Here is a 63642-nt window from a genome sequence, read left to right as displayed (position 1 = left end):
TCTCCCGCTGGCCGCTGGGGCGTTTGCGTTGACGCGCCGCCCACACGGGCCCGGCTGAGCGAGGGGAGTGTGGGCTGGTGACTGAGCCCCGGCCGGGGTGTTTCGTGAGTAGCTGTTGCTGATTTATTTCCCATATTTAAGCGTTTTATAGGCCTGGGGGACGCCGCCGGAATAGAGCGTTGTAAAATTAATTATTTATACTTGAAATCGTAATTGCAAGTCCAACGAGGAAGTCGTGGGAGGAGGTCTAGCAAGGAGGTCGAGGGGAAGCGTCTTGATTTGTCAAACTGATTTCATCCTTTGCCGACCTTTGTTTTTAAAGAGTGCTTTCACTTGTAAAGAAGTGTTTGCAACCTTTAAAGAGCAGCTTATCTTACTAGGTAAACTTGGAAGTCTGGGCTTGTACAAAAATAGATTTTAATAAATTATTTATTTAGATTGATAAGGCATGCATGTATACAAATAGTTAATGTAATCTCTTGTGCAGTTTCTCCAGTTATTTATAGTGAAATATAGGTATGTTTGTGACAATGGAAGGCTTAAGTAGTTTTCACTAATAGGCCTAAATCAATGTACTGGAGGCAGAGTAATAATAATAGGTGTTTAAAACTATTGAGAGAATAATCAGAGACCAAATGTACAAGTGAGCGAGTTGAAATGTTAGTACTGACCACTTAATATCATTATTTGGTATTAAATGAACATTAGTAATTTGAATGCTCAGTGTTACTGTTTAATGTTACCTTTCAAATAAAAAGTAGGAAGTATAGTAAGAGGCTCATTTCTGGCTATAGCCTGAGATTTTTAAAGGCCTCAAGCCCTTAAAGGTGCATGCAAAGAAAATAGGAGCAGGGAAAAGAACTTGTGAGGTGAAATGAGTAGTGCAAGTACAGAAATCACAGAGTCTGTGGTATGAAACACCCTTCTGTTAAGAAGGACAGGAAAAACAATTCCAAATCATGGATGTTGCAAAACTGCTGGAGCAGTCAGTGCAGCCTTTGTTCAGTTTTGCTGGAAAAGTTGTAGTTGGATACTTGCTAAAACTGAATAAAATGCCATGGTGGGAATGTAATCAGAATAATAATTTATAAAAAGAGCAAAGCTAGATGAGCATAGATCCCCTGAAAGATTCCAAGGAGGTGGTTTGGGAGGGGAATTTGTCAGTAAGTAGAAGCCAATTAAAAACAGTGTGCAAACAGGAAATGGACTAGCTTGATTTGTTAAGAATAGTCTGGATCAATTTTTTCTTTATTTTTTTTTTACAGTAGCCAATGAAGTTAATGAGGAAGGAATATAAGGGGTTTATCTTGAGTTTTACAGGGTTCCTGCCATTACCTGGGTTGAAAACAAGCTACTGAAATGTGGTCTCAAAGTAATTTTTGTGAATTCTTGTACAGCTGGTTGAAAAATTGCTCTTGAAGCTGATTTGTAAATAATTAACTTTTAAACAGGGGTGGCAAGCACTGTACAGCTCAGCATCAGAATTCATGGTGATCTTGAGAAGATTGATAGCAAGTTGGCAATCGGAGTAATTAAGCTCAGTTAACAAGAACTGAGGCAGGAGGAGAGCCTTGGGGAGAAAAATCAAAAGCATAATTACTGGAATGTGTACTTCTGAAAAGTAAATGGTATCCCAAAAAGACTTCAAGCACTGTAGCACATAGAAAATTAAACATTAATACCGTGGTGTCTTTCAGTTAGATGTTATTTTGGCATGTTAACAGGTGTGATTACATATAAAGACAAGAAAAACATTTATTCTGTTTTATAAGGGTGTTAGCTGAAGTGGTATGGCTGTTTTTTAAGCTACAGGTCTCTCAAAGATCCCTATAGGTGTGTGTTTAAACAGTTCTGTGCTTGCTAACATGGTGGAATTACAAATTTTAATTGGAGAAAACTGCTGTGGTATCTAAAAGTGTCCTCGAGCCTGGGTTTTTATGGGGTGTTAGTAGGAAAGGACCACAATGTGTCTTCTCCATCTCCTCTTCAGCCTGTCCTGGAGGAGTATGTAGGTGCTTAGTGAAGGGATTGCTTTCAGGTGTCCACCTTCTAAAAGTGTCTTCCACTGGTATAGGAGAATGACCTGTCTGTTTTGGCTGTGGAAGGTAGACTGTTGAACCGTTTAAATCCATTTCACTCTGTTTATGAGCTGTGTGTTTGTTAAAACATCTTTAGTGGCTGCTACTTCACAGGGGTGTTCTATGGAAAAGAGCAAACTTCTGCAAGGAAGATGCTGAGGGATAAAGAGTTCAAGGAGGGTGTGAAAAAGCTGCCTTGACTTTAACAAAGGATGTGTACACAGTGTAGTTCAAAGTGGCAAAGTGATATTAATGTATTTTTTTGTTAATAAGGAATCGGTGGCCTATTGATGATCTTTTTGAATTGGAAAATTGGGAGGTTTCCAGTCAGTTTTCAGTGCTTCTACAGGTGCAATGTGTCTTGCTGTTTTTCAACTTTTGCCAAGGAGAAGGGCTTCTAGACAGATTACTTGGTTTGATACAGCCTGAGAAAAATAAGAAAAAAACAGTTCTTGTTCCATTATCTTCCTGGGCTAAGGTTGTTTTTTTTTTTTTCCAAATTTGGTGACTTAAATTACTTTTGATGTTAAGTATCTGTGTCTTGCCCAGAATGATGTACTCAGTCCCTTTACTAGCAGAAGTGTGACTAACACTTTACATGAAGTGTTACCTGAGTGAGCTGGTGTGTGGCTGTACTGAGTACCTGTCAGCTCTCTGCTTTTGGAATTCTGAGAGCACTGGGAAGCTTCAGTGAAGCTCCAGGGAATGTGTTGTTACCGAGCTGGTTAAGCAGAAGTTCTGTCATGAAAAACTGAATTGATTAGTTCACACATTAAAGATTTTCAGTCTTTTGTGTCACTGATGCACAGTTTGTGTGCAGATAGTGGTTTGGAGATGAAATCTGGATGTAGAGTAGCTTTGTCTGTCAGAAGGAAGCAAGCTGGGTTTAAGACACGAGGAAGGTTGGGTGCCATTCCTTGCTGTGTATTTCAGATCCCCAAAATGCAGGCCTCAAGCTTTTGTGCAACACAACTCTTGGAAGTATTAAGTTATTTAGAAGTTCCCCGTGTGCACCGAAGCTTGTAAGAAATCTCAATCTGTGATTTACCTTATTTTGGTGGATTTTGATGGGGTGTTTGCATACTTCTGATGCCTTAAGGTCGAGCTTTTCAGTAGTCTGGCAGTACCTATTTCTAGGAATGAAGATGTGACTTTCAGATTTGGAGGCTCTTGTTATTTTTCTCCTCGGGTCAATGAAGGAGTGTGAAGAGTAGCTGGTGGTGATTCAGGAGATGCTTTGTATCAAGTAAATAATTTTGCTTTACTTTGAAGTTGAATTTTCTGTATATGTTTTTAGAGGCGAAGATGTGACTTTCAGATTTGGAGGCTTTTGTTATTTTTCTCCTCAGGTCAATGGAGTGCAAAGAGTAGCTGGTGGTGATTCAAGAGCTGCTTTGTATCAAGTGAATAATTTTGTTTACTTTGAAGTTGAATTTTCTATATATGTTTTTAGAGGTGAGGAGCATTATTGGTTTCTGTGTAAATGTGAGAACTGAAATGAATGCAGCTCAACCTATCTTACTTGTTTTTTTGTCAAAAAAAAGTAATAAAGTAGCACAGAGTTTGGGCTAATGTGTGATTTGAGCTTTAAAATTAATGCTTCCAACAAAATAATCTCCTCAATGCTTGGTAAACATAATTTGAATTTTGGTGTGGGATGAGTGTTGGACTAAATAATTTTTGAATGTCCCTTCCATCAACCCAAACCATTCTGTGATTCTGTGAGAAATGTTTGCTTTTCAGCTAGCTGTGAGCTCAGGGTTTTGTAATGTTTTTCTAAGGCTGTTTTAGATTCTTAGAAGATTATAATACTTGTGGCATTGTGTTTTATTGAAGTTGCTATCAATAAAATTAAAGTTTTATTAAGTAGCAGCTAGACTAAGTTATTTTCTGTTCTAGTCTAATCTTTTTTACAAATACAAAGGCTTATGGTGTAGCCATTCAATAGAGAACAGCTCTAAACAACCTATTGTAAATACTGATAGAAAGTTTAAAATGGATAATATAGTATTTACAGTGACTAGGTAAGATTTATGTACTAATATCTTGTTATAGAAATAGCTAAATAATTTTTAAAATAGCTTGGTTTTTTTTGCATAAACCTCTTTTGCACAGGCAAGGACTTTAAAACATCTTTTGTGTGAGATTTTTCATAATTGTATGGCATTAGAATTAGTGTATCTGAATTATATGACTGTATAGGCAATATGTGTAGGATTAGCTGTGAAAGTCCAGTTTTTCTGAGAGGATGGTGTTTGATCAAGGCTCTCTGTTTGTGGCCTTTTGTGATGGTTGCTGGTGCCAGTACCTAGATCTTACTAGACATGTAATTGTTTCTTCAGCTTTTTTATGATAGTCAGAACTGCAGTCTTATTGTGGGAAAGCAGCAAAAACCCCTTGGAAGTTTTGTCTCAGGACTGTTTGCAAAAGGGGGAAAAAAAAAACCCCAAACTAGGATACCTGCCCAGTTTAGTACCTTGTGCTATCTAGGGAAGGTAGTGGAAGACCTTTTCTGAGGTTAGTGGAGCATAACATGGTGTCATGAATGTAAGCAAAGGATGAGAAGTCAACGCTAGTTCCCTGACACTCTGTTATTGTTTAGGGTAACTAAAACCAGGACACTCTTGAGTGCTTTGTGTTTAATTTTAAGCTTTAAATTAGTTCTTTGCATGGACCTTATGGGTTTTTTTTTAATTTTTTTTTTAAAAGTCTTTTAAGGTGCTAGTAGTAAGATGCTCTGTAGTACATGAAACCCAAAGTGATTGCTGTAGTATATATGGAAGTAGCCTTGGTGTTGGTTTTTTTTTTTAATTTTTTTTTAAAAGTCTTTTAAGGTACTATTGGTAAGATGCTCTATAGTACATGAAACCCAGCATGATTGTTGTAGCATATATGGAAATAGCCTTGGTGTTGAAACTGAATGGGATTACTTGAGCAATGCAAGTCACAGGCTAATGACTCCAGATGAAGTTGTGAAGTTGAGGAAATAGACCGTGGATTAATGTGGTCATAACCAATTCCTACCAAGTTAGAGAATATGCACCTTGTTTAAACTCTCATTTCCTGTTTTTAAGGGCAAGTGTTTCCTGGAGGACAGGCTTGCTCTAACTTCTGAACTTGCAGATTAAGAAAACTCTTAAGTGTGTGTTGGGGGAGATGAAGTTGTATTGCTATGTATTTAAATCACTACGGTCTATTTTAATGTCTTAAAACCTAAGAAAACGGTACAGAACCAAATCCCAAAACCCTGACTAACTTCTTGTTTAAAGATATATTTTTTTTTTACTTGTATATATGCTTTTATTATCTATAAACAAAAGGTTCTGCAGACATGCAAAAATGTATATATTTATGTATGTGTAAACATATAAACCACATGTTCTGTAGACCATTGTAAATGTGAGGCCAAGGAATTAGTGTCTATAGGAGCAAACAGAAACTTTTAATTTTCTTATCAACTAACTCACTTGTTTCCTTTTACTAGAAATGACGACTCCAAACAAGACACCACCTGGTGCTGATCCAAAGCAGTTAGAGAGGACTGGTACTGTTAGAGAAATAGGCTCCCAAGCAGTTTGGTCTCTTTCATCCTGTAAGCCAGGTAAAATCACAACAAAGTGTGTAAGAAGCCAAATGTATGTTTTTCCTCGTAGAGGTTTGTGTTTTGATAAGAAGACATGCATAGACCATAGCAGTAAAACTGCTGTGGTGTAAGCTGCATGGGTAACCACTAAAAATACTTTTGGCCTGCTCTAATTTCAATGCAATATGGAAGTTATAACTATATCAGAAATCCTACTCTCATATTAAGAAAACAAAGCTTTTACCTTTTTTTTTTTTTCAAATTTGCACAGTGCAATTGTTTCTATGCTTTGGGACTTTGTCTGGGTATCTTTGGTTTTTAGAAAAAACATGTAGCTGAGAGCAACCTGAATGATCTGTTCAAACTTCATGTGGACTCAGCCACTATAGTGTGGCTCCCTAAAATCCTGCAAGTAAAGTGAAACTATTGTACATGGCTCTGAGGTGCAGTCCATGATAGCTTATCCCTGCCCAAAACGTAGGGAAATCTGTGCTCTTTTCAGCTGAGGTAATGGAGTTGCTGCTTCAGAAACATCTGTTGGGGATGGATCTGGTGTCCTGCTGCAGCCCAGATTCAGCCATCTTTTTATGCACAATGTTAGTGTGGGATGTAATTAGTGAAAAGGTGGATAATGAGGGAATGAGAACATGAAGACTTGGAATTGTTTCTTTAACTGTGAGAGCGTTAACGTTCAGGAATACTGTTTTTGGCATTTATTGCTTGTTCTAGCTACTAATTTGAAAAAGTAATAATATTTCAGGAGGCTACTTGAAAAGAAAATGTTATATTTGGCTAAAATTTCATAATATATGAATGGTCTCTGCTAGTGATTTTTTCTTTAGTTCAAGCAGTTAGATAATAGAATAGGTGGAAAAGCCTAACCATTAAGTGTTGTTCTTGGAATTGGTATGAATTACCAGAGGGCCATTTGAAGTTCCAGGACGTGTTGAATCATTTCAAACCTCACAGACTTCAGTAGGAAATAAGAATGGAAAGACACTTGAGGACTGGGCTTTGATTGACAGATTCCCCTGTTACAGTTCTGTCACAAAAGCATAGGCACAAGTTGGATTTCTGGAAATATTTCCTTTCATTGTAGCTTGGGATACACACTTCAGCTTGTAATACCTGAAGAAAAGTTGTCTGTGATGTCTGCATCATGGAAATGGGATATTCAAGACTATCACATTTCTTTGTTTTAGGATTTGGAGTGGATCAGTTACGAGATGATAATCTAGAAACTTACTGGCAGTCAGATGGATCACAGCCTCATTTGGTGAACATCCAATTTAGGTATTAAATATTATTCTATATATTTTAGGATGTTTTATGTAACTTCATGTTGATTAGTGCTCTCCAAGATAGGAAATTTGGAACTCCTAGGTTAATCTGTTACCCAACTGGCAAGAAGCCAGTTAGATAGCATTTGAAAATCTCATTTTTATAATGCTATGGTTACTAAATGCCTAAATAAGCAACAAAAAGGTTACATTTTTGTACCAACTTTCTGTCTTTGAGTATAACTTTAGGTGATTGTTTCTGAAGTAGTCCTGTATAACTTAACAACTGGTTGTTTTGTGGTTCTTTTCCTGTTCTAATCTGTGTAGGATACTTTTTTTTCTTTAACCAGACTCCTAAAATGAGATTAGATGCTAGTCACCTCTTTCTTTTTTTCCCCCTTTGCTTCCTGGAGAACTCTTTGGTATAGTAATAGAGCCTGTATTTGATAAGCTGAACGTGCTTCTTCACATACAAGTGCTTATGTGGCACCTTGGCCTTTTGTTATATTTCTTGGTATGCTGACATTTCTGAAGGTAGATAAAGGAGAACAGTGCAAACCAACTGTGTGTGCATAACAATGTGAAAAAACACCTAGCTGTTTTAACAGCAGGGTTCTTATAAATCAGTAGACACTTGTTCTAAGTTTTAGAACATATAAATCCTTTGTTATCACGAGCTGGTAACAAACTCATCCTGAATATAGTTCTTTATAATGCTTATGTGGCCTTTGTTGCTTCTTGCAGAAGAAAAACCACAGTGAAGACGTTATGTATTTATGCAGACTACAAATCTGATGAAAGTTACACTCCAAGCAAAATTTCTGTCAGAGTGGGAAATAATTTTCATAATCTCCAGGAAATCCGGGTAGGTCAATGGTGCTTTGCTTTCTGTCTTAATATAGTGCTCTGTCTATAGGACCTAAGGATGTGGTAAAACTGGTTTTGGAGGTAAAACATGGCATTGTGCCTGGAGAGCAGGAACAGCTGGGTTTATTTTGATGCTTGCTTTTTAGTTTTTATCTTGTAAATTTAGTAAACTGGTTTCTGTTTTTTATCAGGCACCATGGTTGTAACAGACTTGATGTATAGATCCTGTAATGTAATAAAGAGTGGGATTTTCCAGAACAGGGCTGCTTAAAATTGGTTAAACTTTGATCTCTCTCAAAATATCTGCAAACCCCATGCATTGCATACATCAAAAGGGAGATTTAGCTTTTAAATACTTGCATTAGTAGGCTTTAAAAAAAGCATGAATTCAAGTTTTACAGGATGGGTTGCTCAGCTATAGAGTCTCACTAGGAATCAGAGTTTAAAGCTACAGGTTTTAGTTATGGCTGTGTATGGTGCATAAATATCTCTGGAGTCTGGATTTCTGTTTTGGGAGGCTGCGTGCACTCTTGTTAACTAGTAGCATCTGATTCTAAGCTTTGAGACCCTGGCCAAAAAATTGGGGCACAAGGCCTGACGATCAGTTATGCAAAGGTTTCTTGTATTCTGCTGGTTAGAGACTCTTCATGTAAGCAGGAATCTCTTTTGTATTTGCTGATGGCTGACTGGACACTACTGATGGCGAGAGCTACTGGAATTGCAGTGCTGGCTTTTCTAAAGTCATATGCACAGCAAGTGAGGTACCAGTTGAAATGGAAAGTATAATGTCAATTACAAGATGTGTTCGTGAATTATATTTCACTTTTGAGTATAGCTTCCTATCTTTTGCAGTGTGGTTTTTATGCTGGACGGTCACTGAGAAGTAGTCAAAACTTATCTCTTCCTGATGACACTTTGAGGCAGAACAAATTTCTTTGATGAGACAACTGAGATGAGATTTAAGTTGCTTTAATGGCTTAGTTTTGCTAGTATTTAGGTAAATAGTAAAAGCAGATTTAAAATAATTCAGGACCTCTGTAGAAACCCACCTTATAAACTAATCGGGTTACTTGTGAGCAGGTATTTTTGTTAATTTTGAGTTACCTGTAGCCTCATGTTTCAGATTCCTCTTCTCTGGAGCTCAGCAGCTACTGGCTGGTGTATTGGGAATGTTTAATTTACCTCCCTTATGTGGCTGGTATTACAGTAACAGAAGGATCAGAATGACGAGAAAAGGGACGTGCTAAATAGTGGTTTGAACTTTTACTTCTGGGGTTTTTGTTTTCACTTTATTTTTCAGTGTTTGAAGTCCCAACAAGAGCAACTTCAAAGTAGAAGTTTGTAGATGTGGTGGGAATAGAAAGGGTAGTAAATGTGTGCTCCTGTATATCTGGGCCATGTATCTGTCTACGTCCTCTCAAAGATTTGTGTTGTTCTCTCAAGTTTTAACCTGCACTTATATCCTAAATCTTAAATGGAAGGGTCTTCATTTCTCTTTCAAAAGAATATTTAATTAAAAAATGAATCATCACATCACTTTAACTTTCATCAGCTGCAGCTCTGTCTTTTAATCTTCTTAATTGCATGGTAGCAATTTGAGGGTTGCCCCCCCACAGCAGGAGCAGCAGCTGGACCTTTTCCCTGTGTGGGGCTCCCTTCCCCGTGTCCACTAGATGTCAATGTTGTCCTGAATTCCCGGCGCCTTTTGTGCCGGTGGGCTGCTCTTCCCGGAGCTGACCCATTAGCCTTTCACAATAATGTTTACTACAGAGCCATACGTAAAACTGCAATAACTTCAGCTTTTTATACAGGGGTAAGCTTCCACTTTTGAGGGTATATGTGTTATTAGAGATCTATAGAAACAATAAAATGTACACTAAGCATATTAATCTCTTTCAATTTCTCAGGCAATGTTTCTTAGACTTTTTTCATGCTAAACACAGGATTCTTATACATAATGTATTCAGTTAAAAAGGCACTTGTATATGAATCAAGTTACTAGTATCTTTTATAGTATATTAATATGACTGGCTTATGTTGTATGAGAGCAGTAATTTTTATGCATACCACAGGCTTATGTGCTTTTTACTTCAAAACTGAGGTGAAACTATGGTTGAGCTACTTACTAATGAGAGATAATAGTTAGATGTTGTAAAATAGTAGTGACTTGGTCACCACTGCAATGTTAAATATGGCTATCAATTTTTATATTTCCTGAACTGTTTGATACTCAGAATGTTTCTTAAGTTTTCCTTCAGTCTTTAAACTTGCTCTCTTCTTCAGTTTTCCCTAAAACATAGGCAGGTTATAAAAGCAGTGTGAATTGTTAAGAGCTCTTTAGAGAAATCTGGTTAGTTATGCAATGACTCCATTGGCTTCAGGACTGATTAACTGAGTGGGAAATCCAGCTAAATAATTTTATAGTTTTCCACGGATACTTGTCCAGCTCATAGTGTCTAATGCAAGCTGTGATGCCTCCATGTGTTTTCTTCCTAATGGTCTAATTTTCAAAACAATGAGAAGTATTGTTAGGCTGGGCTTAATCACTATTATGAGATTAGTATGTAGGCATGGCTTTTATGGAATGTAGGATGAAATTATTTTCTGAATACAAATTGGTTTTTTTTCCTTGTCTGATAAATGAGTAGTTTGTACCCCATGCTATGGGTGAGAACAGCCATCATAATCTGGCAGTGTAATTCCCTTTCTCAATTGGAGGGACCATAGTTAAGATGTGTGCAGTAAGCCTTCTCTGACTTCTGTGCTGGTTTATCATAGCTGTCAAGCTTGGAGAGCAAGTATTTTCCCACTTCCAGTCTCAAGAGTTCTCCCACATAATGGTGCAGGCAATCTAGATAGACAAGATCATCTACAGAGGCACTTTTGGAACCGCATCCAGACTGTTCAGTGTGTGATTTCACTTGTTATACTTTCTCATGATACAAAAATAACCCATTGCAAAGGGCATGAGTGAAATCGTGGCTGCTAGAGATCTAGTCCCTTCAAACAATGCTCACCTGCTTCTTGTCTTGGCAACCTAAATGTCTTAGAGAGGTACAAACAGTTCATTGTGCCATGAAAGGCTTGTGTTTTGATGCTAAGTGCAGGTAAGGCTTCAGGCTGTGTTCACTGAGTAGTTTGAATGGCTTCTGCTGTCAGCCTGTAATGTTGGGACTTCACACAGCAAAGCAAGGCCCCTGTAAGCTCCTGTTAGCCAGTTCTTTGTCTTTGGATATAACGACACTCTGGGAAGGTGTGGGTCAGACTTCCTGAAAGTAGTTACTCACTTCTCCCTTTAGTTCCCATGTGAGAAGCTGCTGCTGTTTAATCCCAAAATTAAAGTTGCTTTAAGAGGCAGCACCTCTCCTGAGAGAGACAAAGTCTCCTCTTCTGCTGAGTCCTGTAGGGGACACAACAACAGAATGTGGCGTATAATAGGTAAGGTGTTTTGGCTATAATAGGTAAGATGTAACTTGAGAGGAATTATTTCCTTCCTATTCCAGTGGGAGTTAGTTCTCCCAGCACACTTTTTAGACTTTCCCATGACTTTTGGAGTAGGACATGATTGTCTTGTTAGTTCTTTGTGTAGCTGAGAGAAACTGGGAAGTTTTGTAATAGGACCAAACTATTGTTAGTGCATGGTGTTGCTGTGTGTACTTTTGCTTTTCAGATTGCTTGGGTATAGCTGTAATCCCCATGACAGGTGAGGTGCATTAATGCTCAGGCCTAAAAGGGAATGATCAGAAGCACCCTGTTGGAGGAGGGCAGGAAGACTCTGGATGTGCTCTCTTTGTGCAGCAGGGTGAGCCTGCACACACGGTGTGGTGGCTTTGTGTAACCCAGCCCAGCAAGGTGTTTGCTCTGGGCTCCTTCAGAGGCCATCCAGTCTGGCACAGGGTAACCCCCCTGGTTAACAGCTCTCATAGGGATGCAGTGCTCTGTCCCTGGGCAGTGATGGATAGCCCAGAGCTACCAAAAAGGAAACCTTTGTTTAAGCTTTTGGTTGTCTTTTGTTGAATTGCTGCCTGTTTAGGTTTCAGTTTGTTTTCTAGCCCTTTTGCTCCTGCTGGGTGTTTGGGAAGCAGGTGCTCCAGAGGTGCAGCAAGCTCAGCAGCCTCCCTGGTGGCTGCTGCTGTGGCTGAGCACCACGGACAGGGCAGCTCCTCGTTCTTCCCAGAGATTCTGCACTGGGGCTGGGAATTGCCCAACTGAGGAAGGAGCTGTTCTGAGGTGTAGCTAAGGAGGTCTGACCCTCTTGTCATCACTTTACTCTTACATTGTCCAGTGGTTGTAGTGAAGAGACTGGACTTCTTTAGATGTTTTCTTAAATTCAACCCCTAACAATCTCAGCCTGCTTCCTTTATGTGAAGTAAACTTAGATGTTGAAGAAAAACGAGATGCTAACTTGTGATAGGTCTTTTGCCAGCTAATGAATCAAAAAAATGTACTGCTTCTGAGTCTCTGACCAGATATCTCTAAGGTGCATTTTAAACTGCTTTCCTCTGAAGATGGAGTACTGAGTTGTTGCTGCTTTATTTAGTTTTCTGATCAGGCTTGAAGTACTTTGGTTGGAAACTATTCCTCTATGTTCATTCTTCTGTATAAGAAAAGATTAATTTCTGACCCCTTGGGTTTAGAATGTCAATTAAATATTCAGTCTGCTTGTTGCAAGCTATGCTGGGTGCTAAGAAAGGACTGAGTCAGCTTTAGTTGTATAGAATTTCAAACTGCAGTCTTTCTCATCTGTCTCTGGGATGCTCTGCAGATGAGGTTGTCACAGCAGCTTGTTCACTTTGATTGTTATCTTGATACACTAGTTGGGTATGGATTTAGTTCATCAGGATGTAGCAGTACCTTTTCCTTACACATGAAATTCACCAGGACTGGAAATGTGCCAAGCAGGGGAGTAGAGTGATCTCCTGGTGCTGGTTAGTTACTAAGCCTTGTGGTTGATGTCAAAGGCAGGAGTCACACTTAGGAAGCAGGGTTATTTCCATTTCCTGCAGCTGGGACTCCATATTTCCACCTTTCAGCAGAGAGGAGGTTTCATTAGTCACTAACAAGAATTCTGAAGAATGGAAGATTAATATTGTTAAGCATTTTTTTTCCACATTGCTCTGATGTATTTTTAAAAGCAATAGGCATCTCTTCTATTGGAGAGAAAAGAGGAAAATTGAACATTTGTTTTATGTTGTGGCATGTAGAAAGGTGTTTATTTCATGTTTTGCATCCCAGCATTAAAAAACAAATCTATGAAGGAACTTTTTCTTGCCACAGAGGGACCCAATTAGGGAGGAGTACATTAGAGAGGCTTTATATTTTTAATACTTTCAGTCTGACTTTACCTTCTGAAGTAGAGGAAAGGCCATGTGAGAGAAAGTGGCAACAGCTCCATGGAAGGCAGGAGCTTGATGAAGTACAGAGCTTCCCTCAAGGGAGCTCAAGTATATGGAGGCTGAGAATGGATTGAAGCACAAAGTTTTGCGTACATGTGAAAGCCTTGCCTGAATTATAACCCTTTTCATGGATATTAGACTGAAGTTCCCCCATGGGAAAGGAATGGGAAAATGTGCATGATTTTTCATGTAAAAGTGAGCTGCTTTCTCCATTGCCAACCAGAAGCAGCAAGATGACTCAGTAATCAATTCAACACTAATTATTTCTGTTATGCTGTGTTATACCTGTTTTGCAGCGAGTATTTAGTTACATGGCTTCATCTCTTCTGTGCATAAGGTTCTAGTGTGAGGATTTTACTTCTGTAAAAATCTTTCTGGTTCATATGGCTTAAAATGTCTTAAAACTTCAGATTAGAAGAAGCATGTTATCAATGCAAGGAAACTGTTGTCCAACATGATGGGAATTTTTCAAAGGCCTGCTGCAGCAGGTTGCAGGTGGAGCTCTCTGTGTGAGAAGGAGAGAGTCAAATACTTGGATTTTTTTATTAGTCTATTTTTAAAAAGTAGGGGTAGAATTGGCACCTTATGGCAAGTATAGAATAGTATAGGAAACCAGCTGCAAATTGAAATGAGCATATTCTTCAACATTCTTTTGAAGTATAAAGGGTGATAAAGCTGTGGTAGAATACTCATCCTGCAGGGTGGTTGAGTGATTGGTTTGTAGTCTGTGCAGATTATCTGTGCTCCTGATCCCAAATCAAGGTCCACGTTGGGTTGTATCCAGTCTACCCCTGCTGACTGAAGCTTGTAATTGTGGTGCTCACTAGTATCAGATGAGTGCTTGATGCCAGATTTATTGCTTTGTGGAATCCATATTTCCTTATTGATCATATCTGTTTGTCTCCTGTACTACAGACTTCTAGATGGTTTCAGTAGGCTTTTCAGTTTGTGTAGTATCTGTGTAAAACCCAAAGTGATAGAATATAGCCATGAGAGATTGCTGGTGTTCCACAATAGTTTCTTACCTTCTTTCTATCTCTGAAGGAAGACTTAAACAATGAAGAGTGGTATACTAATAGACTAGTCCCTTTGCCATTTCTAATTAACAAAAGGGAAGAGTACCTTTCTTGCACAAGATTTTTATGTGAAGGGACTACATGTATGTGCCAATGAAAGTTCTGTGTGACTAGGGTCTCTCATTTTTCCTCTTTGCACATTTTGACAGTGGTATGGCCATGATGCTGATCTACAAAAATTCTAGCTGGAGCTGGGGAATAGGGTGGTGTGTGTGTGTGTTGTTTTTGGTTTTTTTTAAACTCTACTGAGTTCTGCAGCTGATTTCCACAGCTGCCTCATCCCCCTAGTCCCCAACCCCTGTGTTTCTGGCTTTTGTGAAAGCATTTTATGTAGCCTCTAAGCCATAGTGCTACATGTAGCATCTCTTTGTTTCTTTTAAACTGTGGCTTTTTTCTTTTTAGTGCATGGATAGAGCAGAGATGCTGATCTGTCTCCTCGACAGCATTACCAAATTTTTGGAGTTCCTAGAGAGATGAATCAAATATCTGTGTTCTTTAGGTCCCAGGAATTGGTCCAAAGATGTATATTTGGGTACAGTAGGTCATATATAGTTAAAACAGTAGCCCCCCCGCTGCCCTTCACTCCCTGAAATTCAAGCTGTAATCAAATTTACATGCTATCAGACTGAAGGAAAAAAAGCATGTTTAAAGCATGTTTTTCTTTTACATGCCCCAAATGTAGTGAAAATCCCTGTGGACACCCGTGTTTACAAGGGTAACTGTCTGCATTCAATTGTGGGTTATAAAAGTGCTTGCTTGAATAAATACACTGAGCTATCAGACAGAACAACCAATAGTTCGTTGGACTAATTGACCTTGTCAGTAGAATAGAAACACTTGCAAATAAAATTCTCATTGCCAGCAAAGTTGCAGCTGAAAACCCCTGAAGAAACTGTGTATATCCTCTAACTATCTTGGAATGCAATGATTCAAGCAGCAGACATGTGGGGGTGGGGGGGAAAAAGGGGGGAATTGTTAACTAAGAAAGCTTATATACCAGCATTTTTCAGGGATTTTTTTTTTGTAGCATGAGTGTGTTCCTAAAATCATGGAGTAGTTCACTTAGAAGTATTCCAAGTTCTACATTCTAAATGGTTATTCAGAGTTATGTTTTCTAGCAATTGTTATTACTTTCACCATACCTCTGGTCCCTTGTAGTATCTGGTCTGTCTTTATTATAATGTACTCCTTTCAGAAGGGGCAGAGATGTTTGGCTAGTAACCACGGCCTGCTGTAATGAGGGTGGAGCATGTTTGTCCTTCTGCAGCAGTGGTTGACTTACACGAATGCCAGTGTCTACAACCACACATACTGGGGCAGTTTATCTTTCTGAGGATATTCAAATTGCATAACAATGGAAAGGAATCACAGCAAATAACAGAATATCTGGTCTTCTAATCAAAAGGGTGATGGAACCATTTTTCTTACTTTAGCAGTGATGAGTCATGTATCTTATTAAAAGGAAAAATATTTCCCTCCAGAAATAAGTCTTTACAAATGAATTAGTCATGTATCAGATATTTCCTTTTAAAAAGTTGTAGAATGTCACACAGGTGGAAGTAGTATTAAAGCAACAGTGAAAGACATAACAGGCTTTGCTGTGTGCTATAAAAACATGATTTTATTTTGGTTAAAAAACAAAACAGGAAAAATGGCATGTGGAAAAAAAAAAATCTGAAAAACAGTCTAGTTAGCTGCTAAATAAACCTCAGAGATGAAGGCTTAAAAAAAGCACCAAGGTTTGTAAGAGGGGAAGGGGGGGGACGGGACGTGTATTTCACCTTAAGTAAGGGACAATGTGTAATAAGGGATTTTGTGGTTTTACAGCTCGGTGCATGTGTTTGAAAGCTGTTCTCTCAGCAACGTGGGTGGCAGGTTATGCTACCATATAATGTATTGTAGTTGGCTCTCCACACTTGTCAGGGTTAGCGTTCAACCATTCGGAAAATTTTCCCATTGTTCTATCATGTGAACCAAGGCTAGTGTTGAATTCCCAATAACCTTCTGCAGGAGAAAGAGGTTTAATTAGAAAGTTTGAAATTTGATTACTTCTGTTATTGTCTTAATGTACTTCTCTCTAATTTAGATGCTTATCTATCTGCAAATGCAATCGATTTTTGCTCGGAAAGATGAAAAACAAACTTAACATTGCACTGAAGTTGTTTCAGCACTTTTAAAAGAAACTTGTATACTCAATTCTGTCTTTCTTGAGCATTAACACTCTATTTCCATCTTAAACATGTTTGCTTTAGATGGATCATAGCTTTTGGCAGCTACTGCATTTTTAGCAAATAATACTGTTTCTAGTAAGAGTTGCAAAGAAAAAAACTTTGTGTGAGGTCCTTGTAAACTGAACCTTGGGAACGTTATGTTATTTCTGTATTTTCCCTTCTTTTGTGCTTCTTCTCTGTTTGTGTCATGGTTATAAATTACATCGTTTGAACTAGAGAATTAAAAACATTTTATTTTGTGATTCCTGTAATTTAAAAAAGAGAATGTTTGTTTTATGTGTCCTTTTTTTTTTTTTACCTGTTATTTTAGAGGCTGGCACACAGAGAAATAAGCAATTATGGTATTGAAATTCCATTGTGCCAGCACCTCCAGGGCATAATCCAAAAAAAACAGAAAAATCGCCTGCTGGGCTGTACGCAGTATGGTTGTGTGAACATCAGTGTCTGCTGTTCACACATCATTTTTTACTGAAAGTTCCTGTTGGAATAAAGGTTCTGTGTTTGGAGAGTGTGCTGGGATACTTGCTGGTCGATGGCTTTTCAAAGTTTGTAGGGGTTTCTAATTAAGGTTTACCAATGTAGGCTCACTGGATGCTTCTTGCAAATGATGATTAATGCTTCAGAAGCAAGGGAAACGAGCAGAGATTTGGGGTTGACAGCATAAAAACCATATCAAGAAGGAGCTTGGCATTCTTGCCTTCGTTTAAGTGTTCTGTGTGACAACTGGACATGGGGGTGAGAGATTGGGTGGGTGGAGCAGGAGATGGCAGCACCACAGAAGAGACTTGGATACCTAGTTTCCCTACTTCAGTATTTTAACCTCTTCCTTCCCCCTCCCTTTAATGCCAATATTTTGTCTAATTGACATTTTGGAACAGTACAAGTGCATCCAGCATTACACCTTATACTGGGCTCCAGCATGCAGGCCCATATAGAATGTCTTCATGATACTCCATCACATCACCCCCCTCATTTGATCAGAATTCATTTAACTACTTTACAAAATGTATAGTAGTGTTTACTTGCATAATAGTAGCGTGTAGCAACATCCATTTTCTCATTTGTTTTTAGTCTGTCTGCACTTAGGCATGTTGTTGGAGGCCCTAGTAGGCCAACTGTTTAATGCAGGGTCAGATGGTGCCAGTTTCTAGTATTTTGCTAGATTCATAAAAGTTAAAAGGAAATGATTCTAAACCAGATTATAAAGGTTCAAGCTAGGTAAAGTGTGTGAGTTTGCCCTGATACTCAAGATGATTATCTATTTATATGACTTGAATAAACACTGCTAAAGTCCTTCCACTAGTGTAATTGCCAGTGGTAAATGATGTCAGTGTATGCTTGCCAGTATAGAAGTTGTACTTTTGGTTATCTTAAAAAAAATATTAGAGACTGACTTCACTTGCAGGTGAATTTTTGTTCCTGCCCCCCTCAACTGTGGTTAAGATCATGTTATATGGCCACAGAACTGAATGCATGTGTGTCTTTTTCCCTTCACTGAGGTAACTGCAGAAGTGCATGTCTTTTGGTTGTTATCAGTATTGTAGTAGGCTAGTTCTTAGGCATAGGTTATCTTATTTTCTTTTTCAGACTAAAGCATAATGCTTTTCCATCCAAGTGTGGTCTTTATGTTAAACAGCAGTTTAATTATGAGCAGGAGTTGGTCTCTTCTTCCAAGTAACTAGTGATAGGATGAGAGGAAATGGGGTTAAGTTATGCCAGGGGAGGTTTAAATTGCTTATTAGGAAGAATTTCTTTACTGAAAGATACTGGTTAGTTTACTGGTTAGATTCTGGAATGGGCTGCCCAGAGAGGTGGTGGAGTCATCATCCCTGGAGCTATTTTAGCTCATCCCTGGCTGAGCAAGTGATGCCCATTGAGCCACTCTATCACTCTCCCACTTGCCTCTTTCCTCCCTAGAGCAAAAGGGGGAAAACCTCGTTGGTAAAACCAAGGGTGCTTTACTTGGAAAGCAAAGCCAAGCAATACTGCATACAGAAGCAAAGGGGAAAAAACCCAAAGATTTGTTCTCTACATCCCATCCCCAGGCAATGTCTGACCCCTTCCTGGGAGGCAGGGCTCCAAAATGCATAGTGGTTGCTCCAGAGGACCAAGGAGTAGATCCCCCACCCTCCTCTTTTGTACTAGCTTTATAGCTGAGCTGATGTCATACAGTCTGGAATATCCCTTTGACTGGTTCAGGTCAGCTGTCCTGGTTATGTTCCCCCCAAGCTCATTCATTTGTTACTTATTTGTTACATCAAGATTCATTTGTTACTTCTTAGCAAGATGATATTACTGAGGATAATTAGTAAAGGTCAAACCAAATAAAGTTTTGGTTTTCTGTTGCAAAAGGAGCTGCAGTTCTGTATCAGGTAATAACATTTCAAGTAGGCTTCCCTCTATTTGAGCAGGTCTCTGTTGTGGTTATGGTGCTCCCTATGTTTAATGGAGAGGTTTTCATAGATAGACTTTGGGTAAATCCAGTGCTGCTGGGGTAAGAATTTCAATAATGGAATTGATAGCCTTCTTTTTGTTTATACTGCCTGCCATGAGGGGATAAAAAATTTACTTGCATAGCAGAATTAAATTAAGCAGAGGAGCACATGTACACACAGGACTTCAAGATACACAGTGAACTACGTCTATTTGTAGTCCCATAGTAAGATGATTTCCAAGAGTAGCTTTAGATCTAGGACGTAGTAGGAGAAGAGCTGATGCTCTTACTGCTGGTGAATGTAGCAGTAAACTATTCCAGAATGCTGTTTGTAGCAGACATGTTGTTACAGTAAGGGAATCAGTATCCCAGCACTGCATAGCTCCATCTGAATGGCTTTGTGAACTGTACATTCTTTCACTGAATGGTAACTTGAGGAATCTTTGATTCTTAGAGAGTAGTGAAGAAACAGAATTAATCTAGATTGAGAGAGTCCAGAGTCTGGCCAGAGCACTAAACAGTGAAACGTAGCCTTGCATTTTTCTGGACACACACATGGGTTTGTAAGGAAGCACAAACAAAAGGTAAAAACTCTGCTGCGTTTGTTCCAGTACGTTAAAAGGAAATTGTGTGTAGATGTCAAATTAAATGCTTCCATAGGGCAACAGTCCTGAGTCCAGCTTTGCAAATTTATGGAAGTGTATTCTGGCTCATATAAAACTACCCAGTTGAACCTCTGACAGATATACTCCCATTTCTTCTCCTTAATATCCATCTCCAGCAAGACATGTTTATGAAGTCGGGATCTTGTTCAGATGAGGCGCTGCGTTTTAAATTTACACAAATAGTTTTCACAACAGCCTCTTGCATTTGTTTCCAATGAGTAAATACTCCTTGAGTTGAGCATCACATCTGCTCTGGATTCTGTGAAATGTTACTCTGCATTTGCTTATTGAAATCTGGCACGCTGGAAAGAACTTGAGTAATGTTACAGTTTATCAGGTTTTGCTCCACTCGCCTGGACTGAATAGCTGCATCCACAGAGTCCTTATCCACATGCACAGATTTTTTACTTGTTTGTATACTATACTTCTGTAGGATTTAGGAATTATTTACATAGATTTAATGTCTTTAAATTCCTTGGTTTTAAGAGAGGCAGCCTTCTTTCATTCTTTCCTTCCTCAGAAACAAGTCGTTCTGTAGAACCAGGAGATGTGCTCTCACTTGGCCCCAGTGGTTTTTGTCATACAAAGCAACGACTTGTCCACTTGGTATTTTTAATTTGGTAGCACTCAAGTGTAATTTATTGCAGTCTTATTCTAACAGCCAAAGTCACTCGGGAACTACATGTTTGTGTAACAGGTAAGATGTTAGAGCCATGCAGTTTTGTGGGCCCATCTTCTGGTAGGAGGTCAGGAATCTAGTTCTCTTCAGTGAGTAGTAAGACCATTTACAGTGGGAGGATTATTTTGTTGTTTTAGATATACTTTCTTCCCCTTATCTGTAAAGGGTGTTTGAGAGCTAGCAGCTAGCTCCTACTACTATTGATTTTTTTTTTTTTTTTAAAAATCTCATGATATTCCCATTTTCTTGCACTTATTCATCTCCCATACTAATTTTCTGAAGCATTCCAGCATTTCTGGGATGCAAAGTGCAAGGCATGAAGTGTAATCAGTAGACTATCTCTGCTAAATTATTCAAGATGATTTGGTATGGGATTAACTCAGTGTGGATAGTTTTCAGAGACTTAAGTCTTTACTATTCATTGCATAATCTGATTTTTTTTTTTTTCCCCAAATACTTTCTTTGTATAATTTAACTGTAGCTATGTCTAGACATATTTCCTGGATATGCCTAAACAAGTTTGAGTGTAAATTATGAGCTGATTTTTTTTGCACTTTCACACAAACATAATATCATGCCATTATATGAGTTAGAACAAGTGAGAACTGCAGACACCAGAAGTAGTTTGCATCCATTTTTCAAACCTCTGCACCTTTAAGATTAGCTTTCCCAGTAGTAGTTTCAGTGGTTTAACTTCCATTGGCAATAAATTTGTTGTGTGTTCCACTGCTCTTGTTCTGTTTTCTTTCTTCATATAACTGTCTGCACTTTCACTTCTGCTATCCTACTTTTTGGTTTCCCCTACCTCTCTTCAGTAGGTGGCTGAAATGCTTCTGTCTTCCCTGAGAGCAGCCTGAATTGCCTGAAACTTCTAGTTTTGTCCTTATGTTGGATGGATGCTGCTTTGAAGAGGTACTAAGGTTTTCACATCTTAGTACAGGAACTGGAAAATCTTAGGGCTTTTCAGTGCTTTTGTGGGAGAGGGGAGCAGAGGGGGGAACTCCCAAGTCATGACTAAGATAAGAAAGGCCTAGTAATGTATCATCTTCATTGATTTTTTTAAGAACTTTGTGCCCTATTTCCTTTGTTATGAAAACCTTAGTCCACATACTTCAGTCAGGTGAGTTTTTTGAGAGTTTTGTCACTATTTGGTGTTTTGACTAAAAGGTTTGAAAGCAGATAGTGCTGTTTTTGGAATGAATGTGGGAAATTGCAGGGGATTTTGTTTTGTTTGATACTTTTTTTTTGTTAAGCTTTCTCCTTGTTTTTTTCCTGTCTTCTGATCAGGTAAAAGTTATTGGAAGGGTTTTAAAGAAACAGCTGTAAGTCATATTTGCCATGTTTATGCCATCACTTGCTCAATTTTTACCATACTTGATCCTTTAAACATATAACTTAGAGAATAGAACTAGAAGATTCTCTATATTGTCACATGGCATACCAAAAATAACTCATTAATTGGGCATCATCTGTCACTCCTATTTAGTAGGATACTTACCTGGTACCTTGTGTATATGGGGCTTACTTAAAATGTCCATAAAATGAAAAAGCATTGCTGTGAACAGGCTTTTATGATTTCAAGCATTTCCCAAAAGGTACAAAATGTTTGGTGTCACTTCATGAGATTGGCATTTCTTTCTAAATTTGCAGTGTTGGCCATGTATTGTAGTAAACTTTTGTGGTGTTTTTTTAATATATTGTTTCCTTCCTCCCATCTGGACCTATAATACTCTGAGCTACTGATAACTTCAGTACCCTGAAAACCCTGAGTTTTAAAAGACCTGTTTTTTAAAAAAAGTCTGAAAAAAATCCCTCATCTCTTTTTCAGAATACTGGAATTTTGGAAAATTTAGAGACTTGCAGCAAGCCATAGCTTTTCTGCTGTTCACTTTTAGGACCAGACTGTCCAGATGCAGCCTGTTCCAGTACGTCTGCAGCTGAGACTCTAAACAACTTAGGTACAAAAAGTAGGCAAACTGAAGCAGAAAGTTTGTTTTGGGCCACATTGCCTATTTTTGACACTGTCAGCCAGGCCACCAATCTAGAGCATAAGCTCAATTTTTTTTTGTTGCTTTTTCAGTTTCAGCACACTATCTGCCAAGCTCAAGGGAAGTAGCTGAGATTCACACTGGAGCCAGATCTCTATAGGTCTGAAGGATTTCCTCTGATACCAGGGGTCTTCTCAGAGTTTCCTAGCAGTGCACCTGCAAAGGTATGACATCCCTGCCTGTTGTGACAGCTGGGGAATGCTAATGACCTTAGGATATGTTTGCCTTTCCTCCCTCCACTCTTGACAGGATCTTAAATTAATTCTGAAAACTATTTTTTATTAAATCAGATCTAAAATTTTAGAGCTGTTATGACAGATTTCAGCTGGAGACAGTATTTCTTCTGGAGCAATAGGTTCCTCTTAAGATGGAGTGTGTTTTAGCTGAAACCAAACTAAACTTGGATGACTTTCTGCTGTGGATGGAAGGCTTGCTTGGGAGTTTTAGGCCATATTTCCATACATGAACACATGAAACTTCATGCCAGACTGTGTTGCTGTATTTGCTGATTTGCTTTCCAAAGGGTTGGGAGAAGGGTTTTTATTTCTTAAGTTCCAGTGCATAGGATGGCTGCCACTTAAAACTTACACAGGCAGCAGTCCTTCTGTAATGAGATTTAATTTTTGCATGTGTCCAGCATAAACTGTGTTATGTGAAAGTTCAAGTGATCTTGCTCAACAAAAAAAAAATAGGATTTTAAAGATGTGGAACTTGAGAATAAACTGTCCAAGCCTGTTTAACATTTTTGGCCTTCTCTGAAACATAATATACATCTTGAGACATATATATTTGTAATTAGCTTTGACCTGTTTATACATTGTTGTCCTTCACAGAGCATATTTTAAAGTGTGCATGGCACAACAGATGGGAAGAGTGTTCTTCTCTTTCCAGAGACTTTCCTAGCAAACAATCTGTGACAAATTCCTGACAGTTTTTGCAGCTATATTTTCTAGAATGAAGAGTTGTTTTTAGCCAAATTCTTTTCTTTTGCTTGCTCTTTTTTTGCCACAGTAAGTTAAGTAGGCAGTATGTTCTGAAATTACAGTTGAGTAGTACAGTTTGGCTGGCAAACCCACAGTAGCTGAGCATTTGGCCAGGCTACTTATTTGTGTCTCTGGTGCCCGTTCCTGACTGCACAAGTGTTGCTGGGGGGTGCCATGGCAGAGGCAGCAGTGGAAGGGTGGTGGGCAGGGTGGTGGTTCCTTAAGTACCACGGACAGGGGCCCCTCCACACGAGGCTGGACCATCCCTCTGTCAGCTCGTAGGACTTCCACCAACGTGACTTCATCAGGAGCATTTCATGTGGGCAGCTCAGCACAGCCTTGACCCTTTTGCAGGCACCAGTGCTTAGAACTGTCAAGTGATAAAGAATTACGTGACAGCTGTTCTTCCTGTGAGTCCATGCCATAAAATTCTTGGTGTTGCACAGCATGGGCAACTGTACCCCCTTTTCTCCCGTTTCACAGGCATTATGTGCATACTTACCAGTGACTCCCCTCATGTCTGAGGCTTAATTGTCCTCTTAGGTGCCCCTTACCTGATTTCAGAAGACTTCAGTGACAAACTGTGTGGGCAGTAGTAATGCAAAACCTGGCTTTCCCTGTTCAACATATGATGGTTTAAACTTCAGTTTAATCTACAGTTTGCAAGGAAGAGATTTAATTGTTTTATTGACAGAATCAAATCAAATGGCTTCTTGCTTTTTTACTGCACGGGGAAATTCTAATTGGGACACCTTGCCCTAAAGAGTATCAAAATGGACCCGTCAGTGAAACAATTTTAGGAGTTGGCTGGCAAATCACTTCTGCTACATGAAGTTTAGATTACATTATAGCTCAAGTCAACATGCTTATATGAAACAGCTCAAAGGACATGCCTGTTTCTGTGACCTACAAGGTGGCAATATGCTGCAACCCACTGACATTGTCCAACGTGTTATGCTGCTTCTGTAACACAAACATGACACTTGGAAAGGCAGTATAAGAATCTCTATTTGAGTGTCATAGGTGCTAATCCTTGGCCCACTGTGCAAGGAGGATCTGGCTTGCTGGTTACCCCCACTGGAAACCTATAGATGGATTTTTGTAGAGCAGTTACTTAGAGTAACTGATTCTTGGAGGTGGTGTAGTTCAGCTCCTATCATTGAACATATATTGTTAAGTAACTATAGGAATTTAAGTGTTAAATCATAAGGAAATGAGAATGGATCAAGATGGTTTATGTAGGTGGAACTTCATGTGCTCCAGCTTGTATCCATTGCCCCTTGTCCTGTCAAAAGGCACAAGTGAAGAGATTTTCCCTTTCTTCTTGACCCCCAGCCCTCATATATTTATACAAATTAATTAGATCCCCCAAGTCTTCTCCAGACTGAAAAGCCCCAGGTCTCTCAGCCTCTCCTCATATGGCAGGCATTCCAGTCATCCTTGTAGCCCTTCGCTGGACTCTCTCCAGTAGATCTCTATCCCTCTTGAAATGGGGAGCCCAGAACTGGACACAATACTCCAGGTGAGGTCTCACCAGGGCAGTGTAGAGGGGGAGCAGGACATCCCTTGTTCTGCTGGACACACTTTTCTTAATGCACCTCAGGATACCATTGGCCTTCCTGGCCACAAGGGCACACTGCTGTCCCATGGACAACTTGTTGTCCACCAGGACTCCAAGGTCCCTCTCCATGGGGCTGCTTTCTAGCAGATCTCCTCCTAACCTGTACTGGTACATTTTATGACTCCTTCCATGTCCACTGGCAGTTCTCTACCAACAGTTCCTGTTGGAAACCCATGACAAACTCGTACTGATGGTCGTGCAGGTAATGATGGCAATGAGCTGGGCAAGAGAGCTGGGTCATAGTTGGAAAAAAATTCAAATCAGATTTCAGACAGGTTTGTTAATAGGTCAATGGTGGTGTTATTTGGTTGTGTGGGGTTTTTTGTTTTGTTTTGTTTTTTTTTTCCCTTGCATTGTTAGTGCTCTGCCAGCAGATCTCCATCCATCCAGTTGCATCTGTCATAAAAACTACTTGAAAGTTTTCAGTGATACCTGTGTAGAAGCATTATAGTTTTAGTTCCAAGCATTACACTAGCCTCCAATTTAATAGTTTTGTGCTATTTACCAAGTATTGTTTTTTTAAAAAATAAAATCTGTGGCCTGAATCCTGTTTGCACCTGTTTGCACTGTGTGCTTAAAACTTGGCTGATCATATTTTAAAGGATGAGATCCTTGTAGTGGGATAATAGTGTCTTAGCAGATGTCTTTTCCATGAGAGTTTATAGCTTCAGTTTTTAGGTATCTTGCCTTTTAGCAGGAGTTTACAGTGGAAGTTCCTCAAGGTGATGGTGAGCTTCTTTTGCTTGACATAATAAGGCAGAAGTGTCACTTTACAGAACCTTTTCTAAAGAGTATTTAGTTTTATCAATACTTGTTAGCACTTCAGTCACCAGTTCAGGAATGAGTGAAATGAAGACAAGTTATGGGTGATTCTGGGCATACAGACTGTCACTTACAAACTGCTGAACTGCATAAACTGAACCAGCACACTTGATGCATTTGTTAATGTATATGGCTACCAATGATTCTGAGAGAAAATGAGCAAGATGTGTTGAAAAACTGATCTGTGCAAATTGAAGCCGGATTTAGTGCATTCATGAAAATTTGGCCTCATTATATTACTTAGCCTAAATGTGGTTTTGGCATTTTCATAGTTTTTCCCTGTTATGTTGAGCTGATTGAGGTCTTCTAGTATATTTTCAGTCTCTGTCATCTAGCTGACTTCTGTGTTACTTCTAGACTTGGATAAATATTCTGTGACAACATTTATTGGGGTAATCTCTGTTAGTAAACTTTTTTTAGCTTGACTTGTGTGTTTAGTTGTCTTTATTTTAATTGGATTCAACTTTCTAACACCTGGGCATTGGTTAATTTTTACTGTTTTAATGGGAGCAGGATAGTCTGAAGGAGGGTTCTATAAAACTTTTTGCAAGGATCTTTTTGACCTTTTCTTTTTTTCAGCCTTCCCAGACTTCCCAAAAGTTACTTCTTTCAGCTTATTTGAACAAAAAGCTTAAATATCATAGGAATTTTTAGTATTTGCAAGTTTCACTGCCTTATACAGCTTATTCTGCAACTAGTCTTCTGTCTACCCAAATCCATAGTTGAATCTTCCTGAGGGATGGACTGTGCTCCTCTAGACTCTTGAGGAACTGCTGTTGGGAAGAATGGAAAACTTCTCTTAGCTAATGGACTGAAGTTAGATTTCTTGACTGTTTTAGGAGGTGACTGATTAAGACCACAGAGCCACCTCCTTAGGTGGTCGTTGCTTCGTTAGAGCAAAGTGTGCTTTTCACAGTGGGTCCTTTGAGCGTGGGGCTATGTTTCTTGTTAAGCTGCTAATGTGGTGTCCCTCCTTTGACTCACTTGGAACTTGTGAAGTTTCTTTTGGACATGCTTCATCTTTCTGCTGGAACTGGTGCATCACTGCTATTAACTGGTTCTCTTCCTTCCTAAGTGAAGTGATGGCTGAAGCCCAAGCTCTGCAACTTCATGTGTTGACAGTTCCAATACTTGGAATTATGTAGAAGTCTACTGATTGTGAATCCTGGTGGCTATATGGTAGGATATGACAGTTACAGAAAGAGGATTTTGGAAATTAAACCAGCCAGTTGTTGTGAAAACACATTTAGATGCCTGTTAAAAAGTTTTTTAAAAAAAAAGCTAAACCGAGAAGAGCCTTTCCCAAATTTCATCGCTCAACCTTGAGAAAGTTTGTGTTAATTTCTGAAAATAGCATTTATTTCCTCTGGAATTTAGTTTTATAATCTTCTGCTTGGAAGAATACTTTGTTTATTGAGAACACCTGCTTTGAAAAGCTTGGGTTTTTTATATAGGACTGTGTGGTAAGAACTAGTTAAGCACGTAGAAAGACAAAATTATTTGTGAAGAAGTCTAGTCACTAGTTTTCATTTCAAAGGTGGCTTAGTCACTACAATAAATAGAAGCAGCTTGAACAGTTTTATGAGAAAAATAGAAGTAAAATCAAATGTTGCTTGAGTTTCACAGCCTGTTTTCAAGGCAGTCACTAGAATTAGGTGCTGCCATTTGGATCTAGTAGTACAGATGATTAAATGGGAATGTGGTGAAGTACCAACAGCTCAGAATCATATTGTATCATGCTGGTGCAGCATCCATGTGCAGAAGAGGCCTTTTTTTTTCCCTCCAGGGAAAGAAAACAGATTACTTTCCTCCCTATATATGCACAGAAAAAGTTATTTCCCTGAAATCTGGGGGACCTGTCTAGCATATGTTCTGGGATGTGTCTGAAATTGTCCTGAATATGAGACTACTTACAGTGTAGGGTTTGCTTTCCTTTCTCTGTCTTCACAAAAGATACTTCATAGGGCAAAAAAAAGTGTTGTTTCAAGGATGTTAGCCTATTGTAAATACAGAAAACAGCTTGGGTTGGGTTTATAGGACTAGTAGAAGTAGCAGTTTGTCAAGGATTAGTTGGACAGGTCACTAGGCAGATGACAGATGCTCTCTATTAACCCCTCTCTCTTCCCAAAGGAGAAGAGAAAAGCAATGAGGGAGAGTGACTTATGGATTGGAAAACTAAACCAGATTTAATGAAAATAATTAAAATAAAATGAAGTATAGACACTTATGTACAAAATCAATATTGAACCCAGCTCTCTCCCTAATGGGAATTGCATCACCACTGACACTGTGGAGCAGGGGCTGGGGAAGTCCCAGTCTGGACTCAGTGGCAGACAGGAGCTGGATTCTAGAACCAGATTCAGGATTGCCCAGATTAAGATCAAAGGCAGAAGAATGGACACAGTCCTCCTTGGATGCCAGCCACTGAAGAGAGTGAGTTGTGTTCTAACTCAAACCAGGACACAGTATGAGTTACATGCCCCTTTGAAGACACCACGGGGGTTAAGCAGAATATCACTGAGTATAGAAAAGAAGTCAATACTCAATTTGTTGGATTAAGTGTAATAGAAAAGCCTTCTTTGGGTAAAAGAGGCCAGCCACACCAGTGCAGAACAAGCTTCCTCTAAAAGCCTTGGTTTTGTGCTCAGACATCTCTCTGAAGTGCAGCCTCAAGTTGATTTAAAAAAAAAAAAAAAAATTTTGTGTTTTGCATCTTCTGTGGTGGGACACCTCTTAGTTGCAATAGCAGCCTTGCCAAATATACATGGAGTTGTGTAGAACCTGTGGACTGTTTGATAAAGTGAAGAAACAGGGCTATTAAATTGGCTTTAGAGGAAATTTCCATGAAGAATATTTCTGCTTTGGCTTTCAAAACAACATGGATTAGTGAAGTGGGAGCATATGTCCATAGGTAAAGCTGTAGCACGCAGAGGACAGGAAGAATAAGACAGCAATGGAGAGGAAGCAGGAGAAGAGATAGATGAGAGTGTGTAACAGCAGCAAAGGACAAGTGAGTAATTTTTCCATTTCAATTTTTATCCCATTTTTCTTTTATTTTGACTTTCATGCTGCTCTTGTTTAACAGTTACCAAAATTGATAGTATTGGAAGAAAATTTTGAAAAATTGGAATAAAATATTCAAGGATTTTAGCGTTGTATATAAGATGAGTATAGAGTTGCAGGAACTGTCCTGAGTTACTAATATTGAACGTGCATTGGTTCATTCCTTTGTATCTACTTTTTAAAACCTTTTCTGGTAAAACACATAGCAGAAAAACTTCCAATTTTTAATTTCACTCAGGTAATTAATAACATAGCTGATTTTTAAAACTTTTCTGGAAGCCAGTAAATGGTGATTGATTCTTAATGACCTATATAGGAGAAAAAAAAAAATACAGGAGGAAACTTAATCTGTGTTCTCATAGTGGATTTATACTGTAGAGTTGGGGTGAAAGCTCTGTCTAGGTGTGTATGTGCAGTGGCTGGTGCTTCTGAAGAAAACCGAAATGGGTTTGAAGTATAGTATTTACTTACAGGTAAGCTGCCTGTGCCACCTGTACTTCAGGTTGCATGACCCTTTCCATTTTGAGGCTTAACTCTTAGTTCCTTTATAACTCCTGCCAACGTTCAGTTCAGACAGATTTTTCCATGCCAGATGCCTGCTTTGGGTCAATTTTTTTTTTTTTTTGAAAGTTTCAGCCAAAGCAGTTCTGTTCCAAGAATCAGGCTAGTGAAAAGTAAGCTGTTTTGCTGGTGTGAGAATATTCTGGTGTCCTCCTTTGATGCTCCAGTGCCCCCAAGCTCTGAAGCAAGGATTTGAAATTTGGCAATAGTTCAGCCTTTGTGTTGAGGACGTGCCTTTTGCCTCCCTGTAAAAATCCACCCAAATTTCCAGACCAGTTTACAAGGCTTTGAAAGATTGCCATTTGCATGGGCTTAATAGGAATTTCTTAAAACTTCACAGTAAGTTTCCTTTAGATTCTGTTCACACTGGGAATGCTCCAGGCAGAGTGGAGCTGCATATTTCATCCCACTTCTGCTAGGGTTTGTAACAGCTGGGTTTGGGTGCTGACATTGAGCTAAGAGTGGGCAGCATTTTCTCTTGTACCACCACCACACATTCCCATGTCCTGTTCCTTCTCCCTGGTGAAGGACCTGGGCCCTCTGGGAAGAAGCTGTCTCGCTCATCTGAAGAGCACAACAGATGTGGAGGAGAGGAATTTAGGAGCGTGTGTGTATGTGTCTGGTTTGTGCCATTCCTTTGGCCACAGAAAATGTGTGTATTGTACTGGCAAGATATTGCTTCCTTTTCTAGTGGATTTTCAGATGATAATTTTTATGTTTTGTTGAATTTAAGCTTTGGGAGTTGAATGGGTCTCAAGGGTTTAATCATTTGGCTGAACTATGTAGGCATCAATTTTTATTTTTTTTTAAAGTTAGGCTTAAAACCATCACAGTACAGGAACATTATTTAGAGGACAAAAATCCAGAGCTCAGTTTTTCAAACATTTAAGTCTAACTCAGACCTCTTTCACTAAATAGATTCTAGTACAGCCTCCAGCTCCATCACAAATGTCATCTGCTTTGTCCAAGAGGCAACTATTTGATTGGTGTGGGGAAAGGGCCTATTTTGAGCTTGAGCCCAACCCCCTCCCACTGATCAGGGATGAGACAAAGCATTGACAAATACATAATCAAAAGTTAATCTATGGAATAAGTTACAAGTATATTATTAATAAAATTATCTTTGCAACTCTTAAGTTCCCAGTGCTTACCTTTATGGCCCTAATAATTTTCTTAAAATAAAACGTGATTTTTCTCTGAATTTAATAATTTAATAATCCTTTTGTGCAAATAGTTTAATTATTTCACTCTTCACAATTTCTTTCCCAATAAAGCATGCAAACCTAAACTACATTTGATCTGTCTGAAACCAATGATTTCAACCTATAAAAAGTAGTTTGTTTTTTTTTTACTGTATTAACCAATCCATTTCATACTGATCCAAGCATGAAAATCCTGATATCATAGGACATCACTTAAATTTTCCACTTTGAATCAGCAGTCGAAATTTGTAAGTTGTGAGAATAATATTAAAATCCAAGTTTAATTATCAATAGCCTTTGAATTACCTTCTAATTCATAGCCACTTTGCCACAGCACTAGCTGGTTGAAATGTTACTGGGATCACTGTGGACATGGAAAGCATACCTGCTCAAACCATTGACTGCTGTCTCATCATGATGAACTTCCCCTTTGTAAAGCTGCTTCAACACTACCTCACTTTCATGGTTTTGTAAAGCCAGCCATTACCTGAGGTTTCATATGCAAAAAAAAAGGTTTTGTATGTTTTTTGAAAAGGAGCAAGACTACAACAAATAAGTGAATGTGTTTGTGGAAATGTCTGGCTCCCAGAATGAGAAGATTTGCTGCTAAGGTTGAGTGAATTCAGTGCTGTGGAAATTATTTGTTGGAGAGCCTGCAGCAGTGGAGAGGTTTGGGGCTCTCTTTTTTTTCTTGCTTTTTCTAAGGTGGAGGTTGAGAGGTTGTTTTGTGTATTTAAACTTACAGTAGTCGTGAGACATTTTATTAAACTCGTTTCTTGGGTCATTCCCTCAGGACATTTGCTGCCTCTGAAACAGCAGATCTCAGATGGGTCTTTTGAAAACTTCAGCAAAGACAAGGCATTTGACAGGATGTTTGTCATGTGGTATTTTCAGGAGAAAGATGGGAATTTTGAGCTGCTTAAAGCATAGATCTTCCTTAGAGGAACTCTCCTGCTAAGAGCAGCAGGCTTATTTGCTTAGCTGTGTGAAATCCACTTGCTTGTGGACAACTGTTTTGGAGCTTGGGATTTTTTTTACCCCCTAGACTTCCGCTTGCTTGTGTGCTCTTCTGTATATGTTTTGAGCTGTGCTTTGAAGTGGGGCAGCTAGCTTTAAACAAAAGCTGTTACCACACTTCTGCATAGCATCTCACTTGATTTCAGCATGCTGATGTGTCAGTGATGTGGTTTAGAGTTAATGAAACCCAATTCTTTGCTTTGACATTGGTTTCTGTAGGATTAAAATTAAAAAAAAGAGAAAAAAATCATCCCACCCTTGGTTTGTTGTATAAAAGTCAAGTTAAAAATGGGTCTTAATGTGACTAATTGCTGTACATCAACTGATTGGCCAAGATCCAAATAGTTCTGCTTTAACTTTCTTGAATTTATATATGAAATATTTTTATATTATTTTAAGGTTAAGGCACAAAATGAAGGGTATATTCTGAAAGACAAAAGCAAACACAACTGTAGACAAACAAACTACTTTGTATTCAATTACACCAGCAGTAAATTAGCTCTGAGTTTTCAACTGCAGTATGTCAAGTTCAGTTGAAAAAGTAGCTAAAAACTGATTTGCAAGACTCTGCTCAATAGAATGGTCACATATTAAACCTGTATATTAAGTATTTTAACTGTTTCTGAATATTTTGCTTTTTTTTGTCTTGTTTTCGGCAGCAGCTTGAATTAGTGGAACCAAGTGGCTGGATTCATGTTCCTTTAACAGATACCCTTAAGAAGCCTATTCGCACGTTCATGATTCAGATTGCTGTTCTAGCTAATCACCAAAATGGAAGAGACACTCACATGAGGCAGATCAAAGTGTACACCCCAGTGGAAGAGAGCTCCATCGGGAAGTTCCCCAGATGTACAACAATTGACTTCATGATGTATCGCTCCATAAGATAAACCTTCTGAATGAGAAACAATAAAGGAGTTTTCTGGTGGCCGTGTCATTGCTTGAGTATTCAAATACTTCAAGAGCAGGGTTTACTTAAGTATAATTGTATATTTATGTTCATACTTTGTATGATTTTGTAATAAAGATAATTTTGTGTTACAGTATATTGTAGTGTGTAATTTTGCATTGCTTCTGCTTGGAGTCTTTGAGTGCTCTTGTACTCTGAGGGAGGGGGAGGAAAAAAAAAAACTTAGGAGAATGTATTTGTGACTGGGAATCAATAATTGATTTGATATAATACAGTTTTGTGTGGTGTTTTTTTTTATTTCTTCCCCTAATGATCATGCAGAACAAATATGTTCTTAATGAGAGTATATATGTGAATATAGATACACTGAGTATAGGTTATCTAAATGTGGTAGCTGTTCAAAACAGGAGAGTTAGGAGTGCTCCAGCATCCCACAATACCAGGAGGAATCTGAAGGTTTAATGCAGGTTCTAAAGTACTGAAACCTCAAGTATATAACATGAAATAATCTCAGACTTGTAGCATGGAGTTTCTGTAGTGTGTGTTAAAGAAAATTGCAAGGAAAATGTATACTTCATCTACTTGCTATGAGTAGGAATATTTAACACCTTTGTCTTTATCATCTAATTAGTAGTTATTTCACCTTTTAAAAAAAATGAATTATATTTTTAGGAAGTTTTAAGTGTTTCTTTTAAAATGTTCATGGCTGATCCGATCCATTCGTCCATAAAAGCTGATGGTAAATCCAGAGTAATCTGAGCCAGGGAAAACTTCTGACACTTAATTGTGAGCAAGGAAAAGCCAATAGTGGAGGCTCATTGAAAAATGATAGTGTCCTACAGAGGAGAGAGAAGGTGAAATAGAAGAAAATGGGATGGTTTTCAAAGAAGGATAGAGATTGAGCTATTGAAAACCTTCATATCCTTAATCAAGTAATTTGTTTACTGAATGTTTTTTTGTCCTCTGGCTGAGTTCCACAGTCTTTAGGAGAGTAATTAAAATAAGTGTATCCTGACAACAAACCATCTAGAGAAGTCCATGACTAGCATGAGTTCTCTATTGAAATGTGGATACAATCATTTCAGGGGGACTTTAATGGCACTTTACCTTTCCACACAAAGGATGTATCAACACTAACCTATTCACTTATTTGGAGCAGAGTTTGTACTTTGTTTATCATTTGGGATTTTTTCCAGAAAAATATTAACAAAACCCACAAAAAACCACATTTGTCCAGTTATGTTGTTGAGAAGTTATTGATAGATTTTTTTTTTTAAAAGGGAGATTATTAGACTTGCAAATTTCCTGGTTTTCTCCAAGAAGGTAAGATTGCAGTTATCCCTCCTCGCATTGTACTGTCAAGCCACTGTTTCTACTTAATGATTCTACCACAGATAATTATGTGGTAATTCTGGACTCTGGGCAGTAACATTTAAAATATTTTATTTCAAAGAAACTTTGAAGTATTCTCTTACATGTCACTCTACATAATACATAATAATATCTCCATTTATTTTCTCATCGGTTCACAAAAGACCAGCCCTTGAAATGGACATGAATACATTCTGCATGAACCATCTCCAAGAATGGTTTAGCTAGGAGTTTGAGGGTTGCATAAACAATTAAATATGTCCAAGGGTATAGATTTCAAAGCAGCACCCATTATCCTTAGGCTAATGAAGTCAAAGTAATAATGGTTTATGCTGAACATTACTCAGTAGACTAGGAACAGGACTGTCAGCGCAGTCTTGCTTGGCCACTTTCTGCCCTGCCTCAGTAGGCATAATTTAGCTCTTTAGAGAGCTATTCCTTACTCAGTTTTCCAGGGCTCTTATGTCCATGCAGGCTAGGTGCCAGTAGTTGTCTGTGAAACTTGGAATTTTTATTCCTGATAGTATAGTTGAATAAGCTGAAACCTAGCTCAGCTGCTTATCCTCCTACTCCTGAAGTCACAGGTGGTGTTCAAGTGGTTTTAAGAACCTAAGATACCTGTGTGAAACTGGCTGATATTAAGCTTTACTGTTGAGGAGGGAAACTGTACTTAGAAATAAGTAGTATCATCTTTTAGTAGATGTTAAGGTGTATGAGGCTCTTTAAAGGTTAAGGCTGTAGTTAAACTTTATTATTCTATCAAAGCAGGTGCAGTGAGAAGTTGCACATTTTATTTTGTTTCTACTTTATTTCCAGAAATTATGGTTTCCATGATTGAGCCTCTTCAGATGTTAAGGTGTATGAGGCTCTTTAAAGGTTAAGGCTGTAGTTAAACTTTATTATTCTATCAAAACAGGTGCAGTGAGAAGTTGCACATATCAGCATTTTGTTTCTACTTTATTGCCAGAAATTATGGTTTCCATGATTAAGCCTCTTCAGGTGCTTCCATGACTGTTCACTGAATGTTGAAGTGTTAGATCCTTGCTCCTTTCTTGGCCCTTTAAAATAAGTGTATTCTTAGTGTTGTGTGGCAGCAAGTAATCCACTGCAAGACTCTGGGGGTGAACAGTGAGTCAGGGTGATGAGGGTGGCAGTAGATTAAAAGGGAGAGTGCAACTAGTAATTCCTTCTGCTGCTGACAAAATAATATACAACCATGCCTGAGAGGCAGCATAAAAATGCAAACTCATTGCTGCAGTTTCTGCCTTGCCCTTTGATATTCAGTCTTACTTGAAAACAAGTGCAGTGGCCATTCGAAATCCATCTTAAATCTTTTCTGTGTTGTTTCACAACAATGGTAGCTGTGTCACATTGGTATTTAGTATCTGTGCAAGTACGTAGTTTTGTGACATTTTCAGTGCTTAGTCATACCAGGCTGCTGATTTTTTAGTGATGAGATCCTAGAGGTTTGTGCCTGAAAATAAAGCAAGTTATTGCCTTTGTGTATTAATGCAGTACTTGGTATTTGGATGGGATAAACTGGGCTGCCAAATCATTGCAGGAAGTTACTACCCATACATTGTGTTTAGCTACTGCTATTTTTTTTTCATAGAATGTTTGGGTTGGAAGAGACCTCCAAAGGTTGTGTAGTCCAACCCCCCTGCTATAAACGGGGATCTCCAACTAGATCAAGCTACTCAGAGCTACTAATTTTTTTTCAGACACATTATTGTCTGGGTTTTTTGTCACTTGAAAGAGCAATTTTATGTGACTGAGCACCAAAATTGTTGAGCATACAGATTTCTCCAAAGACTGAGTTTGAGAACAGAAAGTTCCTGTAATATTAATTTAGTGAAAGCTTATATATTGCCCAGCCACATGCTTCTTTGGGAGGCATCAACAAGTGCTGTAAATTACAGCTGCTCATGTGTGCTAGTGATCCAGAACTTCAAGACTGAAAAAGAGCCAGAATGAGTTGCCTTTGCAGTGAAAATTCACCACTATAAACGTCCTTGGACTCCTGTATAAATAGTGATGATGGAATGCTAGGCCCATTTTGATGCTGATCATGAATTTGCAAGTCTTTAGTAAAAATGGGAGTGACATTTTAGCTCAATGTATTTGTTTCTCTTATTCCTGCTCAGTGTGAATAAGAAATTTCCTTTGTGTCCTTTAACAACACCTTACATTCGTATCTGGTTTGTTTTATTTTTCCTCACGTGCACATTTTGGCTGCTGCTTGGAAGGAGACAATTCCTGGGAGTCTGTAGTCTTTGGTGTGTCCAAGTTGTGTGCTTCTCAGTAGAAATGAACACAGAGCTATATCTTGAAAAAGCACAAAATCAACAATTGACCTATTTGTCCTATGAGGTGGTTTTAGCAAATGTTGACTTCAGGGTATGCTAAAAAGGGACAAGTTGTCAACTTATTGCCAACTTAAAGCATACTTTTTTTTCATGGTGAGCAAACAAGATTGCTTCTTTAACATGATGGCCAACTTAAAGCATACTTTTTTTTCATGAGCAAACAAGATTGCTTCTTCAATGTGAGGCTAAAAATAATCAGATACTCACAAGCATGGCTTGGTAAGGATTATAACTGCCTAAACCTTAGGGTAGTTAGGTGAATATTTTGGCTTGCTTCCCCAAGCAAGAGTAAATACAAAAGAGTGAAGCACACTGATTACAAGGACAGCAGATCTTAAATAATTTTGGTCCATGGAAAAAAGAGCTTTGATAAAACTTTAGAAATTTTGCAAGGTGTGTACAGAAAAGACACTTTTGCTAGTTGTCAAATAGAAGCAAACAATGTTTTTAGTAAGCTGACGAGTAACTGGAGATACTCAAAGTTTAGAATTGAATTCAAATCAGTGACGTGTCTGATTTGAAGATTTTAGTGAGAGGAAGAGGGGATCTATTTATATTTAAAAATGGCCAATACTTTAGGCTAGTAAAGGTGAAGTGCTTCCTGAGAAGCTGTTTTTGTGTCAGCAGTGTACTATAGTTACATCTCTACATAGGAGCTGTTTCAGAGGCCTTGGCTGTTTTCCCCTACCCTGAATCACAAGACTTTCCTAGCAAACCCACAAGTAATTTCCCAATCTGTTTTTACAAACCTTGTTTATAAAGACAGATATCTTCTTTACACTGGTGCTCTTCTCCAGCTGGAGACTAAGATGATAGGGAATGATTTTATTATTACTCTAACAGGATCAAAATTGACTTGTGTATCAAGTAGCAACCATCTAAGGAAGTGAACCAAGGGAGCTCAGAGTTACTTGTTCTCAAGCACTACAAAAGCCTTGAGACCTGTGTGCTGAGTGAGTACTGCTCTCAGGGAGGGGAGGGGTAGCCAGGAACCACCTTTATTCTGTGACGGCCTATTGTGGCCATACCTTAAAATATTTGGTAATTTGTAGACACTTGTGACTAGTGTGACAAACTGAGGGAACTACAGAGATATTTATAAAAGCTTTCTGTTTACTTTTTTAACAAGGAATTATAGAAAAATCCCAAGTTAAGACTCAGAGCACTATCTCTAAAGCTTGCTTTTGCTTTTTGGAAAGTGCACTCTGGTTGAAGTAGATGAGCACTTTGTTTTCTCTTAACATTGATGGAATAATGTTCATTAATTTCAACAGAGTATTGGGTTAGGTCATTTTACATTTGAATTACAATTAATTTTAAGCCATAGGTTTTCAATTTTTTGTTGTAGTCTGACTAGTATTGTTATCTCATGATGACTTTACCTCAGTCTTTTAAATTTTGCGTTTTCTACATTTTCTTCACTTGCCAATATTAAAGAAAAAAGAGAATTGCAAGTGGCACCATGGCTGTGAATTTGGCAATTTTCTAATACCAGGCAAGGTATAAAAGTATAGCCTGAATGTTTATGTTTGATTGAAAATAAATGTAGGAATCTGGTTTTAACTTGTGCAGTGTAGATCCCCTCCCACCCAGCTGTAGCCAGAGCATTGTCCCTCACTGTCAAAGCAGGCAGCAGTTTATATTCTTAAATGGACTCACTGGAAAACTAGAGAAGGATAAGTAGCACACTATTAGCATTTTACGTGTGAATTGCTGTGATTAGTTGTATTATAGAGCAGATATCACTCCTTGGTTACTAATTATTTTCCATACCTTTTGCTTTGTCATCTCAGATGTCATTGCTGAGTAGCTTTTTCTTCTCTTGTATGAGAAACATCTGATAGGTACTGAGTAGTACAAGATTATGGTAATATTGAAATAAATGAGAGATAAAATGAAGATATGTTTGTTCTAAGAATCCATGACTTGGCAGTGATCTGATCATCCCTTCCAGCAGTAGTAATTTAGAGGTTTTTAAAACTTTTTTTGGAGGATACCTCACTAGGTCTTTGTGCCTTGCAGAGCAGAAATGTGATTCCTAGCATAAGTGAAAAAGCCTTTCTTTAAATTAAACCTTGGCTTAATTATCTTTGTAGACACTAAGAAGAGGGAGGTGCCTGAGTGACCAGGATCTTGAGAAACCCCTCTTGAAATGAGTGAGGGTAACTGTGTGTGACCAAGTCATGTCTGTGTGTCTTCTCAGGACCACAGTGTAAAGAGAAAAGGCAGATGATGACAGGAGAGGGAGAGAAAGAGGTGTTTGCTGCTCCTGGTTTCTAAAATAGAGAACAGAAAAACATTTATGTTTTGCTTAGGCTCACAAAGGGAGTCTCTGGCAGAGCTGGAAGTTGAAGCCATGTCTCCTTTGTCTGTCTTCTCTTTGCCTGTGAAGCAGATTTTCAGATAATGATACTGTTTGGAAGAAAAACTTTGCAGTAATGCAATTTATGAAGGGAATTCCATTTTCAAATTTAAACTATATTTTGAGTTTTGCTGTTCTAGTTCACTCTATAGGAGAAACACTTTTGTCAACACTGTGTCTATGGGTGTACAACTGAGGCTCTTCAGTTGCTGCCTGGGTGCTTGCTCTTTCCTTGCCCAAAAGACATAGTGTACCATGTAGTGAAAGAGGGGTAAGCTGCCTTACATTTGCTGTGGGGTACTGACATGAGGTTGATACCAGCTTGCTGTCTGGCCCAGAGATCTGTAAGATCTGTGTACACACTATTTTCCACACTTTGGTGTAAACATGAAATATCTGACTTCTATTCATTTAATTTTTTTTTTCATATAGGTGCTCTTTATGTTAGACCTCAGATGCCTCTCACCCAGACACTCAGTTACTTAATTATTTACTCACATGAGTGACCTGCTTAAAGCATCGCTTGCTGCCTAATTCTGCAGTTGCCTTAGTCTTCACAAATAGGCACTATACTAGGCTGTGGGGTGCTTGGAGACCTAATTCAAGCTCAAATTATTGATAATCCAGCAGGAAGACTGTCAGACTAGGTGTTTGCTGAACAGCTGGCATAGAGGTAGATTTTTGAGAACTAAAGGCTTAGTCTGGTGTGAAGGAAGTATGAGAGGTAAGAACTGCAGCGAGTCTCACTCTTGGGACTTCTTTTTGTTCCTCTGTATTATAATAGTTTAAGGGGAGTAATTGCAAGGTGATTTAGGATTGCAGTGTGTTTGTATGCCTGAGAGAGAGACAGGTGCCAGTGCTGCTGAGCAGAGCCTCAGAAGGCGTGTGGAAGTGGAGATCCTGAAGCACCATGGAGAGCTACCGGGGCTGGGGCGGGCAGACGATGGCCGCACCTCACCCACGCCAGCCGCCCGCCTGGGCAGCACGCCAGGGCTTGGAACGGCCACACCTCTCACACAGCGACAGCCAGCAGTGATTGTCATCGTCCTGAGTGCAGATCTGGAAGTGAAACGGGTGCTCAGGCAGTTTAAACCACCGTTGTGTGGAATGAGGTGGGCTAGCTACAGAGCAGAGAGCTGCTTGCAGGAAGTCAGGGTGAGAAGACCCGAGTAACCACAGCTGAATCACACTCTGTCCTACAAAGAAAGAAGGGGAGCCAGAAACTAGTGTAGTAAACATCTCAGGAAATCCTGAAGACTTTCAACATTATCAACTATAAGTACGTGTCTTTGTTTCAAAAGGACCAGTGAGTTTTTCTATAGCTCCTATTTGCAGGTTGCATCTGGGTTAGTAGCACAAAAAGTGAGTGTTTGTTGCTATTCCAGGTCTAGCTGAGTGAATAATCAGTCATCCTTGCTGTTACTGTGGTTTAGAACATGAGTGAATTGTGGAGGTGATTTTTAGTAGATATTTTTCTTCAGTTCATTATCCAGCTCTACAGCTGAAGTAGAATCTGTCAGAGTTCTTTGGGCTCACTGGAGTGACCACAGATTGACATCAGCTCACGCTTGCCTGCGTGGGGCAAATGCAGGTTTGAGGCTCTGAGAAGGACCTGAGGACATGGTTATAACAGGCAGTAGAATGCTGTGCTTCCAGAGCCTGGCTTGTTTAATCAGTGCTAACCTTGGGGCTCTTATTCCTAAATTATGTCATTATATGTAAATGGTTATTAAACAGATTGATTGATTACAAGAGTGCTTTGCATTCTTTTGCATGTATACACAAAAATAGCTGGTTAATAGTTAACTACCACATTATTTTAGTTTAATTAAAGGGTCCAGGTTCTTGCCAGAGCATGAGATAATAATCTAAATGCAATGAAAGTGTTGATGGTATTAAGAATATGCACGCTGCCCTCCAAAGATTGGGTTGCTGAGGCTTCCAGGAAAAGGAGTTGGGTGGTCTGCTGTTGGTTTGGAATATTTAAGTGTTCTGGTTTACATCAGAAAGGTGTTAAGGTGCTTTCATATAAAACCATATAAACCATCATTAAACATTGTTAATTGAAGTAAATTTTAAGTAATCCTTCACATAACATCCTTGCTGTAGTTCCAGGCTGACATTTCAACAGGCTGTTTTACATCAGCTGAACAATTACCTGTGACAGTTCCTCCGTTTCCACCAAAGAATAAATATTCCTTGCAGCCAGTCAGCAGTATTAACATGGTTCAGTTAAGGGAAGAGGGGCAAAAAAAAACCCCCAAGTAATGAAAATTATGCTAATACTAGATGCTGCTAGAGGATATAATCCAGACATAATTATATATGAAATGAGAAAGTAAATTTGGGATCACTGAAAGCATTAAATATCTGAACTCTGATCCCATAGAAGTAAATGCCTACTGATAAATACTGGCTTGACTGTTCCCTAGTATAATTAATACCTTAATTCAAGTAAATTAAGTGGGACCAGTGACTTCCCCATTATGCAGATAAAAACAGGCTGACCTGGAGCAGTTTTGAAAATGTCCTTCTCAAGTGCTGCTTTCACTACACAAACCTCCTTCAGGAGTAAATTCCAGGCGTGTGCAACGTGGCATTGAACATGTGATTTGTTGAAATCTTTTAAAATCAGAAGGTAAAAATTCCTCTTGTAAGATGAGAGCACCAGAGCTCTGCAACACTGAAGTTCTGAGATGGTTTATGGCTGTAGGTTCAGTTCTAGTGCTGACTGAAGGTGTCTACCATCATCACACTGCTGACTCTTTATCTTCCCTCATCTTCAGGAGAGCCCAGGGATGACTTGGCTCTGGCAGCTGAGCTCCCAGTGTGATTTTTACACACACAGACACCCCCCAGGTGAGACAGGCTGGTTTACAAACACAGTTTATATAAACTGGCACTTGCTTTTGACTGGGTTAGCACTTGAGCTCCAATATACAGGATGATTCATTTTTGTGTCAGTAAAAAGCTCTCTGAGAGAACTAGATGGAGTTTCATGCAATTCCTTGAATTGATTTTGGTTGCTGAAACCCAGCTAGTAAAAACAATTTAATTCTCTAGTTTTCATCAACTTTTTCTCTAGTAATTATGGGAAATAACCTCTAGAAGAAGTAATGATTATGACTTGAGTAAAAAAATTTAACGCTAATAGAAATGTAGCTAATTAATCAATTGAAGCAAAATGAGATTTGCAATGAAAGGTGGATGTTCTCCTAACTGAAGGTGCTAGTGAACTAAAAGGAACATTTAAGGAAAGGAGTTCCCTAGGTTTCTTGAGTATAAGACTAGGATGTTGCCTGGGGGACAATATCTAGTGTACAGAACTGACCAAACAAAATAGCTCTAATGGCTGCTTCATTTCAATATCTATCATATTTTGGTACTGGATTTTCATATAATCTGTAATCTGAAGCAACAGAGTAGAAAGCAGTCTTTGAAAATTGATTCTCCTTCCCCCTAGAACAAGGAGTATCATGGCAAGCAATGAATTTATGAAAAAGTAATGCCTAGGCATTTAAATTAGAAAACATCTCATGAAAGGAACCATCCTGTTCTCTGCATTTGTGTGTTTCCTTTATAAATGTCTTTCTCTAAACTAATTAGAAATTTAAAGTAAAAGCTGAGCTGTAATCTCTGACTGCCCTTCCACAAAGGTATTATTTGACTTTTTCTACACAACTGCTGTCCTGCTTGCCAATGAAAATTTGCTTTAAAATTCATTGTTCATGCTGGTGCATGAGGACAGAGTCTTTAATCTTGGACCACACATCTCTGAAGAGAATTTCTACTCTTAGGAATAGGAACAAATAAGACCACACAATCTAATCCTTCAGTTGTCTTTAAATAAAACCTCATGTTCAGTTTGGTGTGATTCTTTTGTTTTTTTCTATTTTTTTTTTAGCCTTTAAACCCAATGTCATGTTTAATATAGTACCTACTGTTAGGCCACGATCTTGTGATAACTTGTGTTCAGCTTATGCTCCTGCTTTTAATTAAGACTGGCCTTAAATATTTCAAACATTATGCTTTATCTCTTCTGTCTGCTGCAGACATTTGCCATGCTATGGCAGGTGACTGGGGAGGGTTGAACTGCTTTCTAAATGTACATTTTTCCATGGGAAAACCACCAGCAGGATTGGTAGTTAAAGGGGCAAAGATGTAGCTCAAAATCTCAGTGTGTGGAAGTGCCTTATTTTGTGGTGCCCCTCAGCTGAGTCTCCAGTTGTTCTGCTTCTTTCTCATCTGTAGATGTGTAAACCTCCATGGAAGCACATCCACCACCTCTTCCTGCTGTATCCTCTCTACCCAATCTTACTGTATTTTCATACTTTCACTCAATGTGTGGGTTTTATTTTTTAAACCACACAATAAAGCTGATATGTAGGTAATCTAAAAATCATTTTTCTATTCATTTTTGTCTTCTTCCATCACCTCCCTTTTTTATCTGCAGTAGCAAGTTGCTTTTGAGTCTTCCCTGTCTGTGATACTTTGTTTTTTTTTCCTTTTTTAAGATTTTATGTAGGCTTGTTGTCAAGTAGTGGTACTTCTAAAAGGAGATCATTTATCTGGGTATACCTGAAAAAACAGCACTTGATTTGTCTTTGGGATATACCAAAGACACAAAGTGTTTGTATCATCCTTGGATCTCTCAGAAACACTTTTTTTTCTGAGTATCCAGTTCCCACCTTGTTTTAGGAAAGTTCCACCTTGTTTTAGGGAAGAATCAAAGTAGCATAGTGAAAGGAATCTCTTACCTCTGGCTCACTGGAAATTTGAGAAGTGGTGAAGTCTTGCCCAAAGGGAGGACATGGTTTTTTGATGATGACAGATTGCTGCTCTGGAAAGCTGGACTCCATCCTTAGCTTCTCATACAATGATTCTGGCAAAGGCACTTGGATATTTTCATAGATGGTCACTAATTGTCTGTTTCTTGGGGATTTACTCTGAAACCCCTGGTTCAGATTTTCTGAAGTATTTTGTGTTCTCAGATGTTGCTGAAGGCAGAGGTTTGCTTGCATCATCCATTCTATTCCACTAAAGAGTTTGCCTATTTAAAAAAAATAAATTGAATTAAACTCAATGTAATTCACTTATATTTGGGACAAAAACTTGCATTGACTTGGTCCAGTTCTCTGGCTTCAGTGCCAGCCCTGAACTTCTTGCTCTAGAAGTCATCTCTGGCCCCTGCTTTACCTATTTGCAGTGCTTCTTTCCTCCTCTGTTTCATTGTTGAATTATTCTGTAACCTGTTTAGTAAGAATTTTTCTCCTCTAATACCTGTTTCCTCAGTTTTCCCACCACATCCTCTAATCTTCCTATTTTTTTCACCCCTAATCCTGAAGATTCTCCTTCCTTTCCCATCTGGCCCCAGCTAACACCACGTGCCTGTTCCTCACGTTCCATAACACGGGCTCTGCCTCTCAGCTCTGTTCCATCCTGCTGAAGCAGAGAGATGAGGAGATCACTGAGGACACAGGGGAGAAATTTCTCTGCTCTTGGTTGGGATTGTCAACCCAGTGCAAGGATTCAATACCTGGAAGCAGCTCTTACAGCAACAGGCTGAGTTTGCCCTGGAGCTTTACAGCAGGTCATGTTCAGGGTTGGTCTGTGGGCTGTGCATTTTGAGGTTTGGCCAAAATTGGGCAGAGTTACCTAAATGATTGGAGGTGTATCTTCTATCCTCTCTCCTTTCCCAACTAATTTCAGAAACTCTACTGTAAAGCATTAGAGTACTAAAAGTTTCCAAATAAAAGACCAGGAGAGTGTTTCTCTGAAATGGCTGAATAGTTTTGGCTGGAGTTTTCCAAAATAAATTCAGCCTGAGGCAGACAGCTGGTATGGGAAGTTTCAGCTGGAAGAGCAGCAATTTGGCTAAGTTTCGAGCCACTCGGAAGAGATTTGTGAGGGGATCAACCCTGGGTAGTGTTGCACATCTCACCAAATGTTGCCTTCTGGGCAAGATGCTTTGTCACTTCGTGCAGACCTTCCCTTTTGGTTTAAAATGCATTCTTTATAGCAGCTAGCTATGATTCAGTACAGTAGAGAGCTGGTTTTGTTTGGGATTTATAGAGTCAGAGAGCTTTCAAAAGAGTCGACTTGCTTCCCCAGAGTAGTTGGAGTAGCTTTCTATATAGGAATGCTCTGTCAGGGGCATTTCTATTGGAAATATCTCAGTTCTTTTATACTCCTCTGTAGCTTACACCAGGGATTTGTGCTAGGGTAGCACTGCCATAGAGCTACTTCTCTCAGACAGTTTGTACCTTCCACTGTCTGTAGCAGCACGTGGTGAATCTGCTCCCCTAGGGTACTAGAAGAAGCAAAGAACACTCCTCCTGCCACTTCTCCTTAAGTACCTGTGGGAGCCAGGCTTACACACACGCTTGGTTTTCAAGCTCTGTCATTACTAAACGTTTCTTTTTTCTTTCTTCCCTCCCTCAGCTTTTCACTGAGGTTCAGCCCAGACTTACCCTCGTTGCTGCTGGCCTTCTTGGGCTAATGGATGGGTTTTGACTGCTGGTATATGGCTCTGACTTGCCCAATCTATTAAAAACTGTTAAAAAAGCCAGTATCTTCTGTCACATAAGGTTCTCTTTACTAGGCAGATGTTCCAACCATCTTTATTGTCTCAAAGTACAAACCTCACATAATCTATCTGGCCTTCAACTCCAAGTGTTAATACTATTAATACATCAGGGCTATCAGGACTTTCTAAATTCTGAACCTCCTAAACCTTGCTGAAGGCAAGGAAGTACTTCACAAAGACAAATCTGATCATATGCAGCTTTTTTCTCTCTCCACCTGTGGTCCTGCAGCACTCAAACCAAAATGAAAGCAGACAAAACAAAAAAAAAAGTCAGTTCATCCTGGGAGTTAATTAAGGCATAGAAAGTTTTTCCCCATCTATTTCATGTTAGCTCCTGTTACCATCTGGATGGATGAGTTGGAATAGAGGAGCCCTACCTCAAGACAATCTCTCAACTGTATGTAATTTCTTGTTTCATACCCCTGTTAAAAAGCATTCTGCTAAAAACTGAGCACTGTCAAATTAACAGATTAAAATCATTAATACCATGGAGTAAGCAGGGATTTGTTTTGTTATTTTGTTCCCCCCCAATGCCTTTTTCAGTACCAGAGTAAGAGGATATCGAGTTATGTCAGCAGAGAAGTTCAAAATAAAAAGAATATTGTTCTCCCAGCTGTATTTGAGCTGTGTGGCTCCTGGCTGAAGCAGGTTGTAGGCATTTAAAGCTTGCATGGCTTTGAAACACAACCGAACAAATTCATAGCAGAAAAATCCATTGGCAGTTATGAAATACAAAAGATTAAGCCATGAATTGCTGGAGGTTTCTGTAGTGCTGGGTGAAATACCACTGTGTACTTATCCTCTTACACCCTTCCCTAGGCCTTTGCTTGCTGGCATGGGTCTGTACCAGTTCCTTCTTAGGAACAGAACAGTGTTAAGCCCTAGCAAGACCAAAGAACTTTTGCTTGGAAAAGGATGGAAGGGATCAGGGAATCAAAAGCCTGGAGGAACTGAGTGACAGAACATGTGGTAAAAGGAAGGAGTGTTAGGTTCAAAGCATGAAAGATGGACAAAGAAGGAAGTGAGAGGGGATGCTGTTCAGAGCACCCTCCAAAACACTAGAAATTCCTTCAAAATATCTAAGGACCCCATGGGTACTTCCCAGGGGCTCCTCTCAGGGACAGGTGGTTGAACTGAAGGGACCTTGTGGTTTACTTGATGCTGCTGTTCATGCATTTTTCAGCAGTTTAAGCTCTTGTACATTTGGCTGTTGGCAAAATTTAGTTAGAATGTGAAGCCGGCTGAGAGTAGAAACATTGTGAGAATTTGGGATTAAGCATTGCATTTCTCTAAGCCCCAAACCTAAACCTTTAAGGGAGGAGTGTGTTTAAGAAGTGGGGGTAAAGACCCTAACTGTTTTCTCATCACAGTACACTGGGAAAATGTTTAGACTGATACATAACCTTTGCAGTTTTATGTTCTATAAAACTGGCAAGGGCTTAGATGTCAGTCTGAATGCTGTGCTTGTTTTGAAATTTAAATAATAAACAATTTATATATGTAGATATTTTAGCTTAAAATCACATTTTGTCGGATTTGGCTGTTAATAAAAGCTTATGGTGGATTCAGCACTCTGTCCATCCAGTGAAAATATGAACAGGACCACACAAAATGCTTCCACTGTGTCATTTCTTTTACTGCTGTTCCATTAAAATAAACTCCTCACCACAGAACTTACTTGTCATTTCCTGCTTCTCAAAAATATCATAAGCAGTGTAGTTTCTAAAGCTTTTCTACTTCTAGCTCTGGTATCTACTTGACAGTATTTGCAGAAGATCCCTTTATATTCCTGCCTGCTGTTCCTTTCCAACCACTGTGTTTCTGGATGTGGAATATACTGTATTAAATGCAGGTTTTGGCCAGTGCTGCTTGCAACTAAATCTAGTCTAGTCAGGTAGTGCCATACTCATCTCACCTTCTGTCATCACTGATTCCACAAACAAAGTGCTTTTGATCTTAATATATGTGTTCTTCTCTCCATGCCTACTTTAGTATTTAATGAGTTAAATGTTTCTTGAGTGGTATCTTCTTCTGGTTATAGGACACCTTCTCTTTTTCTCCTGGATTTTATAGCTTACTGAGCTCCACTGAGGTAAAAGGAAAGAGAGTTTAAATTTATGGGTGTTTGTTGGAGTGGATGCTTAGCTTCTCTTGCTTGTATGTTTGTGCTGTCTCCTACAACGTGGCCCTGTGTCATTGCCACATCTGCTAGGCTTTCTTAAATCATGAAAACCATAGATGTATTCCTACTCAGCTTCTTCCAGAACTACTTCTTGTTTCATCTGACAGTGGGATTTTCCCCTCCTTTTATACAAAGTATGAGAATAATTCTTTAATGTGTATTTTCAATACTCCTGAGGTATTTCTGAGTTCCTTTTCTGTAGCTAAGTGCACAGTTAGGATTTGTTTAGAAAGCAGAGGAACTAGTTTAATGGAGAAATATTTTACAGTTTCTGTCTCGTACGCATGAATGAGAATTCACAAAATTTCTTTGAATGTTGTCTTAAAACTCAAAAACGTAAGTAGTGATACCTTCAATATTCCCAGCAAGTAGTGAATGAAACTCTGGAGGTTTAGGATGAAAAATTTTTGTACAGTATCACCAACTTGGGTATTTCCTTTGGCATTGTGTAACCTTCAGAGTAGGTAGATGCAGTTGTTGAGATGGTCTCCATGAGACTCAACTATAGCATCAGATTCATGGCTTCCCAAAAGATAAGAATACATAAGTTTGGTGTCCTAACAGGGCTATTCTGCTACCAATATGCAGTAAAACATTAGATGTACCATTAACATCCTTAACAAAAGGTTTTGTTTTCAGCACGATTCAGGCTGCATTTTATCTGGCAAGTCGACTGACTTCACCTCAAAATCCTGGGATCAATGAACAGTGCTCACTTGCTCCTTCCCTTGTTGAATAGTTACAGCATTCTGTTACATTTTTCTCTGCAGTTAGTTTCCAACACCTTCTCTTAGTTTACAGGGGTATGAATAATCTGCATTTACGTGCACTGCAGTGGTGTTCCCAGGCTGGCAGGCAGGTAATGCTAACTCACAGGGCTGTGCTTGAATGCATCACTTCTGCTGTGCCAGCAGCTGAGAGAGCTGTGAGTTTCCCCTACACTCACATCTTTCTGGCTCATTGTCACTCAAGCCATGCCAACTGCACCAGCCAGTAAAAGCATATAGGAAAAATAAATTTGTCATAGGAAAAGTACAGAAAAGTGATTACTTTCATGCAAGACTACAGTAAAGGCACTGTTAGGCTACACTGAAAAAATAGCTTTCAGAATCTGGGGGTTTTGTCAATGATAATGTGCTTGAGGATGCTTCCACTCAAAGGGTTAGGACCCAAACTGGCTTTTTTAAAATTGCTGTACTGTAAACATTTTTAATAACAAAGTGGATGAGACAACAAAATATCATTGTGCTGTATCATTCTTAAAGAATTCTGTGTAAATAATAGTAAAGGGATGTGCTGGCTGATACACAAGAAGATGCAAGAGATGTGTGTAATGAAAATTGTGTTTGATGATGGTCTGTACTTTCTACATTGGTTTATTCATTAAGTCTCCAAACATAGCATTTTTCAGGCTGTTTATACTGTAATATGAAATAATAGGAAAAGAATTGTTGAATTACATTTGTGACTGTTAAAAAAGCTCAGCAGACTTTTGGTTTTTAATCTTCTTTAAATACACATTATTTCCTTATACTGTAATATGAAATAATAGGAAAAGAATTGTTGAATTACATTTGTGACTGTTAAAAAAGCTTTTAATCTTCTATAAATACAGATTATTTCCTCTTGCTAGGATAGGGAGGGGAAATCAAACAGGCCCTTTTTTCTTTAGAACTTCACTTCTGATTAAATGACAGCTTCAGCATTTGTGTGATTGTTTTGTGTCTAATTCTAAAGAACTTTGCAGGACCATGCAGAAGGCATTGTGATACTGAATGCTTCAGCTTATGTTAAAAGTTTCTTGGTATACTAATCTGAATAACAACAGTTTATATTTTTTCTTACTCAGATGTGTTTAGCAGACTCAGTCTCAGATGTACAACTAAAATTAACATTAAATAATGCACACAGTAATTGTCTGAACTGTCTTAAAGGACTGATGCAAGGTCATCAATGATCTAACTTAATGCCTAAGGTCAATCTCATTATTCTATGTTTAATATCTTGTACTGATGTCTCAGAGACCTAATTTCTAGCCTCCACTCAAGACTTACTCTGTGTGGCAGAGGTGGCTATTGAGTAGAAAGTCCTTTCCATTGCCCTGGAAATAAGGAGTACAGGTCATAGGATGGCATCAGATTTTCTGAGTCCAAATGTTCAGAGAATATAGAGTGTGCAGAACGTTACAGGTGCTTAGCTTTGACATTTATGGACAGTCTTGTCCAAACTTGCAGAGAGCAATCTGTAGCAAAGCCAAAGGCTGTACCTTCCATTCTGCTGAGGGTGCCATACCAAGGACACTTAGGAGTAGGAGTTTTCATGGGGCAAAACATTCCCTATGTGGCAGAAAGCTGACAAAACCTGCCTTCTGTTATACCTGCCATCGTCCTACTCTGGATGTGAGGAAGGCAAGAGATTGGTGCTGGTATATTGCACTGTATCAGCTCCTTTCCTGACATGAAATACCTGACCAGTTGTAATCTAATGGCAGAAAAAGAGCAAGTCCCTTGTTGTTCCATGAGCTGGATGTGCATAGCACATATGAAACTGTGTGTCACTTATATAGGAAGTTACATATGGGAAATTAGAAGCCAAGAGAAATAATAAAATAATTTATGCAGTACAAAAATATAATTAGTTATAAACGTAATATGAAAAGTAATATTAACATATTTAACATAAGATATTCTGTTGGCCAACCTGTTACCAGCATAGTTTACAACAGTCTTTCTTGAGGAATCAATCCTCTTTTGGCTTCAGAAGGCAGGAAAAACCAGTTTCTATTCAATTTTGTCCAGCTGATCAGAGGGGCTCAGTGTACTTATTGTGCCAAGAAAGCCATAAAAACGCTGCATTTTGTGAGATGTCTGAGGGCCCTTCACATCCTCCAGTTAAAGCTCTCTGTCCTGTGATAACGTAGCCCATGGCAGAAATGCTGGGCAGAGTTGGTGTGGCAGCAGCAGATCAGTTTCTCTGTCTTTTGGAATGTTGTGAGCAGAGTTCCAAGAGATACATGTACCAGAAAACCTGCAAGGATTTTTCACAAGCCTCATCTGAGCTCTGTGAAGCCTCAAGAGCTGCAGTTGTTCCCATACTTATGTGAAAGCTCTGGCCTAGACCACAAAGTCAATTTAGAGGCTTAAATGCTATCTAAAAGCCATCCTCTGTTTCCTAATATACTTTTTTGGTCTCTAGACACCCACTGTTATCTGGCTGCATCAAAACCCCATAGGATGTGTATTTTCACTGCTTCATTTCCTCTGGATATCTGTGGGATCAGCCACATCTGATTTGAATTTGCCATTCCTATGAGTCACAGGTGTGGGTTTTTAGAAGGAGCACAGCAAAGTGCTCCAGTTGTTTGGGCATGTCTCTAGGAACAGGGGAGGTTCTGTTCTCTTCCTTGCACTGGCCCAAAGAATGTTTCCTTCTAGTGGGGCAGTTTGACATGAGCAGTCAAAGAAGTATTTTTCTTCCTTCCCTTTCATCAGTCTTGTATCCTCTTTGACCTGCCACACAACTGATACCTGTGGATTCAAATTCCTCTAGATCAGAAAGGTTGGTGAGCTCTGGCCTTGCATGTTGGTGGTGGGTGAAGGTGAAAGAAGAGGGACTTCCACTGTCCAGTCAAACCCCAGGGTAGGGTCCTTCTTGAGGAGTGTTCCCTCCTGTAGCCTGATGTTGTGTTTTTAAGAGCTTATCTGCTCTTGGCTAGCTCTGCCTGCACACCAATCCTGAAGCTATTAGTACTGGAAACCACATCACAGATACTGGTATTGTAGGTTTACTGGTTGGACTTCCATTAGCTTTTTGTAAACATACTCCAATTCCAAGAGAAAAGCAACTCCATCTCCAAGGCATTTGCTGTAGATAAGGCTTGCACAGCTCCAAGCTCAGCTTACTCCCTTTGAGGACTCTTTTCTGAAGTGCCTGTCTCTCAGCAGACATTGCAGAGGGATCTGAGATAGGCAGCTTGGGACTGTGGTTTTCACTGCGTGGCAAAAAACAAAGTCTTGGAAGTTGTTTCAGAGACTACCTTCCATGATACAGCTCTGTGAAAGCTCTGTGAGGCTGCCTCTTCATGTTTGTTGTGACAGGCTCACTGTCTTTGTCTTGCAAGCTCTGGCAAGCTGGGAAAAGGAAAACAATTTGAATTTTCTCGACCCTTTCTTGGTTTAGAGCCTTGAGGAAAGGTGATTTTACTACAGTGGTGGGTGAGACCTCATCTATAAATGAGCAGAAGACTAAGCACCTTAGAAGAATCCTTCTCAAGGCTGGATCTTGGGGATGGTCCCCACAGCCCTATTTGTATGAGAAAGATATCTTAAAACTAGAGGAGGGAAGCCCCATAAAATGGGACTCTACAAAGCTGTGCTGTGGAGTGGTAACTTATGGGCCATGCTATTAAAATGTGTTTTAAAAGAGCTCATATATTTTTGAGATTACTGTAATGGTGGTTGCTTCTCCTGAAAGGTAAACAATACATTCCTCAAAGTGAAATCCCTCACAAAAGGATTAAGCATGGATTGTGGCTGGAAATATTTGTAAGTTTTCTTTAAAATTAGCATGAACTGGTTTTGAGCAATTAACAGCTTCTTTTAATCTTACCCCACCCTCTTTTTCTGGATTTCTCATGCTTCTGAAGGGCAGTGGGAATACAGTTCCCATTTAATCAGCAAGTAAGAGTCTTTTAAGTCCCTTGCTATTTGAGGTTTTGATGCAGATAGTTTTTTTTCTTGGTCCACATGGGCTATGTAAGCTTGGACTTACCAACACAGCATCTGTCCTGGCTCTTTTATCCACAAGTAGAGCAAGTCTCTCAATAATTAAAAAAACCCCACACTTTTGTGCTGCAGAAGACCCTGCTGGCAGATGATGCACCTGAGTCAGTGGGGATTTAGCTGTATCACTCATACAGAATTTGATGTGTCAGTGCTGCTTGCTCTACTTGATATGAATGAAGAATTCAGAACATGGAGTCACATTTTCTTTATTCACCAGCTGATTTAGTATCAGTAAAGATTTAAGCAAAAATTGGTGTTTGGATGAGCTTCTGTAGTTGTAGACTTTTCTCATTCAGCAGAGCTGTTCCAAATCTCTACACATGCTCTCATCTTATAGAGGAGTAATATTTTAAATACTCATTTAGCCAGAACAGTTCCAGTTAGTGGTGGTAGGTGGAGTGAGATAAATACTCTCTATTGAAAACTAGATTAACTTCTTTTCTTCAGTTGTGTGAGGTGCTGTTCTCTAACAGCTCAGAAACTGGGATCTGGATTAACAAACAGTTGTTGAAACTGCAAGGCTGAGCTGGTGATGCCACCAGAACTCCTTTTCTCCCAAGAGGATGTGTCTTTGACCAATATAAGCTGACGTGCTGCCATTAGGTCTGGAATTTCAAATGTTTCTGCTGTTTAGAAATAAGAAAGCAGAAAGAGGTTTTTAAAGCCCCAGATTTTTGTAGAATCCTTCCAACTGCCTGGTTCTTTACTGAGCAGATGGATGCTAAATCAGAATTTATAATTTGTTTTGTTCCTATTGCTTGTCATTATTGCTAACCCACAAACAAACCAGCATCATTAAATGGTAATTTAGGATTTCTTTTGACAGTCATAGTAATGAAAACTTTCTTGAGGGAGGGGGGCACAAGGTGATTGAAGACAGTTTTTAGGTCATCAGCTTCAGTCCTTGCTTCTATCTTATATATGCCTCTAAAATTATATTAATATTATATATGCAAATTTAGATAATATCTATTTATACCTATTTGAAGGAGTATAAAGCTGGACTAATCTTCTCATAGCTGATACTAGATTTACACTGGTATAATTGTATTGACTGAAATGGCTTCATTGCCTACAACAGAAATACCATAATTTAGAGAGCTGAGGAGATCAACTACAACAGTCACACATTGTTGTGCTGCTTGTTGCACACCAGTGCAATAAGACTGGTTACTGAGGGCAGTGGTTTATTTCCTCCAAGAGCAGTGTAAAATGTCTTTTAAACTACATTGGGTGATTTCTACAATTAATAAAATAGTTTTGACAATCTATTTTTCACAAAATCTCTCACTTAAAGGAGATTAAAGCCTTTATGGCAAAAAGTATTTTCCTTGAATATCTATGTATTTGTTTTTATCTTGTTATTACTTCTTTTTATCTGTTCACATTAATCTTTTTTTTTCTGGCAGCTCTGGTGATGTTTCATGAGTAACTTTCCACTTATAAATGCTATAAATACATTTTTCAATAAACAAATTGTACCAGTGTACACCATGCTACTGTGAAACACTGAAGTATGCATTGTGCTAAGCTGCAACTCATTAATATACTGTCTTAGGAAAATGAACACATGCTTCTATAGGTAAATATATGCTAATCATATTGCAGAACATGCTGGAGCACAAGAGTAGTTGAACACTTGCACTCTTGAGAAGATGTGAAGTTAGAGCTGATAAAAAGGTTTCTTTTTGATGGTGTTTGAGGTGTGTCTCTGATGACCAGGCATTTGCATGATATTCCTACACATGGTGCTTGACAGCAGGTAGACAAAAATCTGCAAATGTTTTGAAGTGTGCTCTAACTGGCAACTTGTGAGAGAGATTTTTAAACTGAGTAATCAGGTCTGAGCCAGGAAGTGGGATAAAACTTTAAACAATAATGAAAAGAAAAATTAATCTAACAGGCTTGTTTTTACATTGGACAAAAACATACAGTTCTATCAGAGGCTTCACTAAAAGTCCCATTTTACTTATGTGGGATATGAAGAGCTCATTGAGCTTGCACTGAAAGTTTTAAATTCTCAACAGAAAGTGGAAGTCAATGACTAATTAACTTCATTTTAATGAAAATAAAAATACCAGTTTATCCACAGATAAGAAAACACTGTAACTGTTGTCTGTGAAGATTATTAACAATTCTTTGAGATAATCCTACAGTAATTTGTGTTCAAGATAAGATGTGTTGTGCATCAGCTGCCCCAATCTGTAGAGCCTGATCACACTGAAGCTAACACAAGACTTCTCAGCTGACACCAGGTTTTAAATTAAGTTGCTGTGAATTACAATTTTGAGCTTTATTTCTCATAATTATTTGGCATTTATTTGATTCAAATCTCTCTCCTTTACAGGACTATAGTTTATTCATGATCTCTGTTGAATTCAGGGGGAATTTTTTGTGCAGTACAAGCTGCAAATTGTTTTTAATAGTCCTCTAAAGGAGAGGAAGATGACTTGAATAGCCCAGAAACTCTCTAAGTCACACAGGAGTAGACCTGGGAGAGTGTGTCTGAGAAGTATCACACTTGCCTGTCTCTTTCTTTTTCCCCCATAAACATTGACTGTGATTGCTTTCAGATAGGGTAGTGGGATATATGCATGTGCATTTATATAGGTTTACATGAATGCTTTGTTCTGTACATCAGAAGATTAAAAATTATGTATTTGTAATATCCAGTACGGAAAAAAGACATGGACCCTAGAAAGTATCTAATTCATCACTGGCATTTGAAATCATTTAACGTCAACAAGGGTAATTTAAAGCTATTGCTTTGTGTATGTAGCCTTCACCTTGGACAGAAGGTTAATTTGGAACTGCTGTACTGCTGAGAGACAATTGAAAAAATGGACATAAATCACTCTTTTAGCAGGCATAGCAAGAGGTGATGGGGGAAGAACACGTGATGACAGGAGCACTGCCAAGCCTCTGTACTCCCCAACCAGCATGTGGGCTCCTTGAACACCTTTATAAACTGGTGAAGCTATGGCTAGGCCAAAACTGTTTTAAATTCTTGTGGGAACTATACTGGTAATGATCTGCTTAAAGGATTGAGCAGAGATAACACGTTCTCTACAGAGTCCAGCGAGGCTAGCTCCCAAAATTGTAAGACCAGGAGCTTATTTTATGGGGCCTTTATACTGTAATTTTGAAGTGTATATTACTCTTTCAAAACCACTGCAGGAGAAATTGCACTTTACCAATGACAGGCATTGAAAAGTCTTTAGGCAGAACTTCCAAAAGCAGATGTTGTGAGTGCTCTTCATACTCCAACACTATTGCAGCCAGGTGCCTCCGTGACACTCTGTGGTGTGATGGAGAGCTGCTCAGTGAAACACAGAGCTCCCTAACTTTGGAAAGAGCAAACTGCTGGGGATTTAAGAGGAAGTCTCAAAGAAAAGCTAATCTGGTTTCATTATATAAACTGATAAAGCTAGAACTTCTCTTTCAAGATCTCTTTCAAAATAGAAAGAAGTTCAGAACTCCTTCAATCCAGGATCACAAAATGATTTTATAGCAGATTGCTAAACAAGGGATGCTCTGTAAGTTTATATTCTTAAAATATAAGAATATATTCCTAATTTTATTAAGGGGTTCTGTGTAAGTTTGTAAGTTCATATATTATTCAAATTGATCTGGTAGCTGGGAGAGATGTAGGCAAGTTATTTAGAGTTTAGATGTCTTCAGCAGCTTTTTTAATACATAGCTTGTTTTATCTCATGATAGCTTTGAACAATATTTTCAAAGTTGGGAAGGGATTGTTGTGTTTAAATTGTTCTTCAGGAGCAAGTCAGCAACCTAGAAATCACCATTAAGTGTAGAATTTTTCAGGCATTCATCCCCTTCTCTTTACCCTTTGCTACAATGCTCCTGCTGAGGAGATGTTGCTAAAAGAGGAAGAATAAACATATGGTGCCACTTACTGCTTGCAGAGTTTGGGCTGTTGGTGCTATTGGTCTGCACCTTTATAAGTGAGAATGTGATTTTTGAGTTGGAAGAGAAAAAAGCAGCAAGCAAACAAGAAAGTGCATGGAAGTCTTCAGTACTCTGAGATAATATCTGCTCACATAAACCACCAGGCAACAAAGGATTTCACAATTTCACAGAGCTGCTGCTCAGCCTCCAGCTGGCCCCAACCACCCCATTTTCAATGGCAGAAAAGGTGGTGGCTGTGCTGCTTGGCACTGCAGAGTGTTCCGTATCCCACGTTGTGTCCTGTCTCAGAGTAGGTCAGTGTGAAATCAAGAATGAAAGGAATGAAACTTTGAAGATATTTGGGTTTTTTTCAGCTCAGTAACTTAGTATTTCATCAAGGGTCTTCTGGGAGCTGCTCTGAATACGCTGCAGTGAAGAGAGCAGCCAGGGAGGAACTCTAATGAGTCCTCAGTATACATTCCTGACTGCCTTCAAACAATTTGGAGGCCATAATTTTTTGAAACATTCCAAGCACTCATCTCTCATTGTCTTTTGTGGTTTGGACGAAGGATTGTTGATTGTTGGACTGGTTTTGAGGTAGTCCCTTGTGTGAAATTGTGGATCCTACCTCACACATTATCATCTACATTTGCATATAATTGAGACATAAGCTTTCTGGCAATGTGCAAAAGGAATGCTGTAGAGCTGTTGTTCACTTTTCTAAGAACAAATACAATAGGGATGCCAGCCTAGGATGTAGGTCAAGAATTTGTCCACGGAATATTCTTTATTAAATCCAGCTAAATCCTCTGGAGGTTGTTAGATACTTGTTGAAGGGCAGACCTGTATCCAAGACTTCCTTACTGTGGGGAATATGCTAAAATGAGATTTGGATCTCCTTTGCCTCTACACTTGTTTGTTTGAAGCTAAAATCATTCCAGGTTTGTGTTTGGTTTTTTGGTTTTTTTTTTAGATTTTTGACACCAAGCCACCTCCAAAACCAGGGTGTCACTTTTGTCTGTCACATCCATGCACAAGAGTGTGTGTGTGTGTCTGCTGGGGGTAGAGGTTGAGTGAGAAACCACAGAGGCACTTTATACTGAACTCCTGCAGCAGCTAGTGGGGTGAGAGGTGACTTTAGCAATGACTTACATTACATAATACCTCCCATCTCTCTGCAGATGTGTGAGTTTGTTTAAATGTTTTATGAGGTTTTTATTACACTGTAATATAGTCCCAACCCCTCTGCAGTTGCCAGTTTGGTCACAAAATATAATAAATTTTCAAATACCTAATGCTTCAGCTATTCAATAATTTTCTGACAGGGCCCCTGATGCAGTTCTGGTACCGCTGTGTGGGTGAACTGCTTTTGTTTGGGATGTGTAGAGTAGAATAGCAGTTTTAATTCTCTGATCCTCTTCTACAAAATCCTTGTGTTTAAGCAGATTTGAATGTTCTGTACGCTTGTAAAAAAGTGACTGTTCTCTGCCCCCACCTTTCAGGCTCCGTAGTGAGTAAGATTTGTACTCTTGTGAGGTTGCCATGCCTAGGTGACTTGTGATGTAAGCAGCAATCTCACCCATGGTGTTTTTCAGGGTTCTGAAACCAGCTGAATTCATGGGCAGCACCTGCAGTGCACGCTGATATGCTGCTTTTCACCTTTTACATTGGCCATTTTAAACATGAGACACCAGTTCATAAGAGACCTAAGCACAGGCCAGTGTAGTCTTCCCTTTGTGTCAGAGCATTACTCCTCAGTATCTCATTCCCTCAGTTTTATACATTTTTCTAAAGGGGAGGAAATTCAGTTTCTGAAAGAAAAAACCCCAACCCCATGCTTAAAAAAATATAATTAATTTATAAACAGACTATATTTTTTAGTGAAGTATTTAAAAGAATGCTAAAGGAAGAAATATATGCAGAAGGAAAGTGATTCCCTGTTTCCAGTTTCTAGTTCCAGTGAGGCAGCTTTCTGCCAGGGTCTGAACGCTGTATGGAGTGCCAATGGTCAGGTCTTGCCTGAGAAGGCAAATTTCCCAATTCCTCTCTAAGCAGAATGGCTCCTGAGATGCAGAAGCAGGGAAACAGAGCTTGAGTTATACTCCTGTGGAACTTAGGTCGCTAAGTGAGAGAGAGACTGTTGGGCTGAACGCTGTATGGAGTGCCAATGGTCAGGTCTTGCCTGAGAAGGCAAATTTCCCAATTCCTCTCAAAGCAGAATGGCTCCTGAGATACAGCAGACAAACAGAGCTTGAGTATTTCAGCAGAGTTATACTCCTGTGGAACTTAGGTCACTAAGTGAGAGAGAGAAACTGTTGGGAAACAGTAGCCTTGAAGTTTGAGTGAAGTCTCTGAATTTAGGAAGACGACAAGTGGCTGCATTTACAAAACTGTGGGGAGTATGAAAATTCTGTATGGTTTCTTTGTACAATTACTTCTTTAGGGATTACAGGTAGAAATAGAAACTTCTGTTTCTGGCAGGGAGACCTAACATTGTAGAAAAGGAAAGATGTGTAGATTTCCATAGTTACTCTTCAATGGACTTCCCAGCAGATGAATGACTGTCTTCAATGCTAAACTGAATTCTGTACAGCTCCCTGTGAAGACAACTTCTATTAAAAATACATTGACAAGATGCAATTGAGAATTTGAGAATTTGATACTGAAACACATTTAAATTATATCTGTGAAATGCCCAGTTGTCAGACTTCTAACATATAAAACAAATTATCTTACTCTGGCCTACATCTTGCTGAATGGTCTTTGTAATGATAACCTACTCAACAGAATGAATTTGGATCTCAATAGATCTAATCTGTAGCTTCTTTATTAATATCTGTCTATCTACTTATTGTTTAGAAACAGAAAAGTTGTTTCCCTAACACAGGCCTGTCAATTTTGAACTCATTTGTAAATTCCTCGGGTCTCCTCAGCAGTAACAGTATCATACATTTCCTTCAGAAGTCACAAAAGGCACTTTTTTACTAGTAGGGATTACTCCAGGGATTAACAGACTTTACTGATTTCACACAATTAGCCAATGTATGGATGAGAACCTAAATCCCTCGACCAGGCTCTGTCTTCTGCTCTGTATGAAATGACAAAATCAAGAGCTGCCATTTGTTCAGTCTGCTCTTTGGTACATCAGATATCTCCTGTCCAGCAGAGCACTCTCAGATGGGGAGCAGGGTGGGATGTTCAAAGAACTGCAGGAGCTAACGTGAAGTAATGCAGTGCTCCCTTTTCCCTGGATGGATCTACCTGTGCCAACTAAAATTACATTGTGAAAAATTATCATTTTAATAACGTAGGTGTGATATAGTTCTATTTTTACTTTGCTCCTCTGTGAGGTGTCTTCTGCATGTGTAAACAGTCATTTTCCATTGATTTGTAGCTAGCTGTGTTGACTGAATACCTGTTTGTACATTGCTGTACTTTTGGGATAGAAGGCAGCATATACTTACACTCTTTTAATGTTAGTGGATAAAACACAATTAACCTTACGTGGAAAGGAGTCACTGAGATGTTCAGTTCAATGGGGAGTGTAACATAATATGAAACACTTTGGTAATTTGCTGGTTTTTCCCCCCACTGGAAATGAAATATTAGAAATATCAACCTAAGCTGAGAAGAAAGAATTTTAACTTAATTTTAGCCAGATGGAAACAGTTTATAAGCAAGGGTGAGGTGGGAGAGATTTTTCTCTAACTATGGCTTTTGTGACTTGGGTGAAGAGCGAGTGTGCTACCGACAGGGAAAAGAGCTGAAGCCTACACACCTCCCTTCCAAGGTGTCAGGGCTGGAGGTACTGAAAGCAGGTTCTGAAGGCACAGGCAGGGCCTTGGGGTGGAGGCTGGTTTGTGAAACAGATGTGGAGGGAATGAGATACCCCAGTCCTTAGCTGGTATATAGCTCAGTGGGAGTTAACTCCAACAGACCTAAGGGCTGCGAGAAAGCAAGGGCAGAGATTTTTGGCTGATGCTTTATTTTCTTCTGTGTAGCTTTGTGAAGAAAGGAGCTTAATTTTGTTAGAAGCTTTCCTCAATTCAGAAGGAGCCAGCCATCTCCTCTGCTGCTTTCCACCATCTGAATGGGAGCTGGGCAGAGGGCCCAGGAGCCACATTCTCTATCTTAACCCAGTGACGCCTGAGGAAGCCAAGAGTCCTCTTCCAAGCAGTTGCAGTGGGAAGGGGCCAGCAGCTACTTAAGAGTGCCCCTTACTCATATCACAGATACTTTGGGGGCTAGAAGGGAAGTAGTAGAAGGCAGCTGGGAGAGCTGCCAAGTGTCACACTTTTGGCAGCTTTGTCACACATTCCTTTAATTTAGGATTTGGCTCTGCCGCAGGAAGGTTGCAGGTTTCTGCCTGACGTTTTCCTTGGTTACCACGTGGGGCCACTGTGGCACTCCTGAGCAGGAAACGTGGAGCATCTCCACCCTGTTGGAGCCCAGGCAGAAAGGAGCTCTTGGGAGGTAGAAGTTGCAGCAGCAGGACCAGTTCCTTTTGTTCTCGTTGCCTTTGCTTCACTCCAGGTGACTGAAGCCCCCTGGAGCATCCTGGGGACTTCCAGCAGGTTCCCTGCCAGCCCTGGACTAGTGTGGATGGATCACCACACCAGTTCCCCATCCAGCTAGGAGCACCTATTCCAGGTGTTGGAGTTGTGTAGTTCTGTACATTGCCTTTTCCCTTCTTCAGGGCAGGGTGTGCAGACAGCAGGATTGGGTATTTGGCCATCAAAAATAACCACGGGGGCAAACTGCAGACAAAAGAATACAGAATTGCTCAACACTGAGAGAAAACCAGGACACCAGGACAAGTTAGAAAGGTCATATAATGGCCGTTGAATATACACACCTATCTTGAGATAGTGACATTTCCTGATGGTGGCAAAACCACTGAGGTTTTTAGTTTAAAATATGATTGGAATGGCTTGTTAACTCTTACAAATGCTTTGCTATTAAACTCAGTACAGTGCCACTCTTGGGTTTGTCTATAGCAGTACCTGAAAGAAAGTACCACTTGATTTCTACCTTACTACATCACTCTTTCAGTCTGTAGTTAAGACCATAATTTTCTTGTTCATTCACATTTGAAATATTGTGCAGCTCAGGCTAAATAACATTAATTTCTCTAGTTGGATTGATGCTGTTATTAGAGTAGCACTAAATTGGAATGCTGGGGGGGTTTATGCAGTTCTCTTTGTTTCATACAAATGAAAAAATAATTTGAGAGGCTTCACACTGACTCTTCCTTCTGTCACAAACGTTCATGTAACCCCTTTCAGAGGAACAGGCCGTGGAGGTGGCTTCTTCCAAGGGGCTGGAGGGAAAGATAACCTTGCTGTTCTCTCTCATTGTAATGCTAGCGAGTGACCTGCTTAGCCTAGAGCAGCAAGTCCCAGGGGCTCAGCCATCCACTGGAAGCAAAACTGACCACAGTGACCCACCACAGCTCTGCTTCTCAGTTGCAGGGGTGTGGATTGGTGTTGGTTTTCAATTTAGACAAGATGTTGTGTGAGTCACCCTACCCCCTGCCCTCCCACCAGTGCTATGAATAATAAACTCAGTGAGAAGTCGCAGGCCAACTGATGTGCTGCCAGGGCACAGCTCCTTCTCCCTGTGCTCCTTTCCCTCTCTGCACTTTGCTGGACCTGCAGGGCCTGTCGTGGGTGGAGGTGAAACACATCTGGAAGGGGCTGATTCAAATGGCACTCGTAAGTGAAGAAGGAGGTTCTAAATCCATCCCACCCAGGGGAAAAGGGGCTGAGGTCATAGGAGGGCAGAATGCAGAGTAGTATTATGATGAAAAAGTGAAAAAAAATTACATCAAATGTTTGTTTAAGGATCAGGAGCCCTGGCCCAGCCCCTTCGGTTTGCCAAATATGACATGAAGCTACATAAAAACCAACTCTAACCTCTTACAGCTCTCCCATTAGGTCACATTAAGCTTTGGCAAGGAGGATGGTCCTACTTGGTGGTTTTCTGATTTGTGGTTTGAATTTGGCCAACTTGACTTATTTAAATTTATTTTATTTTGTAAACGCTCAATGATAGAGTAAAACTCTTGAGTAAAATTGTTCTGGCCAACATTTATTGTGGAAACATTCTGTATTATCAAGAGATCTTTGTAGAACAGCTAACAAATTAAAACAAAGCATTTCAAGCACATATTGAAGCTCTTTTTGTGAGTGAAGGAAATGTACTGATGGCTTCAAGCCATCACTTTGGGTTGTTATCCACTTCTAGCCCTCTGGGCTTTTAGAAAACTTTTCCCTTTCCCCATGAGGACAGCAGTCCCTTTGGCTGTGCTGCAACCAGGGGAATGAATCAGAATGTTATCCTCCTTTTAACTTTGTTAACTTCTTACCAGGTTTGTCCTTCCTTCCTTTATGAACGCTCGGGGGGCCCGTTTGCTCACAGGGAGGCTCAGCTTGACTCTTGCCATGGAACTATGAAGGGCCAATTCCAAGCAGGAATTTTCCTAATCTGAAAGAATATTAAGTACACTATATGTAAGATAGATTTTGCCCACTGAAAATAGGATTTAATATATGTGAAGAACGACCCACTCTTGTTTCTAGGTCTTCTGAATGAAAAATATGGTTTACCTATCAATAAGGTTCTCTTTATAGAAAATACCTTAAGTTTTTTTTTTTAAATCAATTGCTTTTTCCTTAATGAGACATTTTTGATTTGTTAAAATACATTTAGATAAAAAATGTGCAAGGAAATGTTTGCTAGATTTTTTTTCCCCATAACTTCAGGAGTTGTGAAGTTTCTGAGGGGCAAAAATAGCACACCACTTTTCTCTCTGAAAAGAAATTTTGCAACAGTTTTAAAAATGAATGACAGCAGTGCATAAGAAGCAATAGCTTAATTATGATTTTATATGTCAGAAATACGTCTCTTAAATTGTGTGAAGAAAGAGGACTATGGTTTTGACTTGACAATTACAATTAAGTCCTGCCAAAATTCATGGAGTTATTCTGTGCATGAATCTTGTGTAGACCAGCTTTTCCATCATCTTGCATATGAATTTAGGCTCTGCACGTAGCAGACTGAGCACCCTGTGATCTGGTGATTATACAGAAGAGGTTCAATACAGGAACCAGTGTTTGCACCATGTTCCTCGTGTTTGGCACTTAGCTAGAGCTTCATCACTCTGCTTTCTGGCAGGGTAATTAACCAAACACTGCCCTCGCCGATACCTCAGCAGAATTGTTGCTCATCCTGGAGTTAGCTTGTTGGATTGGGTTTAAATGTTCTTAATTCTTCATTGTTCTTTAATTCTTAAATGTTCTTGATTCTTCAGAATCACTGTCACACCAGTGAGGGCCTGGCTGGAGGTGAAGAGTGACCTAAAGAGAAAAAAATCCCTGTATTCTCTGAAACTCTTGAAAAATTCTCTTTAGCTTAATGCTTTTTTTTCTTGATAGCAAAAACCACCTTTAAATACCTTTTCCAAGACTATTTGTGTGCTGTACAAATTGGCTGCCATATGACAACAATATTTCCATCTGTTTTTAAAGCATCTAGAGAAATTTGAGTATGAAAAGACCTGTACAA

At 39.2% G+C, this 63642-nt stretch overlaps 1 protein-coding gene across 1 annotated transcript; it reads left to right on the top strand.

The window, feature by feature from the left end:
* The first annotated feature begins 5564 nt into the window (after positions 1-5564).
* ANAPC10 (anaphase promoting complex subunit 10) lies at positions 5565-32496 on the top strand. Its single transcript, XM_008936639.1, has 4 exons — positions 5565-5679; positions 6864-6954; positions 7686-7806; positions 32266-32496. Exons 1-4 carry the CDS (start codon positions 5565-5567, stop codon positions 32494-32496), a joined length of 558 nt encoding a protein of 185 aa, XP_008934887.1.
* The last annotated feature ends 31146 nt before the right edge of the window (positions 32497-63642 follow it).

The sequence above is a fragment of the Merops nubicus genome, unplaced genomic scaffold (assembly GCF_000691845.1).
Source record: "Merops nubicus isolate BGI_N331 unplaced genomic scaffold, ASM69184v1 scaffold7950, whole genome shotgun sequence".
Taxonomy (NCBI): domain Eukaryota; kingdom Metazoa; phylum Chordata; class Aves; order Coraciiformes; family Meropidae; genus Merops; species Merops nubicus.
The sequence above is the reverse complement of the archived record's forward strand: the minus strand, read 5'-3'. Positions and strand labels throughout refer to the sequence as shown.

Bases quoted from the DNA above. Each gene is read 5' to 3' on its own strand.
- ANAPC10 (XM_008936639.1), top strand. From the start codon at position 5,565: ATGACGACTCCAAACAAGACACCACCTGGTGCTGATCCAAAGCAGTTA. The intron at 5,680-6,863 runs GTAAAATCACAA...TCTTTGTTTTAG, and splicing joins TCTTTCATCCTGTAAGCCAG to GATTTGGAGTGGATCAGTTA. The intron at 7,807-32,265 runs GTAGGTCAATGG...TGTTTTCGGCAG, and splicing joins ATAATCTCCAGGAAATCCGG to CAGCTTGAATTAGTGGAACC.